The following is a 70,187-nucleotide window of genomic DNA, read 5'->3' as shown; positions in this document are numbered from 1 at the left end:
GGGGAACACCAGCCTCACACTAACAAATACATCTTTTTGGGAGTAAACCTGTACTTTTCTGTGCAACCATTTCAGCAAGTGAACGACTCTGCTCCAGAGGTGCGTGATGCTGCCTTTGAAGCTTTGGGTACCGCCATGAAAGTGGTGGGAGAGAAAGCTGTGAACCCTTTTCTTGCTGACTTGGATAAACTTAAACTGGATAAGGTGGGAATCAGTAAGAGGACAAAGGGGAAAGAATACTACCTCAGTTATGACACATATACACATTATTTTTTATCACAAACTGCTTTTTTTTTTTTTTTATATGGTAACAGATAAAGGAGTGTGCTGATAAAGTTGAGCTTCCTGGTGGAAGAAAGGGAGGAGGAGGAGGTGGTGGCAGTGTGGGCGACAAGAAGCCTGCAACTAAAGCCCCTCCACCTGCTGAAGCTCCACCAAAGTCATCTGCTCCACCCAAGAAGACCCAAACTGCTGCTGCCAGCAAGGTATTCACTGAGCTACACACCTAAATAAAAAACATACGGTCACCTGGTTGTACCCTATTTAGATTGGTTAATGACCATATGACTCCCACACAGCTCGGTGACGTTAACAGTCCACAGTGTAGTGATTATTGTATCTCTCCTTTTTTGTAGCCTTCAGCAGGTCCTCCTAAGAAAGGCAAGCCATTGTCAGCAGCTGGTGGAAAAACCAAGAAGACCTCTGACAGTAAAGAAGTCACAGAAAGTGAACTGTCTGTAAGTGTGTGTGCTCTTCCAAGCTGTTACTCCCTCACTAACAAATTGTACTTTTGCTGTAATGTGAATGGTGCGCAAGTGCCTCAAACTGGATCTCAAATCTGATTATCATTTCTTCAACTCCTTGAGTGTTTCAAAATTTTACATTTGCCTAAATGTAAGGAAATCTGTAAAATCTGTTGCACAAATGAATTTGTTGTGATTGTACATATTATTTTATAAAAGACACTTGTTTATAACTACTAGACACTACATTATTGGTAATATTCATAATAGTGGTCGACCAATTAATTGGTCACATGATTAATCATGCTGATCTTTGGTATTTTTAATTAATTGGCATCAGTCAATGTCTGATAAAGTAACAGACTCTGAGTAACTTCCCGCATCTCTCAGAAGTTCCATAAATCTCACGCTTTTTAATAGCAGCTCCCTGATGCCTGGAAATTATATATATATTCTATAAAAACTCCCAAATATAAGATAATTCCTCCTTTTTCTTTTTTTTTTTTCTTTTCTTATCATTAGTGGAACTACCAGGCAATAGAGTAAATCACAGAGCATGACTGTTCTCACAACAGTAGCACTAGTGAGAAGAGTGTCTGTGCTGAGTATTGACTTAATCTTTTGCCTTTTGGTCATTAAAACAGTTGTTTTTATTTAGTTGTTGAAAATGTTAGTCTATCACAAAATGCTCAGTTATTCAATTCAGCCTGGAACCAGGCAGTCATACATTAAATGACAACAAAGATTGCAGTGATAATGATAATACTTGTTTTTGTCAATATCACTTGATTGACTTGTGTGTGGTTGTCATGTCAGGCTGAGGTGTGTGAGGACCTGGCAGCTGGTGTCCTTCCTGCCTCTTGTCTGCAGCAACTGGACTCAGCCAACTGGAAGGAGAGACTGGCTAGTATGGAGGAGTTCCAGAGGGTATGCTCTGTTTTTTTTTCCCTTTTGACTGTGTGAATTCACAACCAATTATGTAACTTTGTTTTATGTACTTGTTTTCATAAAAGTTGTGATGCCTGTCATACTTTAACAGTCCTTTTGTAGTAGTATTGTACTTGCAGTGCAGTCACTTGGCAACTTCTTAGTTTATTTTTCAAGCAAAGATGCTGAATAATTTGAGGTTCCTGCTTAATGAGTGCTCGAGTAAAATGAGTCATTGGAACATATCACAGTGGGCTGACAGATTCTAATTTCATATCTTCTTATTTTCTGACTAATCAAAAAAATCTCTCATCTTTAGTTAAAGCACTTAAGTAAATTCCATTTTGTGCGTCTTGCAGTTTTCTGTGTGGAATACTTGAAGGCTCATATGTTACTACCTGTTAAACAATAATATGCTGGAATGTTAATCAACTGACTAATTTTTGCTTTCAGGCAGTTGAGACCATGGATAAGGCAGTGATGCCCTGCCAGGCCTTAGTCAGGATGCTGGCAAAGAAACCAGGCTGGAAGGAGACAAACTTCCAGGTAACTGTCTGAGTTACAGCAGTTGAGAGCACTGAAATTGAGGTTTGATTTTTAGCTCGCTCAAAGGTTTCAGAGTTTAGTTTAATTACTTCTTTGTTTAATTGCATCTTTCCCTCACTTGAATCTTATGCTCAGCAGACAATGTTTTTTTTTATTTTTTATTTTTTACTTATTTTTTTATGTTTTTGTTTGAATTGTTATTCCCTACATGCCTAGAATCTGCAACAGCTCACCCTTAACATGTCTGTTGATCAGCCACATTGTACAGCTCATAGGGCACTGAGCATTTGAAATATGCATAAAGTTTATTTTTTTTTTAAATGACTGCATCCTGAGTGTTGGCAAAAGAGAGAGGTGGCATAACCTATTTCTGATGCTACAATAAAAGCAGAACAAAAAAAGTACAGGTATACATCAGCTTAACATGTAAAACTACACCATGTTAGTAATGCTAAAACAACATAACTGATAACATGATCTGCAAACCCCATCATTGTCACCAGGTGTGTCCTTGAGCAAGACACTCCATGCTTGCTCCCTGGATGCTGTAGTTGCGCTGTATGTGGCTGCCCACTGCTCCCCCAAGGGGGATGGGTTAAATGCAGACGAACAATTTTAGTGTAACATATACATGTGACATTTGGCAAATAAAGGCTTCTATTTCCAATTTATGGGCAGAAGAGTACAGAAGAGTTGATATTCTATCAAAAATGAATTGGGTTGTAGAATTCTAATGTCTCCTCTTTGTCTGTCTAGGTGATGCAGATGAAGCTTCACATTGTGGCTCTTATTGCTCAGAGAGGACAGTTTTCAAAGACATCAGCCTCTATGGTTTTGGATGGCTTGGTGGATAAAATTGGAGACGTCAAGTGTGGCAGCAACGCCAAAGAGGGACTGACTGCTATTGGAGAGGCCTGCTCACTGCCGTGGACTGCAGAACAGGTTTTTATTATCTCCCCAAAAGAGTGAGTAATAGGCATGAGGATGAATGTCATGTATTTACAAGGCTTCTATTTTGCTAGGTTGTGTCTACGGCGTTTTCACAGAAGAATCCCAAGAACCAGGCAGAGACTCTGAACTGGCTGGCTAATGCAATGAAGGAGTTTGGCTTTGCTGGGTAACTTCCAGTCCTGATTTCAAATGCATCATGTCTTGATGGATACGGTCTTTACTCCCTCACTCCTCTGTTATGTATTCTGGCAGAGAAACGTCTAGCTGAATGTGAGGGTTTAGTCGGTCTTTAATAAGCCAATTGATGATTGATTTGTTCCTCTGAACAGTATAAATGTGAAGGCTTTCATCAACAATGTGAAGACGGCCCTGGGAGCAACTAACCCTGCAGTTCGGACATCAGCCATCTCACTGCTGGGAGTCATGTACCTCTACATGGGAGCTCCTCTGCGCATGTTCTTTGAAGATGAGAAGCCAGCTCTCCTTTCACAGATAGATGCTGAGTTTGAGAAGGTAGGACCTTTGTGGGTGTATTTGGTTAGAATGGTCTTCTCACCACTCGATTATCCTGACAGTAATTGCTTTTCTTTCTATTAACTGTTGGTAGCTATTTTTATAATTTAGCTCTTATGTATAAAATAGAAACTGAAGAAAACTACACTTTTGCTGTTTTTAAAAACAACTTAGGAGACGGACAACAGATGCTACTGTAAACATTATGTTAAACAATATGATGTGATGTCTGACGATGGACATTTTTGTTCCTCTAAAGATATCAGTACGTAAGTTGTAGAAGCCTTAGTGTCTGTCCTTTACCAATCTACAAAAGTCAACACTCTAAAGATCCTGACAGATATGCAAATTCCCACTGGTTGGGGAAAGTTTCTGTTCCTCAGGGAAATTTCCTGCAGTGGGAACTCCCTTTAAGAAATTTGTGTATCCACCCCATAGATGCAGGGCCAGTCTCCACCAGCTCCAATCAGATCCATCAAGAAGGCAGCAGTGGAGGAAGAAGGTGATGAAGCAGAAGAGCAGGATGAAGATGGAAGGGGACATGACATTATGGACTTACTGCCCAGAACAGACATCAGGTAACCAACCATTGACCCTGTTGGACCCAACATCTTAGACAGCTTATATAAACTAAAATAAAATCTTAGTTTTATCTTTCACGCATCTTAGAATTTTTAGCTTTAAGGACTTAATCATCAATGAGAAATCAGGCTCCTATGCCAGCCTTATGTCTACTAGAACCTGCTTTTATATATGTAACTGATTTTAATGCTTGAATTCTCAGGAACATTGCACCTTAATATGGTAGAGAGAACCTCACTCTCTCTCTCACTCTCTCTCTCTGTCTCTGTCTCACTCTCACACACACACACACACACACACAGAGTTAAGTTTTTATCAAAATGCAGTCTTTATTCGAATTAGGAAGTGTGGAATGCACATGGTACTGGCACCATAGGAAGCCCATAATTCTGCAGCTCTGGATGTGGTTAAACTTTTTCTGCAATGCAACATGACTTCATCCAGCAAGGTGCTGTGCTGGTCAATCACCTTGCTTACAGTATCAGACTGCATTGAATCAATTAACTACAGAGGTTACTTATCATGCACTGGGTATCATAAAATACATGATCAATTTCTGGATTGAACCACAAAAAAATGTTTCATGTTCTGTGTTGCTTTCTTTACTGACGAGGAAGAAACTTGGTTGATGCTGTTTGCTTTTACACTGACTTCTCATCTCTCTGTTCTCTCTCTGCAAGTGACAAGATCACGTCTGATCTTGTATCCAAAATTGGGGATAAGAACTGGAAGATCAGGAAGGAGGGTCTGGACGAGACTGCATCCATTGTCTCAGAGGCCAAGTTCATCACAGTCAACCTTGGAGAGCTGCCTCTGGCCCTAAAAGGGCGACTTAGTGATTCCAACAAAATCCTGGTTAGTGAAAGAACAGACCTGTCACTGTTAACATCTAAATCCTGTCACTGCACTGGAAACGGGGTTCAGTCAGCACAGCTTTATCACAAGACATTACATGTAGACATTTATTTTATTCAATTGAGACTAGTATTATTACTACACTTTTATTTCCATTTTCAGATGCTGCTTTTATTTTTATTTGTATTTGTATTATTATTATTTTTTTAAGTTTTAAGAGATCAGCTGTCATGTTTGTTTTCTTGCTACACAGTCATGCTGTTTAGGTTTTAGACTTGATAAATGGATCACAGAAATATTTGATGCGATATTGTAACTACACAGATGTTTAAACAAAAGCATAACAATAATATTAGTGCATTAAAGTGTCCCTAATACTGAATAAAAGTGGTCTGAATTGGCTTTTGATACAGATGTTGTTTTTTTTCTCGAGAAGCATATGAAAAAGTTCAGGTGACCGTTTTTGTTGTGCAGGTCCAGCAGACCTTGACAATCCTGCAGCAGCTGGCTACAGCCATGGGACCTGGGCTCAAACAGCATGTAAAAGCACTGGGGATCCCTGTTATCACTGTACTAGGAGACAGCAAGGTACCTACACTCACATCAGAAACACACCATCAGCAGTAATGTACACCTATGTTTCCTACATTTAACAGCAGTGGCACTGTAGTGTTTGTAGTGCTGTAAGGGCTCAGTTCACAGTTTACCATGTTATACTTTATAAACATGGAAAATATGTTAATATATGTAACATGTAGAACATGCTGATGCAACATTAATAAATAGAAAATATGTAGCCATCAGTGTAAACAGATGACTGTGGCCATTTCTCTATTCCTCGGCAGCCTAATGTAAGGGCAGCTGCCATGACCACTCTGCAGTCCTGGGTGGAGCAGACTGGAATGAAGGAATGGTTGGAGGGGGAGGATCTGTCAGAGGAGCTGAAGAGAGAGAATCCGTTCCTGCGACAGGAGGTCAGGGCAGATGCACTGGTCTTGTTTAAGAAGGCCATAAACAAGATGGAGATCAGACACATTTTACCTTAAATTTTATTATCATGCAGGTGCTTGGCTGGTTAGCAGAGAAGCTGCCCACCATGAGGACGGTACCTGGGGATCTGATGCTGTGCATTCCCCAGCTCTACGCCTGCTTGGAGGACAGAAATGGAGATGTGAGAAAGAAAGCTCAGGACGCCCTTCCCACATTCATGATGCACCTGGGCTACGACAAAATGAACAAGGCTACTGGGAAACTCAAAGTACTGAACTCATAAATTGTGGTATCACTAAAAGTGTTGATCAAAAATGTATCAAGTTATTTTTAGTGCTTAAACCTAAACGGCTTTCATTCATAGCGTTCTTCTCTCCTTCTAGCCTGCGTCTAAGGATCAGGTGGTAGCCATGTTGGAAAAGGCCAGAGCAGTAATGCCAGCTAAGCCTGCTGCACCAGCAGTCAAAGCTGGAGGAGGAAAAGGCCCCGCAGAGCCAAGTAGATCTGCTTCAGGTTTGTATGATATGACAATATCTTCAAGACAACTTTTCAAACTCAAACCATAGTTAGTGGTAGTTTTATGTATAATGTGAAGTCTGTCTAGGTTTTGATTGATTGATTTGTTGATTTTTAACAATTGGATCATTGTCCCATTTGGGAAAAATAACTAATAACAACAACCAAAACCAAATTGAAAACACATGTTCAGATTGACTGTGTGATGATGATGATATAGTGATGATGATGATATGGTATAGTAATATGGTTTAGTAATTTCTTAATATAGTAAATTCTTACACTGGGGGAAGAAAATGACGATCTCTGTCCCCTGCAGCCTCTAGGTCTCAGCCAGCTAGTGATGATGTTGACATTAAAACCGAAGCCAAGAAAGTCAGAGGAGGAGTTGCTGCTAAGAAGGTATGTCTGGATTAACCGCTGTCTTTTGTTTCAGTGCGCACACAGGAAATGCTCCGATATATAATTACTACCTAGTTACCCACACTGGAACTGCAGCCACCAGATTTCACTTCCCATTTAATTTAGTAATAGATAAGGAGTATCTGTATCTGTATAATAGCATAGCTGTTCAAAGCATTTGGTTTGAATTAGTCATTTTATCATGCAAACTGTAAACACAATGTGGTTTTTCTATTCACCTAGCCTCCCTCCCCTCCTGAGGAACCCATCCCTCCCCCTCCCTCCAAGGACAAGGACAATAATACTAGTAAAAAGCCCCCCAGCAAAGGGAAGGCTGCTGCTGGCAGTCAACAGGTAGATGTGTGACAGGTGTCCTCGTGATGAAACTCAGTCCAGAATGTCTTTAACGTCAGCTGCTGTACATGCTGCTATTTAGCAAAAGTCAACTTTAGCAGCCCCCATGGACAGAGTTTCTCAGTGGACACTCAACAGTGGGGGGGCCCCCCTGTCTAGCTTCTTTAATCTCCAGTCTAATCCTGTCTCTCTCTAATCACTAATACTGCCACTGAATATACTACTGTGAATGAAATGCACACACAAAGAATAAAGATGTGAAGTCTGATTTAAGCATGTTAAATGTTGAAAGTTTAAGACGGAGTGCAGTATATGCATGCTTACAGAAAAGAAGTACAAAAGAAGAGAGGTCACATGTTCACTTGAATGTTTCTGGTCACACTACTGCATGAATGTGTTTCTCAGTGTCTGTGTTTCATGTTTTGGGCTGTTATCACACCAGTGTTTCTACACTCTGTTTTCGTGTTAAACTTCACTGAGAGCTCTTCAGCATAACAACTTGTTGTTGTCCTGTTTCACTATTACTGTCACGTACACACACACCTCCTTAAATCACATAAAAAAAAATGGGAAAAACAGGATTAAGATTAGGATCATTGGTTTCTTTACTGTCTTTCACACGTGTGGCGTCGCTTTCGTTCTCTCAGGGTGCAGCTGCTAAGAAGCCTCCAGCCAAAGGCCCGAAGGATGATGAAGATAAGTCTGGACCAATCTTCATCCTCATCCCCAATGCCAAGGAGCAGAGGATCAAAGAAGAAAAGCAACTAAAGGTACCTCAACATACATGGACAGTTTGAATAACAAGTAGACGGATAAAATTAAAGCTTAAACCAGATTTTTCCCAGTCAAACAAAGAGAAAATATTTACTTGTTCATTAATTTACTAAGGATATATTTCAGTCCTAAAGATTTGCGTCTTAAGTCTTAAAATCGAGGATTTTATCAGTTCATTTGAGGGGGAATTGGAGTCAGGTATTTAAATGGGATAACAATGTGCTGAGACCCTGTAAGATTTATTGAAGAAAATTTTAAAGGACCATATCAGTTGATTTGATGTAGTCAAATGGGGAAACTCAGTCTGGAACTGACAACTGAAAAAGACAATTGCCACAACTGGAAAGTAACTTGACTTCACTTTTCTACCACATATCAGAAATACCATTGACAACAGTTATATCCAAATTCTTCTTGTGTCTTTCAGATTTTGAAGTGGAACTTCATTACTCCCCGAGATGAATATGTGGAGCAGCTGAAAACCCAGATGTCCACCTGCTTTGCCAAGTGGTTGCAGGATGAGCTCTTTCACTTTGACTTCCAGAGACACGTCAAGGCCATAGGAGTCATGATTGAGGTAATGGTTGTTTTTACTTGTACAGTGTTGTGTTTTTGGACTGGGCTTCTTTGGTGGTAAGATCTGTATATGCGTTTGTATTTCACAGAGGCTGGAGAGTGAGAGTGAAGCCACCATTAGCTGTTTGGACCTCATTCTAAAATGGTTCACCTTGCGCTTCTTTGACACCAACACCACTGTGCTGATGAAGGTGCTGGAGTATCTAAAGCTGTTGTTTGCAATGCTGAACAGAGAGAACTATCACCTGACTGAGTATGAAGCCAATTCCTTCGTCCCCTACCTCATACTCAAGGTGAGCCCTCCTCACACTATTAATGATAAAACAAGCCACCTTAAAAACCTTTTGCTCAGTTTCTTCTCCTCCTCAGGTTGGAGAGTCAAAGGATGTAGTCCGCAAGGATGTGCGGGCTATACTGACCATGCTGTGTAAGGTTTACCCTGCGTCAAAGGTCTTCCCTTTCCTGATGGATGGAACAAAGTCCAAGAACTCCAAACAGAGAGCTGGTATGTCTACGTATGCATGGAGTGAACTCAATGGTTAAAGCTGCACCAATCTTTGTTCAAGATTGGTGCAGCCTCTTTGATTTAGAATCTTTGACGTTCTTATGGTTTCCTCTCTGTCTTAGAGTGTCTGGAGGAGTTGGGTTGTTTGATAGAGGGCTATGGGATGAATGTATGCCAGCCAACTCCAGCTAAGTCTCTGAAGGAGATTGCCGTTCACATCGGTGACAGAGACACATCTGTCCGCAATGCCGCCCTCAACACAGTGGTGGCTGTCTACAATGTCTGTGGTGACCAAGTCTACAAACTAATAGGAAATGTAAGATAGAAATCATACCAGTGTGTCTTAAGGCTCAATCTGAATCTTACTCTGTTCAGTCTTACATGATTCTTTGCCCCCCCCCACCCCTTTTCTAGTTGTCAGAGAAAGACATGAGCATGTTAGAGGAGAGAATCAAGCGTTCAGCCAAGAAGACTCCTGCTGCTCCTGCTGCTAAGCAGAGTGTGCCAGAGAGGTCTCAGAGAGAGCACCCAACTAACCCCAATGCCACCTTCCTCCGCAAGCCTGCACAGGAAGACCCCAACAAACTCAAGTAGGTCTCCTCTGATTTGGTTTGTAGGATATGTTATCTTTTGCTGTAGAAACAGATAATGGCCAGTAATACCTGCTCAACACAAATATTTTATATTGGAACATGAGCATCAAGTTCAAACTAGTAAAATAATGCAATGGATCAACAGAATTCGTAAAGTGAATATTACAAAATCCTGATACCTACACTTGTGTTAATACTTCACATCAGCCTAAGTATTGCTTGCATTCTTTCTGTGTGTATATAGAAGCTGCAGATAAAGAGTCTCAAACAGTGTGGTGTATGAGGGCATTGGGTTGTAATAAAGCATTTTTTCCCCAACATCTTGGGCTATACTGCAGCATGTTATCCTTTCTACCAACCAGTCACCTCTGTAGTCTCTGATCCACAAGAGTTCTACATGCTGTGAACTATTATGACTGTAGTTGGATTCATGCCGTAAATCTGCTGGCAACTAATCTCTCCTTTTCTTACCCTGTTTTTACTGAGTCATTGCATGTTGGGTTGCTCTCACAGATACACCTCCCATTTTAATGGAAATTATACCCATAAAATTGCATCCACGGTGTCTGTGAAACCAGCCATTATGTGCATGTGGCTGTTGGGCCTCTTAACCCTTCATCTTTCTTCCTGTGTGATTTTCCTCCTCTCTTTGCTCTGGCTGCCTTCCTTTCCGGAGCAGAATAATGTATCGCACGTATAGGATGTGAGTACCTCTTCCTACTCGTCCTCCCTCCATTCAGTGTTAACTGCAAGAACTCATCTTTGAATGTGATCTAATGCTGTTTGAGACAAATGATCAGAATGGTTTGCTGACATGTGAGTTTTAGTTATGTTTCTTTACATGGTAGGTAATAAGGGTCTAACCTTATTCACTGTCATGTAATTGGTAAAGCACCTGACTAATTTTAAAAATGTCATTCTGCCATTTGGTTATCATTACCCTTTTGTCTTATTTGCATATGTTGTGTCTATTCTAAATGAGATTAACTGTCCACTGCTTAAAGATAACATGCTTCCTGCAGAGGATTGGTGCAACCTTTTGTCCAACTCTGGATTTACCATAGGATTATATCTCTAATTGTGTGTGGAGAGCAGAGAGGTGTGACTAGAGGAGGATTCTAGTGTGTATATTTGTGTCTGGAATCCAGGTGACTGAGGATTTTTATTAGAATTTTCTTTTCCAGTTTGTGCACCTGGGAATGGATGGATGCCATGTTTTGATTCTGTGTGCTGTTCTCAAAATACATTTATGGTTGGGTTCTGACCATCTAGGCTCCTCCATCAACAGGTCGGGTGCACATTTTATTTACAGATAAGTGCAGGTAGGTAAAGTCCCGTCTGGCTGGTGTAGGTTTAATCCATGCGGGAGCTACTTTAACGTAGTTATGGAGGTTTGTGGGAGTATGCAAAGTTTTGTGCCACATTCTGCAAGAAGCATGTAAAGGGTCACCTTGCTTTTTTTTTTCGTTTTTTATATATATATATAAATAGTATTGATCACTGGTGGACATGTCTACAGTATAAATATACTTATGGAAAAACAGCACCACAAATATTATTATAATATTTTAATTAGATTTGAGATGCTGCCAACTAGATCCACTGTTAGGCAGGACAAGACAATGTGAAAACTGAATGCACCTTCTTGCCACATGCTTTAAATATAATCTTCTCTCCTATCTTCCTCACATTTACATAGTTTTGCTTCATCTAAACACAGGTGTTTTGTTGTTGTCTTAGCCTAATCAAAGTGTGATCAGTGGATAAATATGAAAATTCTAGTTATGTGTTAGAATGTACACATTATAACTTTAAATTTAATTTGTTCATTTGCATCAAATCAGCAACAACAACATTATCCACTTTTCAGTTTGTTAGGTTTGATTTTTGACCAAATCCACAATGGTGTCAAGTAATTTTACTGTAGTAGGACTAGTAGGTTCGTTAATGCCATTTATTGTTTTTGGCTACACTGGCATGATCGGTGTTGTTTCGGTTTGACAGTCTACTGGTATTATGACTCAATATTATAATATCTGTTAAAGTTGTGCCTTTCCCGGAGAGTTGTAGGGAGCGTGAAGCGAGACTGTATAGGGTGACAGCAGCAGGTACATGCTGGTTTTAAAGGCACTTTTTCAAAAAGTCAATTTTTGTAGACAAAATGGCAACCTGAATGTGATCCATGTAGTAAATTAGCAAACCAATAAGTAAAAGCTTGTGTCAAACACGACTGGATCTGAAAGCACTGATGATATGTTTTTATGAAGGGAGGGGGGGGACGTGAACCTTTTAGAATGAGCTGGATTTCTGTGATCTGCTCTTCATCTGAGTCAAACGTAACTCAATGTGCTGAAAAATTGCCAGGGATTAATTTATTAAGCGCTGTTAACATTTTAGTCATGTAACTTGGGATTTGTTTAATCTGTTCTTGAAATACTTAGTTTGTAGTGAGCATATGTCACAATTTTATAGAAAAGATTACAAGTCTGTGCTGGTGGAGAAAGTAAGTGAACCCTTGTAATATCTGCTCAAACCACTGATAGCACTTAGATCAAAGTGTTAGATTTACTCAACCACTTAGCTTCAACTGGAGAACAACCACTGTAATGTTATCCTGGAAGATTCCTTTATAAACTAGGAAATTTTATCCCTAGAGCTGTACACTAATTTTATACCAAACTACTTTCGTTTCATCAGTCCACAATTTTGGAGAGCACCTGCTGCATTTGTGGTTTTCTTCCCTGGACACCATGCACCATGATCTATGTTTAGCTGACTGTGATTCATTTCCGCCTTTGTTACTCTGACCCTCACTGATTCATTTTTTTGTAAGTGCAACTTTTAGGGAACACAGCACATGCCCATTTCTTGTCAAACTGTGGACAGATGAAGATTTAAACACTGAGATTTCTTTGCAATAATGCAATACGAAATATGGTTTATGTCTAAGTAGCTCTAACCAGTGTTGTCACTGTGGTTTAACTAGACTCCAGGTTTTCTAACTCCTGATTCAGTAACTTTTGATGCCATAAGTTTTTCCTCACAACTGTCACCAAGTGCTTGCTCAAGTGGGGTTGAGTGTTTTTGATATAATTCTGTATACAGTTATATTTTGTAAGGTCTTAAAACTTACACTGTAAAGTGCCTTTAGAATACTTCTGTTATGATCAGATTCTATACAAATAAACTTTAATTGAATAGCTGCAGGGGTTTACATATTTTTCCAACCTACACAGGATGTTTGTGATGTTTTAAGAAGTAATACAGTTTGTGTGATATTGGTTAAAATAGTGTTTGTAGCTGTATCTTAGATGAAGATCTGACCATATGTTTAGACAACTTTATATATAAATAAGATGATTCCAAAAGGTTCACGTACATAGCTTTTTGTCACTGTACACTAGACTAAATACACTGTCTACTCTCTTCCCATCATCACCACCATCTCTCCTTCCCTTCATCTGTACAGCCAAGCTCGCCAGAACACCCAGCACAGCGAGTCTTCCCACCCCTCCATCCCCAAGGAGTTCCAGTTAGACCTGGACATGATCGAGATGGACCAGAGTCGAGTGTGTGAGCTGCCCGACCTAGTCCAGCACAAACTTGACGAACTGCTGGAGCCCATTATGATTCCTGAACCCAAGTAAATGCATGCAACAAATCCCAGTTTAAATAAAAGACATTTTTAGAAAGATTAAAATAAAGGAGTAATTTTTGTGGTAAATATTTCTTGTTTCTTTTTGTTCATAGGATACGTTCTGTGTCTCCTCATTTTGATGACCTCCACAACAGCACAGCCTCCACCATCAACTTTGTGATCTCTCAGGTGGCTAGTGGTGACATTAACACCAGCATACAGGCACTGGCACAGGTAGAACTACCGCACATGATTCCCATGATGAAGAGGTGTCTTGAAACTTGGATTTCAATTCTCTGCTCACTCCCATTTTGACAATAAGATTGTTTTGTCCACCTACAGATTGATGAGGTGCTGCGGCAGGAGGACAAAGCAGAAGTCATGTCAGGACACATCGATCAGTTCCTCATCGCTACCTTCATGCAGCTCAGGCTCATCTACAGCACACACATGGCTGATGACCGGCTGGACAAGAAAGACATCATCAAACTGTACAGCTGCATCATAGGAAATATGCTGTCTGTGAGTCCCTGCTCCTACATACAATAATGTCATACATCAGTGTGGTGGATGCTGATGATGAGGAGTAACATATGTCCTTTTTCTGTCAGTTGTTCTCTATGGAGTCCCTGGCCAGAGAGGCGTCTATGGGTGTGCTGAAAGACCTGATGCATGGTCTGATAACACTGATGCTTGATGGCAGAGTGGAAGACATAGAAGAGGGACAGCAGCTAATCAGATCAGTGAACCTGCTTGTAATCAGAGTCCTGGAGAAGTCTGATCAGACAAACATGATTAGGTTAGTATGAAGAATCGGTTAACTTAAGATTATTCTTAGCCAGCTTTTGGCTTCTGAAGTATATGACAAAATAAAATCTAGAACAAACCAAAAGTAGTAGTAGTAGTAGTTGTTGTTGTTATTGTTGTCAACCTGTTGTCCACTTTGCTTCCTGCCTCTCTGCAGTGCTCTGCTGGTTCTGCTTCAGGACAGTTTAGTCACCACAGCCGGTCCCCCCATGTCTTCTGAACTGGTCATGAAGGTAAGAAAGATAATAGCAACAGGACCTCACAGATCCCTACTAGCACTGACCCAGCTTCAGTCTCACCATCCTGTGTCTTTGTGTTCAGTGTCTGTGGAGGATGATCCGCTTCCTTCCAGAGACCATCAACAGCATCAACCTGGATCGAATCCTACTAGATGTCCACAACTTCATGAAAGTTTTCCCCAAAGAGAAACTGAAGCAGCTCAAGAGCGACGTCCCACACAGAACCCTGAAAACTCTGTTACACACACTCTGCAAGCTCACAGGGGCCAAGGTAGCACATTTTAAATTGGATTTAGTTCAAATTCTAGTTGATAGATTTAGATACTAGAGGGTGGTTGTTGCTGTTGTTGTATGTTTTACTTATTGAGTTACTGACTGATGTGTTAATGATTTTCCTAAACAGATCCTGGACCACTTATCAATGATAGAAAATCGTAACGAGTCAGAGTTGGAGGCACATCTCAGGCGGGTGATCAAACACTCTGGAAACCTGTCAGGGCTCAAGAGCGACCGAGGCAACGAGAAGATTGGTCTCCGTACGGTGAGCAGGAAATGCATGACAAAATACATTAAAAGCAACAGGCTAAAGTCTAGAAGAGTGAAGGTTCTCCAGATACACAGTTCAGACAGGCTGGGTGTCTCTGGAAGACAGAACTGCAAGACTGTGGATGTGTGTTGAGGTTTTGGTGTTTCAGAACTGTTCCACCCCTATTTAAGTGACCATTTTATCAGTTCCTTGTCAAGAACGTATTGTGATTATATGTGCAATAGAAATGTGCAACTTGTGTTCCCAGGAGGATCGAATGTCGAAGGCAAAGGTCAGTGACATCCTGTCAGAAATCTTCAAGAAGATCGGCTCTAAGGAGAACACTAAAGAGGTCAGCAGCTTTCTTAAATTTAGTTATTGTGTTTGTTGCAGAAGGTAACTTAAAATGAATGTGTGATGTTTTAAAACTTCACACAGAAACAGTTTATTATAAGTCATGTTTGGATGTGTCTGTCCTCACATCAGGGCTTGACGGAGTTGTATGAATACAAACAGAAGTACTCTGATGCAGACCTTGAGCCCTTCCTCAAGAACACGTCCCAGTTCTTCCAGAGCTATGTGGAACGAGGCCTCCGCATGATCGAGTCTGAGAGGGAGGGCAAGGCTCGAATCCAGACCTCAGCAGGTAAAACGGGAAGCTGTCACTGTGTGCTTTGGTCACACTGAAGTTGGAAGTGTATAGTAACTGTGTGTGTGTGTCTGCCTGCCTACAGTGATCCCTCAGCACGGTGTGGACTCCAGTCTGAGCAGCAATGAAGAGTTGAAACCAGCTGTTTACTATGAGAGACTCAAGATCTTGAGACAGAGACAAGGCCTGGAAAACACATCCAGGGTTAGTGTACTTGTCAGTCAGTGGGTTTTTATTTATGTGGATCTGTGGTGTTTGGCAGATATATTCAGCAATTCATTCTTTGCTTTCTGACCAGTCTGTTTATTTGTATTTTAATTTTCTAATATTCTAAAATTGCTATGTTCATATTTACTCAGTTACACACAATGGCCACGGTGTCTCTGTCACTGCAGGCAAAAAAAAAAACACTTGACACTGAAAGTGAATCCATCATCTTTTGTCTCCATGCCTGTTTAAATTTGTCTTTATAAAAAAAATGACTCCCCTTTTTATAAAAAAAAAAAAAGGATACTACAATGCTCATAGTGCACATTAGTTTTGCAAACTGCAAACAGACGGTGTCTGGTTGATGGAGCGTTGGTGAGATGATCGTTCAAACATTACCAGCTTTAAGCTGAAGAGTTGTGGTGGTTCTTCACTGTCACAATTACTTCAGTTCACAGTTACTGTGGAGGTCTACACAAAGAAAAAAAAATGAGTGTAAACTTTCAGAAGCAGCTGTACATGTCTCTATTACAAAAAGCTAACATCTCTGTCCCTCTCCTCTATTCACACTCAGCAGGGCGTCGGCGGAAGCGAGGACGAGCCCCAGCAGCGGCCTCCTATCTCATCACTGCTGACCTCGAAGCCGTCTGTGGCGTCGTCCACCGACATGCTCCACAGTAAGCTGTCTCAGCTCAAGGAGTCCAGAGAGCTGTACCAGCAGGAACACAATGCACACTCTCATTCCCCAACACACGCGCACACCCGCTCGGCCTCGCCCGCGGCCAATCTGGACGACCTGAAGAAACGTCTGGAGAGGATCAAGAGCAACCGGCAGTGAGGCGCTCCACATCACTGCCTCATCTCATCTACAAAGCCCACATCCTCCTAATCTGCAATTTACTCGGTTTATATTCTTAGATGCTAGATGGAAAATAGAAAGCACTAAAGCCCACCCCCCCTGTATCAACAAATCAGGTAGCAACAGACAAACACTCAGATTTGAAGCGGACTCCACCCACTGTGCCTGTACTATAATGGGAAATCAAACTTACCCTAGTCTGATTAAGTACATTCAGATTGAACTATGGCTGGAATTTTAAGCCTCCACACACACACTCTGCAGAAACCATCTAAGTGTGTTTTTAGCAACTACAGACGTATGGAAAGAAGCTTTTATTTTGACATGAAGTCATTTTGTTTTAAGTGTCAAACCATCAGGGCAGAAAGGAGTGAGTTTAGACGTTGTGTGTACAGGTCACATAGTCACATGTAGTTCTCAGTCTGTCCACCCACCCCACCTCTTTCAGGTTGCCTCCTCCCCCCAGCCTGTATTCACTGTATTATAATTCCATCATCAACTCGCCCTCTTTGTCTCTCTGTGTTAGAATCACTGCACAATACGCTTGTACATATTTTAAAGTTGCCTGTTATAAAGTGCTTCTCGTGTGGATGCAGGAAAAATACAAATGCAGCTGCTGCTGTGTTTGGATGGAGATCCACGTCGGATTTGTAGACTGTGTAAATGCAGCCTGTGACTGCCCCCATGTGGCTGAACTCGGTCAGATCCTGTCACGACTTTAGTGGTATTATATTCGCATCATCTTGTTTTTCTTTCTGTCCCTAAAAATTCTTACTCACTGAGTGATTAATCACTTGTTTGATGAGGCAAATAAACAAGTTGAGCCTTTAAAAACAGGGCTTGACGTTTCAGCACTTAATTTAATCAGTGTCTGATTTCTGTCAATTTCAGACATTTTATATGATTGTATGGGCCCCCAAATAAGTTCAGCTGCATTTACACAGTGACGTCCAGCCCTCTCTTTCCTCTTCCCTTGCTGCGGTTCAAAGTGACTCTAACAGCCACTGTTGTACACTGATGAAAGAAGCTCTTTGTTTTAACCAGTTGCTTGAGGGTTACTTGGGGAATCTGTCCTCTTTTACTGTTACACTCTAGTAAACATTTGTCAGAGGCTTTCAATCTTCCTTTATTAAAGAAGACCTTTGGTGGGGGATGTTCTAAGGCTCCTGCTTTTATTTTGGAGGAGAAGTCATGCACTTAAGGACTTTTCAACCAATCAGGACTGAGAATGTTTCCCCTCCATTAGTGAGCTCAGCTGCTTCTTTCAGAAAGTGCAGACCAAGCAGGGGCGTATGCAGATGTGTGGTGAAGTTATGTGTTGGACTGTGCTGTGGGCTAACTGTACATACTGTATGTAATGTCCTCCATTAACACCTCCCTTCATTTATTTAACAGCAGCCATGGAGCAGGACTGTAGATCCAACATGGCCGTCACTGTAAAGCATTGACCAGACTGTGGATAGAAGGAGGGTCACTCTTGTTTGTAGGCTTAAAGAGCATGGCATGAAGTCCGTGATTGTTTTAATTTTCTCATGTAAATAAAGTTTGCATTAATAAACTTGCTGTTTTAAAAAAAGTAATTATTTTCAGATGACTGTCTCTAGTCATCTGTTCAGTAGCCGAATGTCGAATAAAGGAAACCGTAAATAACGTTGGTTTTGTATTTAATTCAGATGTTGGTTCTAGTCTTAATGTTGTTGCTCTCCTGCTTTCCTTGTATAATCCATAGTGGAACATGGCAATAAAGTCTTGTTTTGTTTTTCTTTTCTTTTTTTAAACAATTCATCAGTGAGTATGCTCATTTTCTTCACAGCAGTTTTGCAAAATTGAGTCCTGCTTTACTCAGTTCAGTGTTTAAGATGAGATGTTTGAAGATTTGTTTGATTATTTGGAGCCACTGATTTGTTGAGATTTGTGCCATATAATTAACTAGCCCGTTTTTTTCAGTTGATCGTACATGGATAGTATAACTGCACTACACAACAATATATCCATTGCCAGAGGTGTTATAGGTACAAACTTAATTTATTTAATAAGTACATTTACGTTTTGTACTTCAGTGCTATTGAGAGTAATTTTTTTCCTGCTGCTTCATACTTGAGTACATTTCAAATGCAAATATTTACAATATTTATTTAATAATTGTAGGTACAAGTTACTTTTTGGATCCAAAAGAATACTTTAACGATCCCAGTGTGAAGCACACAATCTCTCCGGCAGTATGTAAAGTAATGTAAATTTTAATATTATCCCATTAAAGCAGTGGAACAGGTGTTAAAACAAGCCCCATCTTTATCACGATAAATATGTGTAAAGTATATCATGCACCTACAGTAATATGAAGCATTAGGAGAAGAGAATTTCAATTTATTTGAGAAAATATATAATAATGAATTGAAAGAACAATTAGAGTTTTAAACATTTCACTCTACAAATATTAAATCTAAAACAGCTCAGTACAGCGTATTTAATATGTACAGATACTGTAAACTGAACTACAAGTAAAACAAACACTATACACAGATGTGGCAACGACAGGAGAACGTATGTACAGAACAGATTCAGGCAGCTCTGGTGTTTCCTCGGAATTATAAATCTTCTTCGTGTCCTATCAACAATCTGAATCTCCAATTCTTATGACACGGTGATTTCTTCACTGTCTGACTCCGACTGTTTGCTGGAGTCTGATGGAGACAAAGGATGGTGATGATGGTGGTGGTGGTGGTGGTGGTGCAGATGTGACTCCTGGCTGTCCAGCTGTACTTGAACTGTGCTGTCGGGTGCAGTCCTGTCCAGCCTGTGGCAGTAGGTGCTGCCCACATCAGTGAGGTCTGGGTGGGGATTGGTTTTGGTGGGGAGGGTCTGCTGGCGACAGCCCCCCGTTGACAGCAGCTCCCTCTCCTTGGAATTTCTCCATTTCATCCTGCGGTTTTGAAACCAGATCTTGACCTTTACAGGATCAGAAAAGAGTGAACGTTAGGACAGAACATACAGGAAGTGAGCAGCAGGATCACTTCTTTCCTAGGGCGTACCTGAGAGTCTTTTAGTCCCAGTTTACTGGCAAGTTTCTTCCTGTCTGGTTTACTGATGTACTTCTGCTTCTGGAAAGTTCTCTCCAGGGCCTTCCTCTGTAGGTCTGAGAACACAGCCCGCCGCAGCATCCCTCTCCTGGGCTTCCCTCTGGGGGTCAGGGGCCATGAAAACGTTCCTGGCACAGGAACCACAGAGGAGGAGGCTGAAGGGACAAGGCAAAGAGTGGAAATTGAACAACTCATATTTTGCTTTCAGAAGAAACTCTCTCTGCCCCGCCTGTGTGTGGGCAGAGATCGTGATCACTAACTGTCTCACTTACTTATGATTCTGAATTTCTGTATCGTATCAATTTATCTGAATCAATACACCAACAGTCATATTGTTACAAGCTTTATATTAGCTTGTACAGATGACCATTTCATAGGTTTTGTAATTGAACCATTTTTGGTTTTGTTTTTTTTTGCATTTTATGTTTTTAATTTGATAAATATGTTTATTCCACTTCATTTTGTCTTATTAGGTTTTTACACTGTGAAACATTTTACATTTAGCAGAATCAATTTCTCTTTTGTCCTGAACATAAAGTAAAAAATGTTTTGTTGACTGACAAATTAATTCAACTTAGAACTTAAATTTAAAGTATAGAAATAAGATAAAAATAAGAAAGAAAACTTCCCAGCATGCTTTGTCTTCTTTTTTGTAGTTCGAAAAACATCAAACTTTCCTGAAGAATGACATTTTCAGTGTTTTCATAATAATAAAAGATTTGTGTTAATTCACTGCCTATTTTGAGGATCTTTAACTATAACTTTAAATTGAACTAAGTCACTCACAGCAGCAGCCTCAGATATTGTCTTTATATTCATTTGATACAAAGGGACTTTGTTTGAAACAAGTTTGTTGAAACAAGTTCCGACAAGTTTGAAAAACAATTTTAAATGCGATGAGTCAACTTTGTATCTTAAATTTATTGAACTTGCTTTTCTCAACTACAGTAAACTAATTTCCACTGAACTAAGTTTTTAAAGTAACTATTCCACCTAAGTTAATATAATTCAAGTTTAACTAACTTACTTGGTGTTACTGTTACTCTTTGTTGTGAATCATTACTTTTTGTTTTTAATGATCTAATCCTATATAAAGCACATTAAATCATGACAACTTGATTGAACTGTGCTGTATAAATAAAACTTTCTTAATTTTTCTTTCCTTCTCATGATCAGACAATCAAAACTTTTGTGTTGTGGTAAAACTCAATTCTGTATGATTCTCAGAAAAGTGTCAGGCCTGCTTGTTTCCAGCGTCAGCACATAATAGTCCCTGCCGTGGACAATATAGAAGATCTGCCTGAAATCAGATGTTTAAAAGCCCAATTTGTCCGGCAGTGGAAACAGAGTCTATGCTAATAGGACGCGCTGTCGAAAGCTCCGCTCACACTGCTTCTAATGAAGCATGAAGGGGGATTGTATAGACTGCAAATGCATAGAAAAAGGTGATTGTGTTGTAATGAATTGAGTGGAAAAGGCCATTGACAGGCCAGTATATTACAGGCCCATTAAAGACAGGTCAGCATAATGTAGAGCTCTTAGAGAGTCGTCACTCAAGCTTTAAAGGACACACAGAGCTGGAGGCTGTTCGCAGCGCTGCACACCTGAAACTCTTCCCGCAGTCAGATAATAAATAAATCAAATATCAAATATAATCCAGGTTATGATCCAAAGCCTTGAGCTTTCGAGGGGTGTGTGTGTGTGTGTGTGTGCGTGTGTGTGTGTGTGTGTGTGTGTGTGTGTGTGTGTGTGTGTGTGTGTGCGCGTGTGTGTGTGTGTGGTTTGGCCTCCTGTTGGTCACGGTGGTGGGAGCTTTGTGGGCAGGCTGAGGGGCTTGGTGGGAAAACGACGACGCATGAAGAGGCACTGACTTCCTGAGCTGGGAAGATACCCGCCTCACATTTAGACCATGACAAACGGCACTAATATATTTAAAGCGTGACAAACTGGACTAATTTGTAGATTAGGACAACTGGTGCTAATGTCAGCAGTCAGTGCGCTGCCTAAATAGGCCTTCAAATTGGCGGAGCTGGTTCCAGGCTGTCCGGGGTTTTCCCATGTTAAAAGGCTGACAACAGTCTAAACACACCGACTCGGACCTCACCGTCTCCATCAGGTGCACACTGGGTCTAAGTAATACTGAAGTTACCCATTATTGAGTAGTACTAGTACTTAATTCCAATCCTCTACTATTTAGAGAGTAAAAGAAATGTGTTTCTGCCACAGACATAATGTTAAAGTCATGTACAGAATGTACTTTACTTTGAAAAAAGTACTATTTGTTTGCTGAGGTTCTACTTTTAGTCGTGTTTCTATGTGTGTATGATCAGCCTCAAACCTCGCTGTGCCTTATGTATCTATTTTTAAAATATTCTTCTCTTTCCACCCCCTAAATTCCTCCAGATGACGTCACCAGGACGAGTTTTCAGTTCACATGATATAATCTGTGATTCAGTTTTACAGAAGCAGGATTAAAACAAGGGACAAGAGTCTTCAACTCAACCAGATGACATCATCTGCCCACATGATGTCATCCAGAGGAGTTTCTCAGATAGAAGCAGGGTTCAGTTTAATACCATTCATACGTATAAACACGTACTCCTCAAGCTGAAACCACAGAGCAGAGTCGCCCTTTACAACCAGAAATGATGTACTGTGATTAGGTCAAATCTTAAACTAGAGTAAAAAGCGACCTGTGAAGTTTGTCACATATTTAAATCTAAGCGAATCCCAAACTAGAAGTTAGAAGCTGCTCCTGTTTATTACTAGTTACTATAGCTACAGGTGCATGATGTGAACCCCAGCTGAGCGGCACCTCTTCTGAGGGGCAGAGAGCAGTGGAAGCAAGCTCTTCAGATTCTAGTGCAACATCCAATGACACCTGAAAAACTCTGCATCCAAACTACATGCAAACTGAGCAGCGTCAGTCTTATGGTCGGGAAAATACTATGTGAGTCCACCTACCTGTGAAATAAGCGGCCCTGGTGAAAGGATGGAGGCCTCCATCAATAAACGACAGAGGGAAGGACTTGGTGGGAAAACTCTGACCTGGAGGGGAAAAATAACACGTTGTGTTTCAATAAATACAGAAATGGAACAAAATCAGTAAATGAACAGCTTCTTCTTATAATAATTATAGTCATAGGTTTAAATAAAGTCTCTGTGTTAAAAAAAGAAACATTTTAAAAATACAGGCTGCCTGATGCACTTTTAGAGACTAATTCAAATTCATTTATCAACATTACAGCTCCTAACAGTATCTGTTCTAATGTTGTACATTATGTCTATGTAGATGTCCATTATTCAGCATTAAAGTGTTAAATATTAATAAAGTAATGTGCAGAGCTGGTAAGAAAAACTAGAGTTACGTACTATTCATCATTTGTAGTTATATAAACATATTATTATTATTATTATTATTATTATTATACTATAATACATAATATCATATTTATATATTATTTAGCACTAAAATAAAACAGAATATTGCTTACATTATATTATTATTATTATTATTATTATTATTATTATTATTATAAGGCTAAAAATCCAAACCAAACCCTAATAAATCCTCATCATCTCTGTTCAGCTCATACACTCACTGCTCCGTGTGGACGGGGCCAGTATGGCACTGACGCCGAACTTGAGGTAGGCAGAGTCCGGACAGGTCTCCGGGGACCCCGGGCTGCTGCGGCTCGTCTGGCCGGAGCTCTGGAGATCACCCCGCTCCGCGCTGCGTCCTAACGCCCGTGGGCTGATCGGAACAATGTCCTCGGGACCTCTGCAGGAGAAAGTTCTGTGCATGTAGCCGGCAGGCTGACTTAACCGGAGGAGATCTTCCACCAGGAAGCCCGAGGGGAGGGACCGGGTCAGCGGAGAGGAGAGAGCCGCAGGAGGACGCAGTAAGGCCGGGTAGAAAGGAGGCGGCAGCGCGCTGCAGGGAAACATCATCATCGTCCGACGAGAGGAAGGAAATGTTTTCTCTGCTGTTCAAGAGAGAAAACCAGAGAGGGAACTTCACACACTCTGAGTCTCTGAGTCTCTGAGCCCTCTTGGGGAGGTTTTATACTACAAGAAGTCACTCCTACACAAGCACACACTCATCACGCACATGTGCACACGCACGAGTTCAACCCGCAGCCCGTCTCTGCGCGTCCAGAGCTTTGAACGCAGGCTGGAAACGTGATTGGTCAGAGCTCCTGTGACTGATCCAGGACCCAGGACCCAGAATCCACAATCCAGGATCCAGGACCCAGGACCCAGAATCCACAATCCAGGATCCAGGACCCAGGACCCAGGACCCAGAATCCACAATCCAGGATCCAGGACCCAGGACCCAGAATCCACAATCCAGGATCCAGGATCCAGGACCCAGGACCCAGAATCCACAATCCAGGATCCAGGATCCAGGACCGCACCTCATCAGTTCCTGCGTGCAGCGGTGAAAAGGACACTTAGTGCACACATGACAAGAAGTAACAAGAAGATGAACAAGGATTGAATGAATTATTTATTCTCAGAATTGAACTTTATTTATGTTTACCGTGACAATAAATCTTAAATCAAGAAGGATCAAATACAATGTTTTAGAATAAAGTTTCCATAGAAGTTTAGACTCTAGTTCATTACAGTGGTTTGCTCCTGCTTTATTACACAGAAGTATATTATATATGATAATAATAATAATAATAATAATAATAATAATAATAATAATAATAATAATAATAATAATAATAATAATAATGGCCACGTAAATAGAAATATAGAACTAAATATAGCTTATTTGGTCTAATAGGGGAAAAAACTCCCTGCAGGTTTTTTCCCACATCCCACATCATCAGCTTCGTTCTCCCACAGACTCGAATATTTACTTCATGAACAACACGTCACTCATAATTATGGAGCAGGACAGACTGTTCTCACAGAATGAATGATGAAGTGAAGTGATGCACTCATTAGATCTGTTAAACTACCTGACTTCTTATTCCATTTAAACTGGAAATGTCCACAGAGGTCAGGACGGAGTACAGAGCACAGGCCCTGGGGACCAAGAGGTCCAAGGGCCCGTCCGCTATGGCCTAGACAACATGACACCAACAAGACGCACAAAATGACCACAAGGAGTAGAAAAATAACAAAGAGACAGAATAAAACACACATTCAAATACTCACAAGAGTAAAAGAAATAAGAAAATGAAATTACACACACAAATAAAAATTATTTACAAAATAAACAAGAATAAATAAGAGGAAGGGACACTAGGACCAAATTAAATACAATATGATCAAAGACAGACAAGAAACAGCACACATAACAATAATAAAATTACTCCAACTAGACAAGAACCAACTAATAAAAAACACATAATGACCAGAAACAGACACAACTAAATAATTAGTTAAAGATAAAAGAGCACAAACAGGTAAAAAAAAAGGCCAAGATATAGCAGACAGCACAAATAAACACAAAGTGATCAGCTGGACGATTACTGACACAGCCAAAAATATACAAAGAAGAACAAAACGGTCACACAATGAAAAAGAAAGAGGAGCACGAGCAAAAGGAGACACGCAAAAAAAAAGATCATAAACAGTTGAGACATTAACAAAAAAAAAAAAAAAAAAACAAAACAATATATATATATATATATATATATATATATATATATATATATATATATATATATATATATATATATTAAATATATATTTAAATCAAGAGAAGAAAACAGCAAAAAATAATAAAATGGCTACAAACACCATGACAACCTCATTAGTAACTAAATTAGTATGAACATGTTTCTTAATTTAAGGTGAGAAATAAATAAAATGTTTCTGTGTAATTTATATAATTTTTAATAATAATGAAGTGTTATAAAAATATACAACTAAACTAAGACGTTTGTTTCTATATAAAAACACTCAGTTCAATTATATAATAAATTCATAAATGAATAATGAATCAATCAAATAAAATAGTGACAATTTGCTGAATAACACTTAGTAAAAGAAAGCACTTCATCATTTTTAAATATTTTTAAAAGCCTACATTTGAATCAAATGATTGTGGACAGAAAAAAAAGAAAGGGTTAAAAACATTATAACAAATGCATAAAACAAAAAAGAAAAATCAAACACACACACACAAAAACCTAGCTACACTTTACACAGTGAACGTGTTAATATAGTATATATCCTTTGGGTCCCTCACTCACAGCCATTTTACTGTTCTCTAAACCAGTTCCACCGTACGTGTATTCAAACACATCTCGTTTTGGTGTCTTCTTGTAACACTCCTATTGTTCTTCTACGCCCCGTTTTGAAGGCATCACGATGAAATGATGTGCTTGTCAGCAAAAACCAATCATCAAATTTGAGTGGCACCAAATACGACACCTTAACCAAAACCCCTCTGAACGGAGTGAGAGAGAGAAATTGTTACGTTCAAAGCATTTTATTCATTCAGAAAATCCCCCTATTGTGCTGGAGTGGAGCAGATGGTTCTCTGGGAGGGAATATAGGAATCAGCAGAACTAATTTCTCCTTCTGGTCCAACAGACAGACCGGCCTGCTGCACGATTCTTAACCAGCACAACAGCTGTTGGTGAATTAAACACCAGTTAAGACTCGTTTTAAAGCTATTAGCCTCTTGAAGTCTTACAACATCAACCCTCCCCGCCTAACTCGCTCAACTGATTACACATCATGCAAAAAGAGGAAAACAACTTAGGATGCGATGAATTCGAGAGTCACATTAAAGGTCTGAGCCTCAAGGGAAAGGCTTTCAAGGAACAGTATTTTATATAAGACTAAGATGGAAATACCTGTGAAAAAAAAAAAAAAAGAGGAGTCGGACAAACTCACTGTTACATTTCTTTCATGGGCTAATTACTCGTGCCAACACTTTCTTCTCCCTCTCTCACCCTTCTCTGTGATCCCGCTCCCTCCTTCTCTCGGCTGGAGCATCTGTTTCCAGGCGCTGTGGAACAGAAAGGATTAGTGGGGCCTTCGGTGTCTGAGTGCAGCGACAAGCATTAAAGCCATATTAACTTTCCATTAAACATCACCTCGTTCTGTTGAGGGACACAGGGAGAGAGAGAGAGAGAGAGACACCAGGCCAGGGATAAAGCTCAGAGAGTGTGTGTGTATGTGTGTGTGTGTGTCCGAGTGTGTCCCCTTCAACCCACCTGTTCCCTCAGAGTACTTTTTGCACTGGAAATGAAAATGCAAAGCAATACTGAATGTGTGGCACCTGTCAAATCTGTCAGAATATTCAGACATGTTAACCCAGAAGAACCCAGACCCATGTCTACTAAAGGAAAAGGATGTGGGACAGGAAACAAATCAAATGGATCACTGTGGAACACATTTCTTAAAGTGACACCCAGTCAAAAGGAGTGAACCACACCTGGATAAAAACACATACTAAACTTGAAAAAGCTAAAATGTCCAGCACAACAAGGCATAAGTTATTTTGCTGCTTTAAAAAGGAAAGTTTTTTAGAATTTAGGTTAAATTATGAAAACTGTGAAAATAAAATGAAAAGAAAAGCAAATCTTTTGTCACATTACTGTCAGTTGACTCAACTGTTCAGTCATTTAGACAGTTGTTACACATAGTAAATCATTTTCTTGTCCGTCTGACATTAAGAACGTGCACCAGTCTTTGTTCTAAAGACAATACTCAACACTGTTTCCTGTGACTTTAAATTAGAAAGTTGGAACTGATGTGTCTGGTGAAAAGAAACTTTTGAATGTGTGCCCAAGACACAGAGAAGGTTTTTCCATCATGCATGTGTTCTTCAAACTGCAGAAAAGAAAAGGAGGAGGAGTCGTTTTAAGTGGTAAACAATTCATGAGGGGGAAATTTCTATTTTTTTTTAAAGCCAGAGAACCCAGAGAGAACCCACACAGACACAGGGAGAAGATGCAACCTCCACACAGAAAGGTTGGATTCGAGCCACCGTCCTTCTTGCTGTGATGCTACAGTGCTAACCACTACACCACTGTACAGATACTTTACACTTATTTGAAATTTAAAAGTTTTACATTAAGTGAATGTGAAAGGTTTAGTTGATTCCACTTAATTCTTGTGTAATGTTTAACAGTGCAGTGAGGGATGAGGCTAGGAGTGTTGACCTCTCTAGGTCGTGGTTTTAGGAATTCACCACATGATAAAGTATCATCTGGTCGAAAACCAGCTTTTCAACTGTCAGGTTCCTCGGTTCCACTTGTGAGCCACTCCTTTTCGGGGGGGAACAGAACCAAACATCCAGAAGTAAACCAATGTATTTTGACCACAGAATCTTTACATCTCACCGGACATGATGCAGAAGAACACAGCACTCCAAGCCCACGGCTCTAGAGGACTGAGCCCTTGTAAAAAGCAAACATTTCTTTAGAGGATGTTGCAGGTGGTACATCAGCTTCAGCTGACAGGAGAAGAAAATCATTCTTTGATACTGAATCTACCATACTCCACCTAGAGCTGCCTGGTTTGTTCTTTTTTTTTTGTTAAACTGAGTTTGGTTCAAGTTTCCTTGACAATTTTAATTATCCCTGTGTCCCTGAAAACCAACTGCCCTTTCATCCGCCTCATAAAATTGCACACTCTCAGATCCTCAGTCCTAAACTTTACATTGATCCAACACTCCGAGCAGCTCTTCTTACTGTGGAGAACCATCTGATTCTGAGTCCAACAGAGGCAGCAGCTTCTCTCTCACTCTGCTCACTTCACAGAAGAGACTGACATTGTTTCCTGAATATTCTGTTCTTCTTAGTGGCATCTCTTACAGTCTTCACAGACAGTGCAGTCTACATGAACAGCACAGTTATGTGCATTTGATTTTGTCATCAGCTAACGCTGTTTTATTTGAAAGCTTGAGTCTGTTTTTAGATTAGTCAGGTCTTATAGTATATTTCATTGTTAGTGTTAAGACAGTATTCCAGTTAGAAAATATCAGTTAGACACAGTTACTGGTGTCCGTGCAGCTTTGTTAAAATAAAAAAGACAAAATGCATTAAGAGAAAAGGTAAGATTAGAATTATTGTTAGAAAAAAAACACAAAAGATAACAACAGTAATAAGCAATAAATACAGAGAGAAATGATATGTGCAAATAGAAGATGTGTTCAAATAATATTTACACAAGTAGCAGCAGCAGAGATGTAGGTGGGTCATCGGTCACTTCAAAACCAGATTACTGAGAGAAACTAAAGACATGGCTTCAGCTTCTTTCTCTGTGTTCAGGAGAAAGAAGCTTCTAGTTCTAGTCCCTATGTTTCTAAAACTCGCACAAACAGTCCATGACCCAGGTGGGTGGGATCTGAAGCAATACAGCTTGTCTTCTCCTGGACCCGACTGGCATACACTGAGTCTAGGTCTGATAGAGGACATGCTGTAACCCCCCTTGCTGTTCAAACTACCCGGGCTAGGTTTTCCCTGTCCTCTGCTGTGCAGCTCCTGTACCACACTGTTATTCCAAGACAGGGAAATTTGTGAGCAGTCGAGAGGAAAGTCCAGTTGGTTTCAGCTTCCTGAGGAAGAAATGGTCTCTGTTAAGTGTTCTTCACCAGGTGTGCTGTCGGCTGAGACCAAGTTAGATCAGCTGTGACGTGGATGTCCAGAAATCCCCTTGTATGAGGAGGGGGGCATGCTTCGTCATCCTGAACATCCTGTAGTCAACAATGACCTCTTTGGCCTTGTTCCTGAACACACACACAAACACACACACACACACACACACACACACACACACAAACACACACACACACACTTGAAGTGTTCCGTATGAGGTTTTTCAGAGAACACCATTCCATGAACATCATTCATTATTGTCTGTTATGAGATCAACCACAGTGGTGTCGTCCACAAACCACAGCTGATTTGTAGAGTGGATGGCTAAACTTAGCACACAGCTCTGTGGTTTCCCTGTGTTCAGGATCAGTGTTGATGAAACCTAGTCCCCGATTCTCACCATCTGAGTCCTGTTGGTGAGAAAGTCCCGGATCTAGAGACACAGTGACCTGGCCAGTCCCAGTTATGCAGCTTCAGCACAAGGCTATCTGGAATCATAGCATTGAAAGCAGAGTTGAAGTCAACGAATAGCATCCCAACATAAGTGTTAGGATGCTCCAGGTGTGACTCCAGGTGTATTGTTAATGAGACTGCGGCTTCTGTAGATCGGTTCCCTCTGTCCGTGAACTGATGGCTATCTGTCTAACGTCCTTGATGTACGTTAGACAGGTATCTCCTCCGTTGTGGTTCCAAGTGAGCTCAGATGATACCAAAAAGTGGAAAGAATTCTATATACAATTATATCTTGTATTAAACCTCACACTGTAAAGTGCTTTGAGATTACTTTTGGTGTTAATACTGTGCAGCATGACTGGTTTGAAGGTGGATCAGTGATGGTCTGGGGAGGCATATCAGTGGAGGGATGCACAGACCTCTACAGACTAGACAACAGCACCCTGAGTGCCATTAGGTATTGGGATGAAATCCTTGGATTCATTGTCAGACACTACGATGGTGCAGTGGGTCTAGAGTTCCTCCTGATGCACGGCAGTGCCCAGCCTCATGTGGTGAGAGTATGCAGGCAGTTCCTGGAGGATGAAGAAATTGACTGGCCCTTCTTCCCTCAACATTTGCATACTCAACTACAGCCGTGGTAATGTCCAGAGAAGTTCGGGGTGTATCTAAAATTGGCTTTACATTGGCCTTCCCCCACTACTTCTTAGTTCCCTTTCCTTCCCTTGCCACCAGCTTTTTTCTATATAACTTGGTAGTTGACTGAGGACGTTTTAATCTAGTAGTCTGTAGTCTACCATGTCAGCTCATGTCTACTGAGATCCATGGCTCCTTGCCTATGTTCTGTTCATACTTGTTCTTGCTTTGTTTCATCTCCATGTTTAGTTGAGGTTCAGCTTTGCCAGTTTCATGCTTTTGTCACAATTTTGCTCCTGTTTAGTCATGACCATATTCAGCCTGTGTTCACATCTGCCCCACGTTAGTTAGTCCTAACTCTGGCTTTAGAATCATTTATGTACATGTTTTTTCAGTTGGAAATTAGTTGTAGTTAATTTTCTTTCTTTATGTTATTTCTTAATTCTTGCTTATTTCTAGGTTTCCCATTTCACACACACACACACACACACACATATACATACATATATATATATATATATACATATATATCTATATCTATATCTATATCTATATCTATCTATATATATATATATATATCTATATATATCTATATATATATATATATATATATATATATATATATATATATATATATATATATCTATATCTATATCTATATATATATATATATACTGTATATACTGTATATATATATAGATAGATAGATAGATAGATAGATAGATATATAGTTACGCTAGGAAGCTGACATTTCTGGAAACATCATACAATAAACATAGCATAAACATTATCAGTTTAACAGCAGCCTTTTAGCATTGTCATTGTGAACACTTTATCCTGATGACAGTAGTGTTTATGTCAAAGTGCTGCCTCATAGCGCTGATAAGCTTGTGTTGCTGACAAATATGAGAATTCGCTCCCCTCAGTGTCCCCATCATAGCATTGGGACACTTGTGACATCGAGCATGCTCATTGAATGCTCATTAGTTGTAGATTGGTCATGGGAGCTCAGAGCGATACATCGCTGTGCTAACAATCTTTCCCTTTAGAAGAGCTTCCATTCTCCTATTCACAGCCCATTCTGCTCTAATCTTATTCTAGTCTCATAATGTTCTGCAGCCCTTCAGCGGGAGGCTTAAAGCACCTGGCAGGTTGTTTAGAGAGAAGCGTGTAAATGCCTGTGGTTAAAATGGGCTCTAGGGCCCAAACACAAGCCAAGCCCTGCTGGAGAAGTGGGGAGGGGGACCGGTTTGGTCAAGTCCAGTTCACATTTTGGTTTTGTCAGCCGAGTGGGGAAACAGATGGAGACCCACATCAGCCTGTTGCTTTAGTTATTTTTTTTTGCTGTCGGATAAGCATCATCTCAGAACCAGAGGAAAGCACTGATAATTACTGTACGCTTAGAAATAATTTCCAATTTAACCACATTAATATTTAACAATTATTGGTTTAACAAAAACCTTCACTTCAGCTCCAAAAATCTGAAACTCAAGCTTTAAAGCTGTTGTGATACTTTTCTAATACTGTATCAAGTGACAATCTAAAAAAATGGTGTAAAATGGTTTGAACAGAGACAAATTGACCACAGCGTTGGATTAGCAGTGAAGAGTCCAGCAGCTATTTCCTTCATGATTAGACAGAAACCAAAAACAGAGAGTAAATATTGGATTTACATCACTTCCGTAGACCCAATTAAAGTCTCCCTGTCCTCTGATGATACTGGTTTCACTTTTTGCTTCTGGGACAACGTGTGTTCTGTTCCTTCAGTCCTCAGAAGGATCCCCCCCCCGCTGTTACTGTTCCTGTTCCTGAGGTTTCTTCACACAGGTTAGGTTTTGTTGTAGAAATACTTCATGGTGAGATGATTTGTAGAGCAATAAGCGCAAACCTGGAGTTGAGCTTTTTGTTTTTTTTTAAATCATTAACAAGTGTTTTATTATCAGAATACAGTGTCAACTTTAAATAGAGATGTTATGACAGACAGACTTATATATTCTGTATTCAGTGTTCAGGCAGTGGTGGGTTAGGGTTAGCATAGATTTAGTGCACCTCTGACTGACTGATGTGAGTAGCTAAAGCTAATCTATTCCTCACTGTTTCTTTAATACATCTTGGATTCATTCAACCTGTCATCTGAAACCACATCTGCAGACTGACAGCTGGGTCAGGGTGTTGTCAATGTCAAACAGCAATAAGACAGAATGGACGACCATAGATCAGTGGGCAGTTGTGCGTGAACCTCAGGACTAGTTCCTCTTGTCCACATGTCAAAGTCCCTGGACGAGACACTGAGCTCTGAACCCTTGGTGCCTTAAATGCAGCTGCCTGTCGGTTTCCCCAAAGGAGATCAATAAAGTATCAATTATTTTTAAATTAATTAAATAAACTGCTGCTGCAGTCTAGTTATTTTAATGGAAAGTAAGAGTCCGACTTTCTAAAGACTTATAAAGTCTTTTTTACAGATCTCAATGTGGGAACAGGTAGATCATCAGAATCCTGGAGACTTGACTCGCTTGATTTTTACCACAATGACTCGGGACTTGCTTGAGACCTATTCCCACCTCTGAAGCTGTGTCCCATTGCTCCTTTTACATAAAAAATGATGTGAATATTTCTTCCACCACTGGTCCTATAGTAGCATTCCACCACTGTTTCTGCAGGCAACATCAATTCTTTAGTAGTACATTACCGGATTATTGGCCATGTGTATCCTTCACCATCGACTCAGCAGAATATTCAGTATCTCTAAATAGACTTCCTGCCTTAATGTAATGTAATGTGTGTGTGTGTGTGTGTGTGTGTGTGTGTGTGTGTGTGTGTATTATTATAAAATAGCTATTCATTGCCACTGCTAGCGTGGAGGATTTTGTTTGTGTGTATAGAGAGCCTGGGGAAGCACCTTGTCCAAAGGCCTGTATTAAGCCGGGCTGATGGGTTGAGCGTAGGGTTGAGGGCAGAGACTCTGCGCTAGCTGAGGTGAAGAGGCCGAGGTTAGCACTAGGCTTGAAGATGAATACGGCCGCTCTTATTTCTGAAGACAAGCTGAATACAAGGACGCCAGCACAGCACTGCAATGGCTAGCAGGTATTGATGTGTGGCACGCCACATAATTGGATTGAACGCCGGCCACGGTATTTATGTCACTTCTCGTCTTGTCAATCCCATAATAGGCATGGCAACGGCGTGGGGATCTCCCATGGTGACGGGACTTTGCCTTATTCAGACAGAATGAAGAGAAAGGAGCCAAGCCTCATTTAATTCACATTTAATTCTCACTCAAACCGTTTTAAGGACTGATGTTATTTGCATAACTGGGAAAAAGGGACTCTGCCTTTTCAGTGCCCCTGTGTGTGTGTGAGAGAGAGAGAGAGAGAACAGGAACAGTGTTGTAATTGAAAGTGTATAGTAGGCTTATATATGCATATGCTGAAGGACAAGCGTTCTCACACGGATCAGCAGACAGACAGATTCTGTTGTACCAGCTACTGCTGTGTATCTGCAGATTCGAATCATTCGTATGACACAGCGTGACGTGACGCGTTTCCCCATCATTAGAGCTCCACAATAAATAAATATATCTTATAATAAAGGCGTGGTGTAATGAAAATAGGGTAAGAAGAATAAATGGAAAATATAATGAATGCCCTGCTATGCTGTGTCTGCTCTAAGCTGCTAAATCACATGCTGTAAAACAGGTTGGTCAGGCTGCAAGCCTCGTTCAAACGTCGGTTCCAGTTGTTATTTGTGTTCACTCATTAGTTATTCTTTCCCCTCGCCTGATTGGTTCATTTGAGCTTCCACAGACCATCTAACTTTTCCCTTGTTCATTTCAGTGAACCAAGGACTGAAGGCAGAGAAGTCGGATAAAGTTTTCATGTTTACCTGCAGGGCACCTGCTTTGCAGCTGTGTGCCTCCACCAACCAGTCGAGTTGCAGTTTGCATGCATGTCCACGCTCCAATTCTAAACAGTATCTCACACACTAACAGGTCTTTGGTTCAGCAGGTCTGTGAAGATTCTCAGTCATCACTTCAATTCAGTTTATTTGTATAGCACTTGAGACTGGTGATGTGTCAAGGGAGAGCTTGGCTCCAGCACATCTCCAACGCTAAGTAAGATGAGCAGTGAGGCATGGATGGACAGGTTGTATGTTAATGGTCATACTTATATGTTTGTGCTGTTCTCTATGAAGCATCCTGATGTCAGAGCAGAATTACGGAAGGAAAAAGGATTTGTAACACCAAACCCTTTGTTGTCATCGAGGAAATTAATTTGAAAATACTACATGAGACTCAGACTCATGCCCTCTGCTCTGCTTCTCTCTCTACACTCCTCCACACTCAGTATACACTTCAGGTAGAGCTTAGTTATCAAATTACAACAAATGAGAAGCTACAGAACTTATAAATCAAGTAGAAATCCTTACTATTGTCTAATTGGTTAAAAAGCAGCTGACTCGCTCCAACACCTTTTGAAAAAGTGTAGCACATTGTTGCTTTTAGTCCTTATTCATGTTAACCTGTCAAAACGAAAGAAACAAGCATGTGACATTATGTTTTTACACTGGTAAAAGTTGATCACTTTAGATACTAATCCAATAGAGCAGCTCTGCCATGAATTCTCCTTTTACATGGTTTTAATTCCATTCCATCGGCCAGACAGGTGATAATTCCACTATGCTGCTACTGGAGTACATTATACTAAGATCTTATAATATTTTAAAGTAGAATTCATGGCAGAGCTGCTGGACTGGATTGCACTTGCTTGATTCGGTTTGGATCCACTCAAACTCATTCCCAGCAACAGAATAAACAATTACCAAGGGGCGTGACATTAGTTCTGTCTGTGTCTGTGAGTGTCAGCCCAGTACAGACAGATTTCAAATCATTGTTGCCCTGTTGCTGTGGCTCTCTTTAAAGCTAAAGCTGTATCTGAAGTCTCCGTCTACCTCCCACCCCTCACCACTCAGGACTAATCCCTGGTGCAACCTTTGATTTTAACCACAACTTTCTGCCTTGATCCCAGCGTCGGCCCAAGCAGAGACAGGGGGAAACAGAGGGAAGAGGGATAAAGTGACTAGTCAGCTTCCTGCTGCTTCTCTCTTCTTGTTCTTTGTTGGCTTTCGGCCCTTTAGCCTGGCTCTCGGATCCCAGCGTGCACAGGCAGAGACACACACGGGCACATGTTATGATATGCGCGGTCTGGACATGTATACGAGTGCGTGTGGTTTCTTCTGGTTTCCTGGTGGACTCTATTGTGTCTGGGCAGGAAACGGCTAATCCAGTCAGATCTAGCCCAGTCAGGGATCTGCTGTTCATATAATCTAACTGGTAGGAGCTCAGCTATGGGAAAAAGAAATAAACACAAATCTAACTTTCACATCTCCAGTAAGATAGATGTCACTCCTATTTCCTAAGTTGAAAAGAATAGAAACTCGCTGGTAGGCCTCAAACTCAAACTGTGAAAGTGGATTCATACGATTATGTTGTATTTTAATTACACTTTATATGAGACTGAAAAAGAAGCAAGTACATGTTATAGTGTAAAATATTTAGAAGTGAAAACATTTACACATAAATTGGTCATGAAATCTGATCTTCACCTGAGTCACAAATATCAACAAACTATTTATTTCTATGCTGATAAAACACAAACAATCACAATCTTTCATGTCTTTATTAAACACACCTTTAAAATATACAGAGAGATGGTGGAAAAAGGAAGTGAATTGAGGAAGTGACTTAATACTGGTTGAGCACCTTTGGCAGCAACACCAGTCTTTAACAGGTAGAAGGTCAGAGCTACTTTGACCTATTATCCACATCTTATGAACATCACAGGAATGCTTTAAGGGACGGTCTTCAGTCCACTTGGACTCATAGGTGAAGAGTCTAAGATCAAAGGTCAAGGTCACTAATCTCAGGTTAGTCTTATTGTTATGAATGCAACATCACAGGAGGGATTTTCTCATGGATAAACGGATTTCATTTTGGTGGGCGAAGGTCAAAGGTCACTGTGATCTTATGTCCCATTCTCATCAACACTCCATTCCAGAAACACCTAGAGTCTGGACAGACATGCACGTGAACTGCATCCAGTCGGCATAGAGCCACAATGCACTCATTTGAGTTCTCCTTTCTGCAGGGAGGGTCTTGCTGTGACAGCAACAATTCACAGTCAAGATATTCAAATGGCAATAATGTCATCTAAATATCCATTGAGAGAAAAACAAACTCTTTTCATATTACAAGCAGACGGACAATCTCAGAGAAAAGCCGCCACTGATAGTACAAGCTTCGCATCCATTATCACCGAAGACAATGTCAAAAGGATGAATACCAAAGGGCACAAAAAGAAAAGAATAAAAACATTTTCATTTCCTGTTTGAAAACTGTGTCAAGCTAGTCTTTCACGTGCAGCGAGTGTGCACAAAGACGCGTACGTTTACACACACCAGATTATGTCATGGTGCCCAGCATGAGTGCTATTCATCCTACTTCCTATTTCAGCTTTGTTTGATAATTTCACATGGACTAAGGTTAGCAGCGCACGCAAAACACCCTGCAGCAGAGTCACACACACACACACTCACTCACACACACACACACTCACACACACACACACACACACACACACACACACACACACGCACACTGGCTCACACACTGGGATAAAGAAACAGCCAGGAGGATATCCCTATTTCTTCCATATCAGGGTTCCTTTGAAATGTTCCACTCTGAGCTGAATGAGAGGTTTCACAGAAACCATTCACCTCAATGATCTGCTCTGATCCACCCACAGTCAACCATATCTGTCATACATGGCTAGGTCTGAGAGCCAGGAGAGCTGGGGACAAAGACGGATGGAAAGTAAGAAAGAGAGACGGGAAGAAAAAAGACGTGACAACTGATGCAAATCAGTATGGTGTCTAGATGCGTTCACGTGCCACTTACACTCTCTCCTCCTCTCTGTGACCCCCCCCCCCCCCCCACACACACACACACACACACACACAGATGCACACAGCCACCAAAATGTCAGAAGTTTCACTACTAGACAATAATGGTATCAATTTACCATGGCCATTATGAACACACACACACACACACACACACACACACACACACACACACACACACACACACACACACACACACACACAGTGATCCCATAGTTAAATAGTGATTTTAAGGGTGTCTGGTCAGGAAAGCCAGTGTGGAAATGCAGCACTTCTATGCTCCAGTGTTTCTTGTCCAGTACGTCACTAAACTGTTATTTGTGTTTCCACCTGATGTAAATCTAAATTCAAATTATTTGTCTGTCATACACTCTCCTCCAAAAGAATTGGAACAGTTCCAATTCCAGCCTGGCCTGAGACATTCAGTTATTTATTGTGTGAATAATCAGTGTAGGGGGAAACACCTGGGCAACAAAACACACCTTTCAGTCACATGTTCCAATACTTTTGGACAAGGCTATTGAGCGGAGAAGGACAGAATAAGATCAAATACGTCAGAAATATGCCTCCTGCCAGCCTCCAGTACTTCTACCATCCTGTACCAGTTTGGCCCCAGTACAAGAAGGCCGCTCCAGTGTTCCTCACCACAGTGTGTGCGCCTCCAGCACCACCACCTCCACCCCAGCAGGTGTTTGGCTACTACATCTTGCCACAGCCGCCTCCACAGTTCATTTTGCCTCAGGCCACTCTGCAGCCATGGGGACCTGCGAGGAGTTAGACACGGGAAGAGCTGCGTGGTGAAGGTGGACCGAGAATAATAAGCTCCTTCAGATGAGCCGTGTCATGTGAGGTCTCTGGTTTCAGTTAAAACTTGAGCCTGACAGTTTTCACTGCAAAGCTCAATGTTACTTCTTGCACAAATAATATTTGTCCCTTCGTTTTTGGTGACTGCTAATTAGCTGACCTCGGCAGAGACGCCACTGAACTTGAGTGAAAACATTTTTTTTTACCATTCATCTCGCTTACAATTAACATCAAAGGGCACTACTTTAAAAACAGCAATGTCCATATTCTGGCCAAAGAGGATAACTGTTTCAAACAAGAGTACGGAAGTAAGAGGGTGCTCTATGACTGCTTTGGCACATGGACGTTTGAACCACCTGTATTTTTCTGGCACTGACTGATTAAATACATTTTAAAGCGAGCGAGGGACATCGTTGTACCCACTTTATTGGTTTAGTATCTAGAACCATAGAACCTCAACCTGTGTTGCATTAGGTTAAGATTCATTGAAGAAATACCACACACAGTATCTTTTCCATCCAGCTGTGTAACATTGTCAGGTCACGTGTGCATCCAAAGCAGAAACGATTGACCACGAGATTGATTTGTGTCTGTGTGGTGGTGTTGGTGATTTGCATGTATGTCTGAGTGTGTGTGTGTGTGAGGTCCACCCTCCCTACATCTCTAATCCCTGTAATAGAGTGAAGATCATGAAAAGCCCTCCAGCCTGGCCAGCCAGCTCCACTTCACCATATGTAAGATAAATTATCATTCTCATCATTTACTAAGGACCCCCCCTTCCCCTCCCCGTCTTACCCTTTCACTCCTCTATCCATCCGCCCACACCTTTTTGTGTTGAGATAATTGTTGCTTCTCTGATTGAAACGGGAGAAAAGAATAAAGGGCAATCCTACGTGACCAACTGCATTTCTACATAATTCCCTTATTTCCATGTCCTCTGAGAGAGAAAGAGGGGTACATCTAAAGTTTAATCCATCGCACGTTTAAACAGTTTGACAGAGAAATAGCGTTTGCTTCGGAAACAGCTGTTGCATGTTGGCCTCTAGTTTGTGGCTCATTCATGTTTAGAGCCAGACACAATCAGTGCCAGTCTGAATGACTTGAAATGTTACAAGAAAGTTTAGTTGATACACACATGACTTTCAGTTCCTGTCGGTGCTGATATTGTGCTGTGACACAGCAAACAGACAATCAAAGAGCAAAGAACTAGAGGTGACACGACCAACTGTTGCATTGTCTCACATCATCTTCATCTGGGTAGTAAAGCTCTACACTAGCAAGTGGAGGTACTTACTAGATCATCCGATTAGTAATGAATTACAGCAGCTCCAGCTAGAAGTAACAAACGTGTGGGTGTTCAGCATCACTTTGAGACAGGATGCTCAAATTTTAGCAACATTCCTCAGATTCAAACTCACATCTAAAGATTTATTTTATAAACAAGTTAGATGAGAGAATAAATTATAAATAATAATAAAGAAACAATAATGATGAGATTCCTTGCAGTAGTACTTGAGGCTCTTTATGTCATCTAAAGCAGAATAGAATAGAGGTTTATTGTCATTGTTTGGTAAACAAATGAAATGCCTTTTATGAGCTCTCTGGAATAGCAGCATAAAAAACAACAAGACAATAAACACAAAAAGCGCATGGCCAGAGAATACATAAAGAAAGAAAATAATATATATGGTGGGTGGTAAATGGTCTGCACTTATATAGTGCTTTTCTACCGAGCTGGTACTCAAAGCGCTTTACACTGCGTCTCATTTACCTGTTCGCACACACACACTCACACACCGATGGCAGAGCTACTATGCAGCTGACCTGACTCACTGGGGGCAACTTGGGGTTCAGTATCTTGCCCAAGGACACTTTGGCATGTGACAGGAGGAGCTGAGAATCGAGCCACTGATCCCACGATTGGTAGACGACTGCTCTACCTCCTGAATCACAGCTGGCCCCCCCGCTGAACTACAGAATAGATGGTGGTCTCTTCTGTGGTGTGTTAACAGCGTGTGGAAGAGAACTAACTAACAAACCTCATACAACAAGCCAACAAAAACTTTTCTTTTGATGAAAGAGGAGATGTATATGTAGATATCATTAACAACAGTTAAATAGAAGAGAGCCTAAAAAATAGACAGAAAATATCAGAAAGTATAGTTCACCAGAGTTTGCAGTGTAAACCTCCACACAACCCCACAGTCCATCACAATATTAACACCACCAGCCAGTGGTAATGTTCAGTGTACTGTGGGAGGATTTTACTCAACACTAGAGCCTGTGTTGAAATTCCCTTTAACTTATTTCACTCTACCCTCCTGTTTGACTCTCATCTGTAGTTTGATGAAGCTCTTCTATAAGGCCACTGAAGCCGTGCTAAGCCACACAGAGCTCTGCATACAAGGCTCTGCTACCAGAGTGCCTGGCCGATCATTCCCCTCAAGTGCTACCGCTGCAGCAGGACTTTGAAGTCCCACATTCATCTCTTTCTCCTCTTTTCCGTCTCTCTCGGCGTCTCTGTCCTGCTCACAAGTAATACCATAATGATGTAAAGAGGTAGAGGAGGAGAGGAATTAAATTAGAGCACCGTCTTTCTCTCTCTTTGTATTTAATGGCTCTTGGAGTGAGAGTTGTCAGGCCACATGGGATCTATGAAGGAGCGACAGGTTCATTCTTTCTGTCATTCTGAAGAAAAGATGAATGGAGAAGTGGAGCATGAGAGAAAGTAGAAGTGGGATAAGAGCAGAGTAGAGAGCCGTGAAAAGCAGAAAGAGAGTGAGAGCCGTTCTCGGGTTTTAATTAAAATACACTGAGGAATTCTTAACAAGCCTCTTCTTTCTGTGCCTGAGTTCAGAGCTTAATGTGTTGGAAAACTCATCTGGGAGAGAGGAGCTGAAGAAGAGGATCCTGAAAGCCAACGAGAGGCTGTTTACAGATAAAGCCATTAACATGTCTTGTTAATCAATTAAGTCTTTCAGTGATAATGAAAAGGCTCATTAACTTCTGCTTAAAAGGACATGGGACGCTCGGAAAGTGGAGACGATTACAGAAGCGAAAAGTGCTGAGAGGTCAGTGAAAAGAAAACAACAGTATGAGAAAATGTACCCTCTGCTCATTTAAGGTAGTATGAAGCACGGTTTTAAGACGAGACGTAAATGAATGGTGAGCAGAAGATTACACACTCTATTTCCACCATTTCTAACTAAGCTACCGACAACCTGTGAGGGCAGCGGCTTAAAGAAGACATAGGAACATACTCTGCTCTGAAATGTTCGGTTACCTTTTTGAAGATTATCATCTTCAGCTTTTCATTGAAAAATCCAAAAACATTATATGAACATATATGAGATGAACTTTAAAAGTTTATCAGCTGGACACAACGTTTCTTAGTCACTGACTATCCTCAGGGTGGAGGTTAAACAGGGTTATTTAATATAATTTCTATCTTCAGTTCCTCTTCTGACAATTTATTTACAATTGGAATATTAATTCAATTCAATTCAATTCAATTCAATTCAATTCAATTCAATTCAATTCAATTCAATTCAATTCAATTCAATTTATTTGTATAGCTCAAAATTACAGAAGTCATCTAAAAGCACACTCTAAATTGTCCTACAGATACTTTGAGGAATTAATTATTATCTTTTCAGTACCTTAACATAATAAAGTTGTATATTTTCAAGATAATTCAAATTTTCCAAATGTAAGTTGCATTCACTTGAAGTGTAACTTGAAATAATGAGTAGAACTAATAAATCTCTCAACTCAGCAACTTGCTGAGTTGATTGATAACTAATAATAATTATTTACAATGAATTAGGTCAAATAAACAACACAGACCATTTCACTGTAGCTGACGTTAATCTGTAAGTTAAAACACAAAGCCAGCACAGAACATTTTGGGTGGCAGCAGCTCAGTTAGTAGTACAGGTTTCTCTGGACCTGCAGGTCGGTGGTTTCATTCCCTGTTGCTATTGGCCACATGTCTTGGATGGGACTCTGAAACATTCATTCAACATTGAATTAAGATTTAGTTGTGTGATTGGCTTGACATAAAATGTTAACACATCTTTTAGGTTGAAACATAAATTCTATTTTATAATACAAAAATGTGCATTTGCATTTTTATGTACTTTTATGTAATTAACATTGGACCAAGTCATTGTATGTTCTTGAAACAGGTTCCTTCTTTTCCAGTTTCTCCCCATCTCTCGCTCTTCTCCTCTGACTTTGCTGCTCACTTCCTTGAAAAATATGGTGAGTTAGTGGGAGTGTGAGGCCAGGCTCTATAAAAGAGGCACTGAGGCATGCTGGAGGGCAGGGAGTGATCTGCTGGCTTCTTCTACCTGAGAGGACACATCGGTCGTGCATGCACGCACACACAAACACACGCATGCCATACCAATGGGCTGTCAAGTGCAGTGAGAGTGGCTTTGAGTGGGGCAATAACAATAGGCCTTTGGAGCTGCAGGGTGACCCCCAGGAGTCTATAATTCAGAAAGGGGTTAGTCTATCATTCACAGAGTCGCACACACTCTCTGAACAGATTCACAGGGGCAAGACAGGCTGTTCATTATTATGGAGGCAGCAGGGAGAATGGAAGAGGGTGGTAAAAAGGAGAGGAAGGGGAGGGCAGAAAGGAAACAAGAAGGTGTATATAGATTCTCAAAGGGAAATAAAGAAGCAAAACAAGTCTTAACTTCTTTCTTTTCTCTAGATTCAACAAACAACAGGAGAAGTGAAAGTCAGGAGAAAGAGTGTTACGATGAAGTGGACCAGTGAAACACTTGATCGTGCTCTCCAGTGGCTGCATCGGATGAACGATGCTAACACACAGATACCTTGACTTGCACCCTTACAGCTTTACAGTTTGCTACATATCAGGAAGACGGATACATTGTGCTTGTTAGTGCTTCGTTTAGTCATGTTCTTGTATGTTCTGTGTGGGTGAAAATGAACCCCTTGTTGGTGTGTGCCTCATCTCTAACGATCATCCTGACAAACTTTAATGACAACAACAAAGAAAGTCAAATTACAGTACATAAAGAACTTAAGAGAACTAGGTGTGTCTGTGTGCCATAAACTGATTACAACACCTCTCTGTCCCAGGTCTATTGTAACAATCATGTAAAGGGTGATATCCATTCAGACAGAATAAAAAAGGACATGAAAAACTAGGTTTTTACATTATAGTTGTGTTGGTGAATACTGAAACTACTGTTGACTTTACTTGAAACTCTTCACACAGTCAGCATTTCTCACACAGTTAATCTCTAATGTCCAACCAACCAAAAACAAACAAACAATAAATAAATAAATAATTCAGCTGCTGCTCAAGTGGGTTTGTTGTGTTTTCTATATCGTTCTGTATACAGTTATATTTAGTAAACCGTACACTGTAAAGCGTCTTCTGAGATGACCTTTGTTGTCATTTGATGCCATATGAAAAACAGAATTAAATTGAATTCTGTTTATGTTGTATTTAACCATTTTGAACAAGGTTTATTAGCATTTGAAAATTGTTCTGTAAAAGTATAGTATTTAGCAGGGGATGGCTGCTGATTGAGAAAGGACTTCATGAATTTTGCTACCTGTTGTACCTACCTTACTATACAAATATATTTGAATTGAATTGAATTGCATGGGGACATCACTCTGAACTCTTCCTCCAAAGCATTAGAATTGACTCTCTTTGCAGATTGAAGCTAAATGGCTGGATGAAATCCCCCACCTCAGTCTAAATTTGTTTAGAAACTTGTTGTACTTAACCCTATGAGAAGCTAATATTGACCATTTTACTGTGAGCGCTAATCTGGTCTTCTGTACTTTGCCAGGGTAACAACTTTTTTACTTGGATCACAAAACACTGTTTCACAAAGAAAACTATAAAGAACATATGACATGGACAAAAAAGGTTGTTGTCTTGTCCATGTAAAGAAAAAACAAGCTGTGCAAGTTCCCTCCAATCTAGACCATCCTCCCTTCTTCCTCCTCCTTCCTCTCCCCTTCCTTTGTGCCCAGCTGAATAACCACTAAAGGTAAATTAGATCATAATGACCCTGTACCATCCATACAAAACCTGATTAGACACGCAACCCTCTGCCTAATGAGCTGAAAAACTGCTCTGTGTGTGTGTGTATTTGTGTGACTAAACACTGTGTGAGGGTTGATCGGAGTGAGAACATTTTGGCAGTTGGAGGATTTTAGTCAATCTTAGATGTGTCAGGGTTAAGACTTACTTTATAGATAGAGTTTATTTGAATAGTGCTATTGTAAGAGTTGGTTTTTATTATTATTATTTATTATTATGACACTGTGTGTCTTCATGAAGAAAGCTGTCCACATGTTTGTATGTAGGTGTGTATATGGTTATATATAGTACCTGTCAAACACCAGTGTCAGCATCAACAGTGAAGAGGAAACTTCAGGATGCTGGACTTCATGGAAGAATAGCTAAACAAAAGACTGAGATGGGTTAAAAAACAAAGACATTGGACACTGGAAGACTGGAGGAAGGTGTGAGATGAGTCCAAGTTTGAGGTGCTAGATGCTAGAACAGTGCTTAAGTCAAGCCTGGTGGAGGCAGCGTGATGGTCTGGGTGCTTTGGAGGTGGTATAATAGGAGATTTGTACAGAGTGGAAGGACCTTGAGGAATCAAAATTGGCAGCTAGAATGCTTAAGGTATGTCAGGCTGTAATTGTTGCAAAAGGTGTTTTGTTTTTGATGAAGGGAAAGTTTTAGGAACACAGTCATCATTTCCATTATAATCATTATTTCTAACTCTGACAATGTCAGCATGTTCTGCTCTTTTGCACACATCCTGTGGTCATGGAAAAGATTCTAATCCGTATAAAAATATTATTATAAAAGAATATAAAAGAATTTTGTATTTAGATTTTATTTGTATTTCCTTGGAAAACAATAAAATATCTAAGTGACCCTAAACGGAGCAGTAGTGCACAGTAACTGTTTTCACAGTTACAGTGAGGGGGTTCACTTTTTCCCATTAAGGTAAGTGTATTAAGGTAAGGGTTGAGCCACTAGAAAGTAGGGTTAAGATATATAGATTCCCCTGAAGTGACAGAAACCCCACTATTGTGTGTAGTGTGTGTGTGTGTGTGTGTGTGTGTGTGTGTGTGTGTGTGTGTGTGTGTGTGTGAGCTCGGGGAGTTTTTACTGCCTTTGTTCTGGTGTGATAAATGGTTTCGGGAGCAGTGTCTTCAAACAGCAGTGTGTGTCGCGGTCAGCGTGCAGGGAAAAAGGCCTCCATATGCTACTGGTCAGTCAGCTCCAGCACCCAGCCAGGAGGGCGGCTGACCACCTGCCAATCAAAGAGAACTCACACAATAAAGCAAAGAGGCCTGATCCCTCCCACATACACTGAGAGAGGCACTGAGCCCCCGTGTATGTATACATTTCCAAAAAACATACCATGAACACTGGGGTCAATATGATGACAAACAGGGAACTAATAGCATTGTGTGTACTATTACGAACACAGGCCTCATGCATGTTGACACTGTCATTCTAGATCACAGAACCTGTGCCATCTGAAAAATAGGGAGGAAGGAAAATAGGAAAATGGAAAATACGTAATCATGCAGGAAATGCTGATTTGTTTGGTGAGGGCACCAAACTTCAATTAAAAATACACACAGATGACAGTTGGTCATCCAAAAATCTAAACTGTCCTACCTAAGACTTTCTTACACTTACTCCCTTTACCTTGTACCCTTGTAAGTCGCTTTATATAAAAGTGACATAAGATATCACTAACAAAGAACTTTAGTCATTAGAATACATGAAAACAATTACAGTCCTGATAGGCCAAATAAGCAGAAACACAGGGAGTAAAAGCAAGAGAAAACCAGTTTGTGCTGTGCATCCTGCTCTAGACCAGACTAAAATGTAATGAAAATGTACCACTAAACCTCTTATCACAGCTGAGTCGCCCAATGAGTTCCCAGCAGAACCTTGTATGCAGCTCTGTTTGCTTCATTTCCAAGCACTTGCATTAATCTTTTGTAATAACACTTCAGCTCTCTCGCTCGTCTATGCACAAGGCCGGAATCGTGTTTATCTTTTAAAATGCTAGAGAAGTCATTCACTGACAATCATTCACTCTAACTGCCCTGCCACAATGCAGCTCCACTACAAATCAAAGCCTCTTAATGATGCCATTCTTTTGACGCTGAATTTGAATCGTTTGTAATTCTTTGGGTAGCGTTTGGCACATTTGATTAGGAGATTAGGAAAAAACTTGAAAATTGGTCGAAGAAGAAAATAAGAAAAGCGGCTTTGCAGGGTGTTTACAGATTTCAATTATGTGCGCTGACAGAGGGCAGGGTGTGTGGTCGAGGTCTTCAAGTGCTACTTCACAGTCACACAGGATTGGAGTTCTGATCTTCTTGGATCAGTGCTCTGACTAAAAATCTTTTCTGTGCAGCCACATTTTAAAGCTTGTATGCTTGGTTTTGAGTTATGAGTCTGTATTATGTCATTTTAAAGGAATTTCAAAAGGCTAGGAAAAGTGGTACAAACAACAGCTGCAGCTGTGTCAGATGCGAAAGAAACACCAAACAACCTTTCCAGGATTGTCTGGAAACTCAGTCTGGCCTTACAATGCCCCAAGGACACTGGGTCCTGACGCACTAACGGTCTAATCAGTTGACCTCAATTTGCACTTAAGAGTCACTGCATAAAAAAGTCTATGTTTACAAAGCAGAAATTTGTAAATCCTCCTAAATATGACATTAACACAATCCTATACTGTAGAGTTAGCAGAGTAAACTGATGACGATTAGTGAGTCAACCTAATCTAAACAGAATAATAACCTAACATCAGGAGGGGTTAGATTCAATTCAATTCAATTCAATTCAAGTCAATTCAACTACAGAAGTCATCTCAAGGCACTTTACTTCTGTAAGGCTTAGGACCATACAGAGTATAATTGTATAAGAATTATATAGAAAACCCAACAATCCCATTTGAGAAAGCAACAGTGGAGAGAATAAAAAAAACGAGGAGGACAGAGAAATGAACAGCAGGCAACAAAAAACAACAAAAAGCAGCAAGAACACTGAGCAAGTTAGTAGGCCCAGTAACTGCACTCTGGAGATGTACAGCTCCAAGGCCGAGAATACCTGCATAAATCTGCAGAGAGAGAAAGGCCTTTATGTCTTTTTAGCATGCTTGAAGTTTGATTAGTTTCCTTTGGTTTCATAGATAAGTATAGGTGGGTATAATCTGCATAGCAATGGAAATGTTAGAGTGTTTCCTAATAATATTACCTAATGGTGGCATGTAGAGAGTAAAATGGATCCAAGCACAGAACCTTTGTGTGCATGGAAAACTGATCATTAACATGTACAAACTAGAATCAGCTACATATGAATTAAACCACTCCTAGTGCTGTTCCTTTGATTCCAATGACATGTTCCAGTCTGTGTAATAAAATGTTGTGATCTATAGTGTTGAATGCAGCACTAAGATCTAACATGACGAGTATAGAGAGTAGTCCATTGACTGATGTTGATAATAGAAGATTGTTAGTGACCTTTACCAGTGCTGTTTCTGTAAATTGATGTACTCTAAATCCTGCAAAGATTCTTCAGAACTATGCTGTTAGGAACATGATAATTAACATGACTTGGGGGGTCGACTCATTCAGACGGACATATTCATCCTGCTGCAGCCAAGTTTCAGGAAGATAGAATAAGTCTATTTGATGGTCAATTATCAAATCATTCACTAACAGGGATTTAGATGAGAGATCAGATATTTAACAGTCCACTTTTGATTGTTTTTATTTTGTTCTGAGAAAGGAGTCGTCTTTATTAGTATCACGTTTTTATGAATCACTCCTCTTGTGTTGGTGTTTGATATAAATTATTTAGGTAGTTGGGGAGCAGACACTGTGTGTATGGTATAAGTTTGGGTAGTTTTTATTTAGAAAAAATAAAAAAAGTCACCACCTGGATTTAACTAAGCAAATAGATAAGAGCCTCCCATTGGATAATTACTGCGTGGATTATTATTTCAGCTGGTAACAAGTTATTTAACTCTAACTGATGCAGTGAATAGCTTCTCTTTTCCTAAACAACCATGTCTGAACACACATCCTGTGGTCATGGAAAAGATTCTAATCCGTTTCTGAAGGGTCAAATTATTGACATGAATCAAGTAAAGAAAGGAGATTAATGAAACTACTAAAACTGGGTTAAGAACTGTAAAGAAAGTCATGTGGTCTGATGAGTCCAGATTTGCCCTGCTCCAGAGTGATGGATGCATCAGGGTAACTACTCTTCCACCTTCATAACAAGATCCTGGTGAAAAATTACTGCAACTCTGGACAGGAACAAATGTTGACATTGCAGAAGCTTATTGAAACAGCGAATGCATGCTGGAATCAAAGTTAACTGAGGCCCAACAAAAACATAGTGCGTAAATCTTTTTTTTTTTTTTTTTTTTTTAAAGGCGGTTTCTCACTCACAGAGTTGTAAAATTAACCCATCTTTATTATCCAACCTATACCCCACAAAATCTAATAAATTAATAATAAATAATAATACATTTATTTTAGTTTTACACGCCTTTGTTCAGGTTTTGTTCCAAACTTTATTAAACATGTTGCTGGAGCCAAATTCATAATTAACAATTTTTTTTTAACAACCAATACAATTCAGGTTCAATACTGATTTTTATGACTTTTAAACAAATGAAGGTTTATTTGTAGGTGATTACATTGCATTAACACAACATTTCACACAGCGTGCCAACTTTTTTGGGAAAAATAGTTCTTTTCCAATTAAACACGTACTTGAATATTAGCATTACAGATTAGACCTTTAGCATAATTCCCTTCTTCCCAAGTCAATGTCTAACGATACTACTAACGCTATTTCTTCTATTTCTTTTATTTTTATTTCCATGTCCAATTTCTGCTAGGCTGTTATTTTCATTGTAGGCAGTGCAAATGTGATCACAGCAGATCCTGATACTACAACACATGTTGTAGTCACTGGCCACAGAAGGGTTTAACATAGAATTTGACTATCTGGTTACTGAAATGCAGCAGTCTCTGGGTAACCTCTGCATAAACAGCTCTAACTAAACGTATAATATTCAGCTATAAATAATCTCTACAGTATGTTTTCTGTGTCACTGTGTGTCAGGGTCAGCTGTAGTTCCTTGAATAATGTCTCTTATTTTCTCTATGTCTGCCTGCAGCGCTATATTGTGAGGTTCAATCTTGAGAGCAGCGTGGTAGTCTTGTAGCCCTGAGAAAACGTGAAAAGGAAACAGAGTGATCATTTTGAAAAACATGGAAGTGACAAATTAATTCTCTACCATTCTGTCTTTAAACACAAGTCTGAATGAGTTGGTGCTAAGTGCTTTGTTATTCTGACTAAGATTGAAGATTGCATAGTAAAATTGTTGTGTAACCAAATCGAAAACAGTCCACAAGAGATTCAAACCTTCTGCATAGAGCTGCAGCTGGCAGAAAGCAGACCCTCTGCGGACACTGGCTCTGGCTCTAGCAGCTGCATTGGCTGCAACTGGCGGAGTTAACAGGTCAAGTGCCTGCAGAAACATATGGGCAGATAAAATTAAATAAAATCCATATTTATTATGTCCATCAATTGTGGTGTCCAGTTGCCTGATGGATCTAGATGCAGTTACCTATCTATATAGGAATTTCAAAACCTTTGGGCTCCTCTGGCAGGATGTCAGGAGCCAGAGCTTGGGCTCTTTTTATACTTTAGTTTTAATCACTGCACCTTACATTGTCTCACAGTGAGCTAAGTTAGCTGCTTTTTAAAAACTTTCTAACATAGTAGTGCTGTCACAGCAGGATCCACATGTCTATAAATTGGGAGTCAGTGTGATCACTTGAGGAGTTTCATCAGAGTTCTTGCACTTTTGTGGCTCCCCCTAGAGCCAGAAAAGCAAACATCACACAAAAATGACCCAACCATCGCATTTGACCCCTGGTCCTTCTTCTGTGAGGCAGGAGCGTTAACCACTATGCCACACTGCTATGACAGAGACAGATTATATAAAACACACAGATAGTACAAACCTGAGAGGAATCCTCAATGGCCTTGTGAAAATTTCCTAATTTCAGGTGACATGCTGCCCGGTTTGAATACAGTGCTGGGATCTTTCTGTTGAGCCTGACAGCCAGATTATAGGCGTTCACTGCACTCAGGTAGTCCCCAGTCGCAAAATATTTGCTGTAAGAAAAAGTCAGTTTAGTGATTCCAGACGAATAAGCAGCTCAGTACTTTTGAGAGCAGATTTTACTTACTCCCCTTTATCCTTTAACCAGTCAGGGTTCCTGTGCTCTTCCTTGAGGTCCTTGAGTTCTTCAGTGTCAGCATTTACTGCATGCCTAGCTTCAGCCTGCTTTTTGAGCCACTGGTCGGTTAAAATACAAATAGTGCAAACTTAGTGTTAATTCAAGTCATAAACTAGCATAGTAGTGTGTGTGTGTGTGTGTGTTTGTGTGAATGAGAAGCAGTGTAAAAGCACTTTGAGCATGAGTTAGGTAGAAAAGTGCTATATGAGTGCAGATCATTATCAGGGTTTTTTTTTTAAATGGAGGTAGTGATGTTATCAGCAGCACAACATGCAGATCACAACACAATTTTTCAAGACAATATGAGTGAACTTTACAGTAAGGGGCTGATTCCCAGGGGTTGACAGAGATAATCAGGTGAACAGTTCTCACCTCTTCCTCCTCTTGCACTCTGGATTCTCTGAGAGCTGTTGGGAAAACCCTTGGGGTAAAAGTGACTTGAATGTTTCCAGTGAGTCTTGGAGCAGGTAGGACCACTTGTTTTTTCTTGCAGTTTGCTTCACTTTTGCCTCTTTGATCTACACACAGGAACATGTCCATTAACATGCCAAAACCAAATCATAAACTAGTTTAGCACACAAGAAACTACTGACAGACATTTCCTTCACCTGAACATTGATTTTCCTGCTCCTCTGTCACAGCTTTTATTTGGGTTTGACGACTCCTCTGCCTCTGGAGCTTAACTCTGGTTTCTACTTCTGCTTTTTGTTTCTGGTTCAGCTGCCAAGCTGCCAGCTCTGCTGTGGTTTTCTCCCGCTCAGTGTCTTTCATTTTCTGGATGGTGTCTCTTTCTTCCTTTTCAAGCTATGATCAAGTAAACATTCTATGAAGTGTTATTCATATTCATATTCCAGAGTCTTGGTAATGTGAATTTCGGTTATGTTACCTTCATCATTGTCTCCAATGCATATTTTTTCTCTGCATGCTTTTTTTCTGCCTTGGATCTTGACTCTGACGTCAGCTTGTCCTGGTATTTCAGTAGAGCCTGCTGTCTGATCACCTTCTTTTTCTCTTTATCATCTGAAAACACACTGAAATCTATTGGTCTGTAATGATATTTCTAATCAAGCTTGTGGAAACATACGGTATATATAGAATAAGACTAGTGTAGAGTTTGCCTGTGATTAAGGAGTTTGGTGATTAGACTAAACTAGATGCTCTTACTTGTACTTATCATCAGATGGTCCCACTCTTTATTTGTCCTTTTTGGCAAACTGATCAGTACGACTCCATTTCCAACCTTTGCTGTGCTTTTGTCATCATCAACTGGTTCAAACAGGAAGGCTTCAAATAGATATGGTGGAAAATGGACCTGCAGAAAACAAAGAAGAAAACGTTTCATGGATAAATTACTGTATGGAGCTGTACAAAAAACTCCTTTCTTTATCTGTTAAGACCTCTATCACTGTATGTATATGCTGATTAGTCCAGCATGTACAGTAAGTAAAGTTAATTTATACATTGCTTTTCCAGGCTCCATGAAGTGCTTCATGATAAAAGACAAAACACAAACACACACAATAACAACAGCAACAACAACAGAGCAAGCCAAAACATATCTAAGCACAATAAATAACATAGAGATGTGGGAAAGCTACAGTCATGTGAAATGATTTCAGGAAATTTGAGTTTAACAAAAAAATCAGCAGATAGGGATTTTCAAAATAAAAATGATTTAGCCTTAAGTTAGGGTTGTAAAAACGTCTTATTTTGAAAAAACGGAAGTAGGATCCCAGATATGCATTTAGCGTTGATTAAACGTGTGAACAAATCTAAGGAATGACAGAAAAAGTGAGCAACTGAGAACACAGTGCCATTAACTGAGCTTATGTTACATCCTCGTATGTTGTTTAGGGATGCGTTGAAGTGTCCAGGGACTGTGTGGCACCAACATACCTTGACGTATTCGTCTGTAGACAGAATGTCCACTTTCCCAACTTTCGCTCCTTTTAAAGGCACATTTATGTAAACCGTCGAGTCTGTCTGTGTCCACGAGTAGTCTGTCACCAGTAGAGGCATGTTCTATACAAACCAAGGCCACTCGGTGTCCAAATATCGGTGAAGTTAGGTTTAAAACAAGCGTCTGAGACTTACAACAGGCTTCAACACGGGACGTTACATCCGCTACCGCTGCCGCGCTGCGTCCTGTTGCCATGGCGACTACAGAGGCAACATGTTGCCTTCACGGTAATCAGAAAAATCTGGATTGAGAGTTCAAACGGGTTCCACTCTTGGGTTAAAGGGGGATTTAAGGAATACAATTGCTCCGGCTTGAAATGAGTTGTTACAGCACTTAAAGTTGTAAAACGTGTACAGTATTAATCTAAACTCTCATTTAGATTTACGTAGGTGTTATTTTTGTGAAAGTAAAGCAATAATAGGAAACGGCATAACAACAATGGGGGCAATTGTCATTTTTGGACAGGACACTTGTTCATGAAAGAACAAGACTGTATTCAATTTTACACTGAAATAGTCCATAAAAACATTGTACGATGATAAGCTTTAGTTACTACATCCTAAACATGTTAAGTAGATTTAAGCAGCTCCAGCACTATTCAATTAAATTCTATTTGATTTTATTTATAAAGCACCAAATCACAACAGTAGTAATCTCAGGGCACTTTACAGTGTTCAAGGTTTAAGACCTTACAGAGAATAATTGTATAAAAATGATATAGAAAACCAACGATCCGAACGTTAAAATGACAACTTCACTACATAAGTGTTCTTGTCCTTGTTATTCCCCATCCAGCCTCCAGAGGCCCCTGTATAACCACTCTGGTAACTTGATGATAATGATTGTGGACAACTTAGCAGTCCTGACTCTCTGATAAAGTTGTCTAGCAAACCAAGGCACTGTTGGCAATCAAGAGCAGATGTACGATATTACTTGTTTTTGATATACCTGTGGACTACAAGCCAGACTAGGCACTTGTTTAAACCAGGTAAAACAAATGTTTCCATGGTTGGAAATTATTTTTGAAATTATTTATGTTTACTGATCCAGCAGCTTATTGTTCAGGTTAAATCCCACAGTAACCAGCTGAGTCAGTTCTAGATAGATTTAGGGTGTGTGTTTAGAGAAAGAGTGTTTAGAGTCTCTAAATCAACACATTTTAATTACATTGTGGTCAAAAATTATATTGTACTGCAAGATCAGATATTTTTGTGTAAAGAAAGCAGCATGTTACACATCAGATTGTTTTTTTGCACAAAAATCTGTTGTCTGGGTACATTTTATTGATATCAGCATATTTGCAACTTGTCATTTACATTAATTGTCACCACTTTCTCGCTATTATAAGGAAAATGTAATGGGGTTGCTATGTTCCATACAAAAATATATTTATGATTGCAATTTAGTTAAATAGGAATGACGTAATTTTACAAAACAGGGTTTTCACGAGAAACCTTATGATCCGCTCTTCATTTAATATCTCTTTAGTAAACTTATAATGACCCTTACAGTCTTCCTTAGAGGAGGTGATGTCAACTGAGGGGATGTGAACCCTTGTTAATGGAAAATGTTGTTGTAAAATGTTCCTAATCGCAAAGGGTGTACATTACATAATACTGTATCACCACACGTCATGGTACCAAATAAAGTTTCCATTTTTACACAGTCTATAATAAACTATTTAATGTCTTTACTTTGACCTGACAATCAGCGTTAAAGTGATAAACACAAAGCCAGTGGTTGTAACACAACAGCCACAGTGGTAGTTTATTGACTTAGTCACATAATAAAGTCCAAGTCGCTAACATCTTATCATGATCCTTAACATCAACTTATAAAACTATTAAACCCTTTGTTGAGTTGGACATATCGTTCTTGGTAGACTTTTAATGATGTAGTCTGTGTTAACATGAGATAACAGGGAGCATACCCACATTCTTAGCTTTACAACACATTTAGCATTTCCATATCTTTCTCACTAAAAAGTTCTGCACATTTTAATATGTACACCATTGTCTCTTAAGGCCTGAAATGGACAATGGACTCCACCTGACTCCAGTATGTTTCTCATTTTCACATCAGTAGAAGTGATACTGTAGAACATAGAAGGTAAACAAGGTAAGAATTTGTTATTGTGCATTCAAACCAGTATAACATGGTAACACAGAGTGACACATGACTGTGTGTGTGTGTGTGTGTGTGTGTGTGTGTGTGTGTGTGTGTGTGTGTGTGTTTGTGTGTGTGTGTGTGTGGTGTGTGTGGGTGTTAAAAAAAATTCAAAACACATTTTAAATGAATGTATGCTAAACTATACAACAGGGATATAAGGAGAATCTGTCCCATTACAAGAAGAGTGTGTAAACTTAATTAATGCCAAACTAGCAGATGCAATATACCATCACTTACAGATAGCTGCAGTACACTGAAGGGTTAATGGCTGCAAATGGATTTCACATTTTATAACTCCTCTCTTTTCCCACTCATGATGACTGTGCTTTACAGCTGTGTGGCTATACAATGACATTCATAAAATGGTCGGATTATGGTGCCCTTCTGTTGAACTTTAACTACAGGATGGAAGACTCAACTCAAGCCCTTCATGCTTTTGCCTCTTCACCACCAGAGAGTGGAATTCATGGAAAACTACAAACTGATGACTGTTGCTTTTAAGAGCTTACGACTCATTCACTACTCCTGACTTAATACTTAGTTACTAGTGACACATCATAGTTACTAAGCAGTTCTTCTATATTTCATCATTAAGACATGTATCCAGAGGTGGTAGAAGTACACAATCTCAGTTTTTAAGTGCAAGTAATTGCCTAGAAAAGTAGAAGTACAGTACCACTACCAATTCTTAACTCAAGTTTAAATACATGCTAAGGAAACAGTGTATTTTAGCGTTCAGGACTCAGACACAGTCTCAGTCTAGGCTTTGAGTCTAGGGTAAAAACCTATTAATTTAGTCAATCATTTTTGTAAGTAGATTTGCCTTAGGGAAAGACTCATGGATGTAGAGCATTATTGTGAACTGGTATGTTTAGATGATGTCTTCCCCACTCTCATTGATCACTCAGGTTTGTTGATGGTGAAGTGATTGGTTGCTCTACATCCCAGGGAGCCCTCATGTCTGTGTTTCCTTCTGGATCTCCTTTTAGTTAGGCTGTCACAGTTAGTCCTGCCGGAGTCCCTGCTGCACTATTCTAAATATACATTGGTTCCAAGCTACCATGAAGACGGTCTTGGCCTCAGCGGACCTCAGCAGCTGTTTCTCTGAGGTCTCGACTCAACGCTCGAATGTCCAGGACTGGAAAAAGTCTACCAGAGCCTCCAATACCTAACTGGACTCCACATTAACTTAAAGACATTAACTATTATACTGGACTGCCTGCTGCCTACACAGCATGTAATCACCCATATGAGGATGGGTTCCCTGTTGAGTCTGGTTCCTCTCAAGGTTTCTTCCTGTTGCCTTCTCAGGGAGTTTTTCTTGCCACCGTCGCCCTCGGTTTGCTCATCAGGGTCAATCTGATTATTATGATTCATTCACATTCACTGTTCATGTAAACTTCCATAGTTACTTTGGTTGTGTAAAGCTGCTTTGCGACAATGTCAATTGTAAATATGCGCTATACAAATAAAATTGAATTGAATTATATTTTAAATAATATTTAATTTGATGCTGTGGGCAGTTTAATGTTGGCAAACTGACAGTTCTTAACAAAGCAGAGACAGCAGGAATGTCTAATATGTTTTTTCAGTCATACAAGAAGCACATGCCTTAAAATAAATGTGATAAAAGATCAAATTGGCTAATAAAGATTTGATGGATCTTTGAGGAAAGAGAACAGTTCAAACACAAACTGCAAATTAAGAAGTTTCCGGTGTCCAGCATTACACCTCTGGTCCATCATGCTACATTAGGTGGCTTCAGTGTAGTCAGCACCCACCACAAAGAAAAAGCTCCACAACTTTTTCTTCACACATAACCTGCAGCATCATGACACATGACATCACCAATTACATTCAGTAGAAGCAAGCATGGATGATGACACAGTCAGCCATGGTTTGGGATTGGAAATAGGCAGTTAGCTGCTTTTTAAACATTGCTTGCTAACAGCTGCAGTTCTCTAAGTTGTAGATGAAACAGGGTTTATGAGGGATTTGGCTGTCATTAACCTCTGTCACTGTCACACTCGTTGCACCATCTTTACTGCCTGGATTATGGTCACTGCAATTATGCAAGCTATGAAAGAGAATTTTACTGTAAACTATCATTTCCCGGATTTGAGATCAGCACCACCAACTGAACAGTGGAGAACGTCAAGATTTCACAGGCCAGTGTTCAATCAGATTCAAGCAAAGCTTGGAGCAAAATAAAAAAGATGTGTAGAATGATGAGCAAATTTAAGTGCCACTGCACCTTTACTTTTTAAAGCATATGCTGTATGACTGCTATTTTTGGTCTGTGGTGCTCTTCACAGATGTTACAGTCACAATTTAGGTCTTTCGCCATTTATAGAACTTAATCTTGTGAAAATATTCAGGGAAATCTTAATGCTTAAAGGCCAAGAGAGGAAACCACTGTTGAATTGTGACCTTTGAGCCCTCAGGCACCATTGCACAGATAACTCAAATCAACTGCATTGATATGAGTTATCTGGATCATTGCTGATAAATAGTGGAAATGTGTTCTATTGAGAAGTCCATGTTTTAGCTTGTTTTGGGGGAAAACGAATGTCTGGTTGTACACAGCAAAAAAAGAAATAAGACCATCCAGATTGTGGAAGGTACAAAAGTCAGCATTTGTGATGGTGTGGGGGAACGTCAGTGTGTCAAGGACTTATTTATTATTGATTACACATTTTTGAAAACTGTTTTTCCTGAGAAGTCAGTGGATATTTCAGGAGGACAACGTCATGCCTTGTTCTGCATAGACAGAGTACGTGAGCTTGACTGTCCTGTCTGCAGTCCATATCTGTCTCCTACTGTAAATGTATGAAGCATCATGAAAAGTACTACAGTTAGCATCTCAATCCCCAAACAATTAAGCAGTGTCACACGGAAAGGCGACGTAACACATGACTATGTCCCAACTTTCTTGTGTTGCAGCATTAAATATAATATTTCTGAATTTAAGCTGTGAATCTTAATGTTTAACTATCCACAAAGAAGAGCGTTCAGTGGGTTTGTCATCTCCTGAAATATGTTAAACCCTATGAATTTTCACAAACGTGAACATGACAGAAAAGTAACTGACCAGTCAAGAGAACAAACTACAGCAATTCAGAGGAGAAATCAAAGATTTTGAGCTGAGTGGCTGACATTACCAATCATTTACTGTGAAGCCATTTGTGGTACTGTATCTGCAAACGGTAGTGTGTGTTTCATTTGAGTTTTATTTCACACGCAGTTGACCAACATCTAGAAACCTTTCAAACCAAGCCCCAGAATATCTGTTCTTCTCGAGGTCTAGTGGATACGCTGTAGGGATTGGAGAGGTCAGTCATGACCCCAAAGCCATATGTCTGGAGGTCTCATTTTTGTTCCTCCTGTAGAAACCTAAACACCATTGTCTTGTAGAGGTCAGTTGAACTCACGTTGCTTGAACTTTGCACTAAAACATCTCACCAGAACAAGCATCACCTCAAAGGAGGAGTCACACACGATTCTTCCACAGGTGAGGTGTGTTTTTACAATCTAACGGTTAATGTATAACCTGATATAGTGAATGGGAGGAAGCTGGTACCCTTGGCTACATATAGAAGCTGTCCTTCCACTCTTGCATACACTGTCTCAGTGTGGGGCTCCAACACAGACAATCAACATGGGGAAAGGTTTCTACATCAGTAAAGCTGTCGGGATAGTGGGTATTGTTCTGTGTGCAGGTGCCCTGGCTACTATCATAGCTCTGTCTGTAGTTTACTCACAGGAGAAGGCTAAAAATAATAATCAGGTCTTACCAACGGATGGAGGATTAACAACCAAACCGACTGTTACACCTGCACCTACATCTACCCCATCCAGTGAACTTTGGGACAAGTATCGGCTGCCCAAGAGCTTGGTGCCGTTGAACTATTATGTAACCCTGCGGCCACATCTCACTCCAGATCCAACAACTAAACTCTACATCTTTGAAGGTAAGGCTTTGTAATACTGTAATACTCATTACTGATCCTGTGGAGTCGGTGAGTTGTTGTTCATAGCAAGTAGTTGTATTCATCCCCTTCTACATCAAGAATTAAAACCAGCAGCAGGTTTTGTAGAGGAAATATGAACATTTATTTTCCAATATAAAGACCACACAATCAAATTCAGGTTACCACTTCACTCTTAAACTTAAAAAGCAGTTTCTGCACAGTCTCAACACAGGGTGTTACTCACTTGTTTTCCAACTTGTCTGGGCTACATTTCGAGGTTATTCGAGCAGAGAGAGATGTGGCGTGAGATGTGTAAAATGCCCTTGTTTTAGTTTGGTGGTCTATGCATCTTTATTGAATTTAAAATGTTTAATTTAGTTTAAGAAGTAGAGTTAAAGAAAGGAGAAATTTCGAATCACCGAATTTGGAAATATGTGATTATCAGCAAAATACATTTTTGCTTTTTTAATATCCAAAATGTGAATTATGTGTTTTTTTTTAAATTAAAACTAAGAAAAGTAATCCACAGATAATACTGAGAATGGGTGTTTGAACAGTTCTTCATTTTAATGAACCACTCAAGATTCAATCTGTACACGTAAGAAGAAATTTCATTCTTTAAAGCTGGAAATCAGATTTCCACTACTCATCATTCTTGTCAGTTACTGCAGTCTGAAAATTTCCTATTAAAGGTTTCTTATAACTGATGATCCCATTTTTGATTCTGTCTCAGGTGAATCCACTGTGGAATTTGAGTGTGTTGAGGACACTGACCTGATCATTATCCACTCCCATAAGCTGAACTACAGCGATTCTGAGAAGACACTCGGCGTGAGGCTCACACCTGTCAATGATGCTGTCAATGTTCCCACAATCAAGTCTGCCTGGCTACAGCCTGTGACCCAATACCTGGTTGTGCAGCTCAATGGTAAACTGACCAGTGGCAACAGGTACCAACTCTCTACTAAATTCACCGGAGAGCTGGCTGATGATCTGGGAGGCTTCTATAGGAGCGAATACAAAGAGGATGGAGTGACGAAGTATGTGCATTTAGTGTCACATTGTACACATTGAAACATAATACTCAATATTATATTGTAGATGTGAGGTGCTGATGTTGATCAGAACCTGATAAATTCTAGTAGGATGAATGATGAATGAATGAGAACTGAGTTTAGTGGGTTTTTTTGTTTGTTTGTTTTTGCCATTTTGGTATTTCCTGGAGTGCACCCATGAAATTTGTTTTAGAGGAACAGTCTCACAGTTCATTAATCTCACTCAACCAAATAAGTTGAAAGTTAACTAACATCACAAAACAAATTGAACAACTCCAAGTTTTTAGGTGCATGCTGGGTCACATGAATCGCATTAAATAATTGCTCTGCTTAATAATTGTTACAAGCTAGCACACGAGGGGAACCCAGATGTGGAAGCTTGATGAGACACCATGAGTCAAGAGCAAGAATGATAATTTACAAAAAGATACAAAACAAAAAGTCACAGCTAGAGCAAAACGCAATAAAGCCAAAGAAAGAAACTATGGGTCACTGCAACGGCAGGAGAGTAAGAATTTGGCGTGACAATGAACAACAACAAGAAAAAAACAGCACTGCAGAGCAGGAAGATAACAATCAATGAAAAAACGAACCGGCAAACGAAAAAGCAAAGTGATCCCTAAAGAGCTTCTGAAGAGGGAAGGTGAACAAGAGCTGGTAAACATAGCAGGAGCTGGTCCGAGGAGGAGCTGTAGCAATAATTACTGGTAGAATACTAGCTTCAGTACCCAGCATTCACTAAAGAGCCCTGAAAAGAAGTTTTATTTAAAGAAACTCACCACTCTGAACCTTGAGAGATCTTTCCAAAAGATGTTTCCTACTAGATTATCTGGATATATTATAAAGCTTCAAACTAAAGAATCACACTAAATGGATATAATTTTAGTACAACATCCCCTCTTTTTGTTTCCGTTCCTTCTCCTGCAACCTCACAGGAAAACATTAAAAGGGGATTTTATGTTAACATTGCTAGACATCGGCAGGATTTATTAAACTTAGTCTAGACATTTTCTTTTTTTGAGCCTTCGGAAACTGAATTAGGTTTTTGATAGAGCTAGGCCAGCAGTTTTATTTACTTTGCGTCTTTCATGAAATACTGGAAATAAGATGAAATTGATTTTGTGAAGTTTCTCTGAGGGATTATTTTATATTCTTGATAAATAAAAATGCAAATGGCATACATCTATTTCCTTTCAGGATTGTTGCTACTACTCAGATGCAGCCAACAGATGCCAGAAAAGCGTTCCCCTGTTTTGACGAACCAGCTATGAAAGCAGTTTTCTACATCACTCTGATCCATGACCATGGAACCATAGCGCTCTCCAACGCTGAGGAAAAAGGTTGGTCATACTATGGTGATTGTTGGAAGGAATGATACTTTCATAAAAACTCATCTGAATGTATAAGGAACGCTGGACTCAAGTGTTTAGGATGTTCTAAGACTTTGGACAGAAATGTTTGAAATGTGAAAGTTTGAACCAGTTTAGTCTTGGTAAACGTATAATATAATATAATCAACCTAAAAAGATGCTTCAATACATGCATTTTCTTTTCTACAGAATCAACCAATGTCACCATTGCTGGCCAGGATTTACGAATGACAGTTTTTGAGCCAACTAAGAAAATGTCCACCTACCTTCTAGCATTTATTGTCTGCGACTTTGACTTCATCAGTAACACCACCGACCAACTTCTGGTAATTACTTCTTTGTTTTTTTAAATTTCTAAATCAGTTTTGTGCTCAGGTGTTACAGTAGCTTGTTGTTTAACTAAGCATGGTGTAAACTAGCAGACTAGCTAGGTAAATAAAGTGTCTTGCAAATAAAGAAGCTAAAGGAATGATGCCTAAAGCTTCACATTTAAATGTTTACAGGCCACATAACTGAGCACATGTGTGTTTAAATTAGGTCTTACTTTGCAAGCAAGAATTGCTTGCCACACCAATTTTAGTAATTGTGGGTCTCCTAGCAGACCTCTTACATACCTGTCCCCAGGGACCCATTTTCTCATGATCCACCCACGACAATACTGCAATAACTTAGTTATTAAATTAGCAGTTGGTCTGTGAACCTAATCCTAGTAGTTGTTTAAAGTCACACATCCTGGCACACATCACTTATGATGTTTGGACTAAAGTAAACCAATCCATGACCGCAAGCTGGACTCCTTATTTTACAAACATAAATTATGACAGTAAAATTTCATATATTATTTAAATTAAAAAGACATACACTAGCTTTAATTTTAAAGCAAGTGAAGGGATGATGTCAATTTAAAACCACAGAGATTATAATGAGATTCAAGTGAACAGGAATGTTTATGATTGTATGATGTGTTTTTATTGTGTGACTTGGGTTTAGATCCGCATCTTTGCCCGGAAGTCTGCTATTGCTGCTGACCAAGGAGAGTATGCCCTTAATAAAACTGGACCCATCCTGAAGTTCTTTGAGAAATATTACAATTCCAGCTACCCTCTGCCCAAATCTGGTAAGTCACACATGACTCTCTAAGATTGAAGTTTTATGATTTTTTTTAAATGTTTTCTTTCTATTTAGTTTAGCTAAAGCTTTAACTGTTCATTATTTTCAAATTCATTCATTTCAAGTAGTTAAAAAGTAGTGAAAAGTTTTATTTTTTTTAATCTGAGACTATGATTCCCTTACTTTTTAATATTTGTTTTCCGACTGTGACTGAATTTATTTTTCCAATAAACAAAATCTATTGAATTTAGTAGAAAAACCTGAGGGACACTGTAACACAATTATACACTATTAATTGTACAAAAAGACACACTTGTTTCTCTAAGGTATAACTTTATTTTCATAATTTGTAGGATGCATCTTTAAGTGTGTCACTTGTGTTGCCTGAATACTCTCCTTTCACTGCCCCATGTTTTAACTTTCAGGACTGTACACCTGCCTTTTGTCTAGCGGCTCCGTTCCGCTCACATGTTTATTGCCATCATATGGTTTTTATGATCAACCCCAAAAACAATAAAACAGCTGTGTCAGGCTTTTTGAACAGCTTATCACACACTGTTCTAATCAGTTTTGTCCCTATCAAGACTTATCTGCAACAAATCTCTCATTTTTTATAACAGGGCTTTGGGAAATATACTGTATCAATTATTAACTGATAAAGTTGATAACTAGACTGATTGCAGACTTTTATGACAGTTGTAAACATTTGTCTTTGTTGACCATTCCACACAGTACATTATATGATGCTGTTAGAGAGTTCACAAAACCACTAAATTTCTAGGTGATAATCGACATAATCTTTTAAAACTTGTGCAGTTAATACTTAAGTTTGGTCAGCTCACTCTTGAAGCAGTGGGTAACCACAAATGTTTTCTTTCCTAATGCAGATCAGATTGCTCTACCAGATTTTAATGCTGGAGCCATGGAGAACTGGGGTCTGATTACATACAGAGAGACAGCACTGCTCTATGATGAAGCATACTCCTCCAGCTCCAATAAGGAGAGGATCGCTACAATCATCGCTCATGAACTGGCTCACATGGTTAGGTTCTAACATTGTGTATGTCTGTTACATAGTTGTCATTGTTTTGGGCTCCCACTGGATGTTTTAATACACTCTTTCATTGTTTTGAGAAAAAATGAAAACTGAAGAATATAGTTTCCCCTAAAAAGTTGAGTACACAGTCGAGTATGGAGGAGCTGACCTGAAAATCATTCATGTCAAGTACTGAAGACTCCTCAAGAGTTATAGAGCTGACATTACATTTACACCTTACTCTGTGCTGTCCTACTAGTGGTTTGGTAATCTGGTAACCCTGAGGTGGTGGAATGACTTGTGGCTGAACGAAGGCTTTGCGTCCTATGTTGAGTACTTGGGAGCACACGAGGCTGAACCTGACTGGAATGTGGTAAGGACTTCCCCCTGTCACATGGCTTCACCCAATCAGCTTAAGTCTAACCTAAATAGTGTCATGTAGGATGATGGTGATGGTGACTGCTGGAGTTTTAAGCATCCTGTCTTGTCTGTCTCATAACAGAAAGACCTCATTGTTCTCAGTGATGTACATAGGGTGTTTGCCATTGATGCCTTGGCATCTTCTCACCCTTTGACCTCTAATGAAGACGACATCCAAAAACCAGCACAGATCAGTGAGCTGTTTGATGCCATTTCATACAGCAAGGTAACTTCAGTCACACATGGATGTCTTTCTATAAAGTATTGTCCAGCCCCTTAGCCTGAACTATCACAACTAAATCCCTATACGTAACCCTGAGCCCTAAAACCCTCAAACAGCTCTTTGACTGTTTTTTTGGACTGTATTTTGGACTATTTAATTTTTTTTTACATATCTCCTAAACCCTGTTGCCACAACTGATTGTGAATTTCTTTGCTCATCCTAAGGGAGCGTCTGTTCTCAGAATGTTGTCAGATTTCCTAACTGAAGACGTCTTCACAATGGGACTCCAGGTAAGGACATTACCAGTAAACAGTTGTACACCGTTGGGAGAGGTTATATAGGTCCACTTGGCAAATTAACGTTAATTAATGTTAGTGACAGGCACAGTGAGTAGGATAACTGTAAAAAAAGGAGAATTATAAAGGGTTTTTCCTTTCAGCAGATGGACCTTCTTCAAATATGGTAGGAGAGCCAGTAATCAATAAATGTATTTAATAAGCAGAGCATAAAACAACTGGGCTGTGAGTGAAACTACAAATGTTTTGCCTAAAGTTTGACCAGCGTAACCCAGGCATCATTTGTAAAACCTCTCACTCTTTGTCTGTTCTTTCTGTCCGTTCTGTCCAGACCTACTTGGCTGAATTTGCATTTGGGAATGCAGTCTACACAGACTTATGGAACCATCTTCAAACGGCATGTTTTCTTTTATTATGAACATTAAGCTAATGTTTTAATCACATCTCCAATACGTTCCATCACACTGTGTGCTGCTATTAAAATGTGTCTTCTTCTATTGATTTTACAGGCTGTCATTGCTAGTAAAACTGATCTTCCTGACACTGTTCATAACATCATGAACACCTGGGTGCTGCAGATGGGCTTTCCTGTGGTTACCATAGATACTACAACTGGAGTCATATCTCAGAAGCACTTTCTCTTAGATCCAAATTCTGAAATCACAACACCATCTCCCTTCAAGTACAGTATATGCATACATCCTTCTTTAATTCTTTCCTCGAGCTAGAACTACGTGTTTGTCTTTAATACTACTGAAGCCGGTTACTCTTTTCCTACAGCTATGAATGGATTGTTCCAATCAGGTGGATGAAGACTGGAAAGACTCAGGACCTACAGTGGTTGAAGGATAAATCAGGTAAAATATACAGACACTAACAATAACACAGTGAATTTATGTTTGCTTTAGCTCATTAATTTAAAATAAAGCACTTTAGCTTTACTGTAGATTTTAAGCCAGTGCAAGTAACAAAGAACTCAAACATCCAACATTTCAGGATTTGACTAATCAACAATGAAAAAATAAAAAATGAATGCATAGAGAATTTTCACTTTTCCAGCCATTCAGTCAGGTCTCCTGACAAGTAAAAACAATCCCCCACCTGAAATAACCGGAAAAGATTTCAGAAAATACTATTTGGAATGCCAAGCTTCTCATTCTCTGACAGGTTGTCAAAATGCTTGTTGAATTGAATTTGAATTGTTCAGCAGGCCAAGAAATCCGCTCTTTCTGACTAATTCTGACTAATTATCTGCTATAAGCTTGCTTTTAAAATGTTTCCATTGCACACGAGTGTCCTTGGATCTTATCCATCTTCCACAGAGCTCCTTGGTTGACAAGCGTCCCAGTATTTGTGTTTGGATTTATTTTCTCTTTCCCGCTTAACATTCACTTTTACATCTAGTGCTTTTAGAATTTAACCCTAAATCTCAAATTCCTATTCCCACCACTAAGTAGCACTTTGCTGCCATCAAAAAAAGCTTCTTTTGTTGGTTCACATGTTCCACTTTTACAAAAAAACTGTGACGTACTGTAGAGCACAGCACAGGGCAGTACCCTCACTATGCAACAATCAGCGTGTTCATATTAGTAGGAGCTATTTTCTCATCGGCAACCTTGATCTTGTGCTTTACTGTAATGTCTAACTCTGATCTCCTTTTTTTCTCTAGCCACTATTGATGCGATGAAGGCATCAGCGGACTGGGTGCTGGCAAACCTTGATGTTGTGGGTTATTACAGAGTTAATTATGACGAGGGTAACTGGGACAGACTCCTAAGTGTTCAAAGCACTAATCATGAGGTATGATGCAGCTGTATGATTCATGGTGTCAGCAAAATGTGGGAAATAGAACAGACCTGTGCATTCTGCTGTTTCTGAACAAACCTCTTTATAGTGGTGGCTGTTTCATTAGTAGTAACAGGGATATTGTTCCTTTTTTCAAGCTTATTCCAGTAATAAACAGAGCTCAGTTGGTGGATGATGCCTTTAACCTTGCCAGGTATGTTCTGCAGTACAGTACAGAATTACACACTACATAAACCATGATACAGATGATGATTAGTCAAATACTTTTAAGCAGTTTGTTACCTTCAGTGAAGCCGAGGAACCCAGGTAGCAACATAATTGGTGTTACATCACTAAAAACATTTTGTAAAATAAGTTAGATATTACACAGCACTGGTATAAAAACTCAACAGGTATTAAAAGTTCTATATCGTTATCACCAATAATTAAGTGTCCCATTCTTTTCCAAAGAGCACAGATCATCTCTACAGTGCTGGCCCTCAATACTACAAAGTACCTGATCCGTGAGAGAGAATATATGCCCTGGCAGTCAACCCTGAACAACCTGGACTTCTTCTACTTAATGTTTGACCGCACTGAAGTTTATGGTCCCATGCAGGTATCATTTCTTCAAGTCAAATGTGTCATCAGAAAAATCTCAAAACCATAACACGAATAAGTTTGTTTAAAAATGATAATGTTCTTAGAATTCTTTTATTGCCTTACTTCTGTTTTTAGGATTATCTGAGGAAACAGGTCACCCCTTTGTTTGATTACTACAAGACGATGACTGACAACTGGAGCAAAGTACCCGATAAACACATGGACCAGTGAGCAAACAGCATTATGGAGCTACTGTTTGATTAAACCCAATTCAACATAATAGGGATCTCTTAAACTAAACCTGAATCAATTTTTAAAAACAACATTACATGTAAAACATCTTGATCCCATTTCTTTAAATCATCTTAGTCATAAGATGACATTCAAGCTATTTTTTTAAAAGTCAACTAAAAGCCCATCCTTCACATGATCTAAATCAATTTGTTCCACTGTGTGGATTTTACTCAGTGCTGTTAGGTTCATAAAAGTATGGTGCGTTACTTTTTTGTATTTTTCTCTACCAGTAACATTGCAGAAATTATGGCCTCTCTGATATTGTGTTTTATAAATACAGTAGTTAATGAAATAGCTCCATTACGTATCATGAAATGTACTAAAAACGTTACACAGACCAAAAGACTGACCACCAGTTGTACTATACTAATGTCTTTTTACTGTTTCTCCCTGCAAATGCTCCCTTTCCTCGCTGGTACTTGATGATCCAGGTATAATCAGGTAAACGCTATCAGCCTGGCTTGCAGAACAGGCCTTGAGGAATGCCAAACTCTGGCCACAACATGGTTCGAACAATGGAGGACCACAAATATCAATCCGTGAGTATACACATCATCCTAATATGTTACTTATTTCCACTGCTTAGTCATTTTCAGGATCAATTTTCATTGAAAGATGCCATCTTTCCTTAGGATCCACCCCAACCTGCGCTCCACCATATACTGTAATGCCATTGCAGCAGGTGGTGCTGTAGAGTGGGATTTTGCTTGGTCACAGTTTCTTAATGCCACCATTGCCATTGAAGCTGACAAACTCCGCTCTGCCCTGGCCTGCACCAAGCAACCATGGCTGCTCAACAGGTCTGCTCACATAGAGTTTACTTTTACTGTTAGTCAGCAAGTGACAGCATGTAACCGACAATTACATGTGCATACAGGAAATCTTGCTCACTGTTATGCTTGTGCCCTGTAGGTACCTAGAGTACACTCTGAATCCCACCTTGATCCGAAAGCAGGATGCCACCTCCACCATCGTCTACATAGCTAACAATGTGGTTGGACAGCCTCTGGCGTGGGACTTTGTCCGGGCTCGGTGGTCATACATTTTCACTGAGTGAGTCAAACACGTTTGGTTGCGTATATCACTGCATTGCCATGAAACATTAGACAAGATGAGTCAGTTGGAGTTTGATGTCGGAAACATGATAGCCTATTTTTCCATAGGGTACAAGTAGCAGGCTGTTCTAAATGCCAGGTGTGTTAGGAATACTTGACATATTTATTGACCAAGCATGGTCGCAGTCATTCAGACTTTTCAGAGCTTTGGACCTGGGTATATCTCATTGTGTATACAACATACATTCCATCACTGGTGTTGTTCTCTTGCATCCTGTCAAAAACTCTTTAGAGATATTCCATGAATGATGGAACAGAGTACTGAATCACAATAAATACACTATATACACCAAATAATTCTAATACATATCATTTTACAGTTGACAGTCCATTTCTTATTAGCACATTATAACGGCAAGATCCATTTTTCATCATGTCTTTTGTCACTCACAGGTATGGTGGTGGATCATTCTCTTTCTCCAACCTCATCAACGGAGTCACCAAACGCTTTTCCACCCAATTTGAGCTCGACCAGGTTAGATTAGTTTGTGCTATAATACTTTCTATTTTCTGCCTGTATGAGATTTGTTGTCATCTGACTTGCTGTTCCTCAAACAGGGAATTAAGTTGTATGTGTGTTTTGTTTGTTGTGACAGCTGGAGCAGTTCAAGGCCGACAATGCTGATGTTGGTTTCGGTTCTGGTACAATGGCAGTGGAGCAGTCCATTGAGAGAACCATCGGCAACATTAAATGGATTGAAAAGAACAAGGAGAATGTTCTAAACTGGTTTTTGGATGAAGCTAAACCCTAATGAGGCTTTGCACCAGCTCTTTATTCACTTGTAATTTAATTTAATGTTATTTTTTTAATTTAAACAAATCTTCTGCTTGACACAGGTAGTTTGTATATTTTTAAGAAAAAAAATGTTTTTTTGTACCTGAGTTTTGCTGGAAAATTACAGTGTACTTTAGATCCATTTATTCATTGGATTCATATATGTATATATGAGATTCAGTTGACATTTCTGCTATCCACTGTGAGCCCACTTAGTTGTATTGTGTAAAATTTCAGTAAGGCGCCGTGGTGTAATGATGATCCTGGATAAGTCCAGTGACGGTTGTGTGATCTTCAAAGTCATCTGATGCTGACACTGTATATTCTTTAATATATGAAGGCAACAGTTGTACAGTTGTGGATATGAATAAACATATGTACACATGTGCTCTGTTTGTCTGAAAGCATGATGATACTTCTGCTACTTTATTGTTCCTTTACCCCAACTCTAACCTCTCTATCCCACATGTGTGAGTGTCAATGCAAGAGACCATGCAGTATGTGCTGTTATAATGTGAATGTGAGGTTTGACCTGTGAACAGACAAAGGCAATAAAATTTTTATGTCATACACGTAAATTCTCAGCAGGCATGTTTTATGACCAACATATAAAAATCCACTATAACATTGTAAATAATTCATCACTCTTATCGCTCACTCCAGAGCAGTTCTCAACAGTTCCACCAGTCCCAGGGAGCGGTGGGGAGTGGATTAAATGCTGGTTAAATGCATACAGTCACTTCTGTTTTTTCATTCTGCTGGAGATTTGAGACTTGGTGCAACAGTGGCACTTAGGTTTTATCAGGGCTTTTATACAGCAGTTATTTTACTGCCCCTAGGGTTAGGGAGTAGGTCTATCAGTCTGTGGATCTGTTTGTGGGAATTCCGTTAACTGCCTGCTGTTTGTTAAGCCATGGGAAAAAGCTGCAAAGTCAGCAGGCGGTGCATTCTGTTTACGGTCATAGCCATGATTTCTGTGGCAACACTTGTCACGTTGTGGACTATTGCCCTGATAGGTGGTGTTGACGGCAATCATGATGCAGTTCCTTGGGACAGGTAGGACATTTGTCATGATTATTTCTCCACTGTATACACTAGAATAGAAGTGAGGTGAGTAAAAAACAGTCATGGCTGTAAGGGTTGGCCGTGACACAAATTTTGGGTTTTGCTGACTTTGTTATAAATATATATATTTTGCTGATATATATATATATATATATATATATATATTGCCCAACCTGTCAGGTTAGTAACTGTACATAATATTGCCATAATCACAACAGAGTTGAAAAGTCTCTAAAACAAAATAATAATAATAATAATAATAATAAAACCACTCTGTGCAACATTAGAGATAAGATCTGATAATGTACTGTAAAC

The 70,187-nt window shown here is 39.8% G+C and overlaps 5 protein-coding genes across 7 annotated transcripts in view; 3 read left to right on the top strand and 2 right to left on the bottom strand.

Moving 5' to 3' along the window:
- The window catches only part of ckap5 (cytoskeleton associated protein 5), a 28,142-nt gene extending 9,737 nt beyond the window's left edge, over positions 1-18,405 (top strand). The window contains exons 12-44 of one of the 3 annotated variants that reach the window (XM_026364942.1): positions 76-204; positions 315-485; positions 636-737; positions 1,560-1,670; positions 2,124-2,216; positions 2,973-3,158; positions 3,239-3,333; positions 3,497-3,680; positions 4,119-4,258; positions 4,943-5,117; positions 5,592-5,705; positions 5,963-6,091; positions 6,181-6,375; positions 6,491-6,620; positions 6,943-7,025; positions 7,269-7,379; positions 8,027-8,149; positions 8,581-8,730; positions 8,819-9,022; positions 9,099-9,234; positions 9,357-9,550; positions 9,649-9,824; positions 13,297-13,470; positions 13,578-13,698; positions 13,807-13,986; positions 14,076-14,263; positions 14,429-14,504; positions 14,593-14,781; positions 14,914-15,051; positions 15,305-15,388; positions 15,523-15,682; positions 15,771-15,889; positions 16,470-18,405. In XM_026364942.1, coding sequence (XP_026220727.1) covers positions 76-204; positions 315-485; positions 636-737; positions 1,560-1,670; positions 2,124-2,216; positions 2,973-3,158; positions 3,239-3,333; positions 3,497-3,680; positions 4,119-4,258; positions 4,943-5,117; positions 5,592-5,705; positions 5,963-6,091; positions 6,181-6,375; positions 6,491-6,620; positions 6,943-7,025; positions 7,269-7,379; positions 8,027-8,149; positions 8,581-8,730; positions 8,819-9,022; positions 9,099-9,234; positions 9,357-9,550; positions 9,649-9,824; positions 13,297-13,470; positions 13,578-13,698; positions 13,807-13,986; positions 14,076-14,263; positions 14,429-14,504; positions 14,593-14,781; positions 14,914-15,051; positions 15,305-15,388; positions 15,523-15,682; positions 15,771-15,889; positions 16,470-16,730 — 4,821 coding nt within the window. In that variant the 3' untranslated portion in view covers positions 16,731-18,405. Of the gene's footprint in view, positions 1-75; positions 205-314; positions 486-635; positions 738-1,559; positions 1,671-2,123; positions 2,217-2,972; positions 3,159-3,238; positions 3,334-3,496; positions 3,681-4,118; positions 4,259-4,942; positions 5,118-5,591; positions 5,706-5,962; positions 6,092-6,180; positions 6,376-6,490; positions 6,621-6,942; positions 7,026-7,268; positions 7,380-8,026; positions 8,150-8,580; positions 8,731-8,818; positions 9,023-9,098; positions 9,235-9,356; positions 9,551-9,648; positions 9,825-13,296; positions 13,471-13,577; positions 13,699-13,806; positions 13,987-14,075; positions 14,264-14,428; positions 14,505-14,592; positions 14,782-14,913; positions 15,052-15,304; positions 15,389-15,522; positions 15,683-15,770; positions 15,890-16,466 lie in introns of all 3 variants that reach the window. The other 2 variants (XM_026364941.1, XM_026364943.1) reach the window with 2 other exon arrangements.
- An 884-nt stretch (positions 18,406-19,289) lies between these two features.
- On the bottom strand, positions 19,290-23,782 carry LOC113166270 (homeobox protein DBX1-B-like). Its single transcript, XM_026366319.1, has 4 exons — positions 23,434-23,782; positions 22,796-22,879; positions 19,784-19,986; positions 19,290-19,700 (listed from the first exon to the last, which is right to left on the bottom strand). Exons 1-4 carry the CDS (start codon positions 23,780-23,782, stop codon positions 19,386-19,388), a joined length of 951 nt encoding a protein of 316 aa, XP_026222104.1. The 3' UTR covers positions 19,290-19,385.
- Positions 23,783-48,976: 25,194 nt separating this feature from the next.
- On the bottom strand, positions 48,977-52,772 carry dnaaf4 (dynein axonemal assembly factor 4). Its single transcript, XM_026366013.1, has 9 exons — positions 52,522-52,772; positions 51,790-51,937; positions 51,512-51,645; positions 51,234-51,429; positions 50,998-51,143; positions 50,575-50,684; positions 50,347-50,500; positions 49,742-49,847; positions 48,977-49,543 (listed from the first exon to the last, which is right to left on the bottom strand). Exons 1-9 carry the CDS (start codon positions 52,642-52,644, stop codon positions 49,425-49,427), a joined length of 1,236 nt encoding a protein of 411 aa, XP_026221798.1. The 5' UTR covers positions 52,645-52,772; the 3' UTR covers positions 48,977-49,424.
- Positions 52,773-58,412: 5,640 nt separating this feature from the next.
- LOC113165997 (aminopeptidase Ey-like) lies at positions 58,413-68,784 on the top strand. Its single transcript, XM_026365861.1, has 21 exons — positions 58,413-58,725; positions 59,459-59,765; positions 60,978-61,135; positions 61,385-61,476; positions 62,141-62,267; positions 63,148-63,302; positions 63,556-63,669; positions 63,799-63,942; positions 64,164-64,229; positions 64,567-64,632; positions 64,745-64,917; positions 65,016-65,092; positions 65,905-66,035; positions 66,179-66,234; positions 66,492-66,639; positions 66,759-66,850; positions 67,349-67,456; positions 67,550-67,717; positions 67,830-67,970; positions 68,426-68,507; positions 68,629-68,784. Exons 1-21 carry the CDS (start codon positions 58,413-58,415, stop codon positions 68,782-68,784), a joined length of 2,874 nt encoding a protein of 957 aa, XP_026221646.1.
- Positions 68,785-69,720: 936 nt separating this feature from the next.
- The window catches only part of LOC113165994 (aminopeptidase N), a 13,026-nt gene continuing 12,559 nt past the window's right edge, over positions 69,721-70,187 (top strand). The window contains exon 1 of the mRNA XM_026365858.1: positions 69,721-69,863. Coding sequence (XP_026221643.1) covers positions 69,721-69,863 — 143 coding nt within the window. The remainder of the gene's footprint in view (positions 69,864-70,187) is intronic.

Source organism: Anabas testudineus, chromosome 6, assembly GCF_900324465.2.
Source record: "Anabas testudineus chromosome 6, fAnaTes1.2, whole genome shotgun sequence".
NCBI classification, from domain to species: domain Eukaryota; kingdom Metazoa; phylum Chordata; class Actinopteri; order Anabantiformes; family Anabantidae; genus Anabas; species Anabas testudineus.
This window is presented reverse-complemented; position numbering and strand designations above follow the sequence as displayed.

Excerpts from the sequence above, each read along its gene's own strand:
- LOC113166270 (XM_026366319.1), bottom strand. The coding sequence starts at position 23,782 with ATGATGTTTCCCTGCAGCGCGCTGCCGCCTCCTTTCTACCCGGCCTTA. Across the intron at positions 22,880-23,433 it reads GGCCCCGTCCACACGGAGCA|GTCAGAGTTTTCCCACCAAG; the intron begins GTGAGTGTATGA and ends TTTCCCCTCCAG. Across the intron at positions 19,987-22,795 it reads CAGGGCCGCTTATTTCACAG|CCTCCTCCTCTGTGGTTCCT; the intron begins GTAGGTGGACTC and ends TTGTCCCTTCAG.
- dnaaf4 (XM_026366013.1), bottom strand. The coding sequence starts at position 52,644 with ATGCCTCTACTGGTGACAGACTACTCGTGGACACAGACAGACTCGACG. Across the intron at positions 50,685-50,997 it reads GAGTGCAAGAGGAGGAAGAG|TGGCTCAAAAAGCAGGCTGA; the intron begins GTGAGAACTGTT and ends TTAACCGACCAG. Across the intron at positions 50,501-50,574 it reads TGGTTAAAGGATAAAGGGGA|CAAATATTTTGCGACTGGGG; the intron begins GTAAGTAAAATC and ends TTTTTCTTACAG.
- LOC113165997 (XM_026365861.1), top strand. The coding sequence starts at position 58,413 with ATGGGGAAAGGTTTCTACATCAGTAAAGCTGTCGGGATAGTGGGTATT. Across the intron at positions 59,766-60,977 it reads AAAGAGGATGGAGTGACGAA|GATTGTTGCTACTACTCAGA; the intron begins GTATGTGCATTT and ends ATTTCCTTTCAG. Across the intron at positions 67,718-67,829 it reads CAACCATGGCTGCTCAACAG|GTACCTAGAGTACACTCTGA; the intron begins GTCTGCTCACAT and ends TGTGCCCTGTAG.